At 43.3% G+C, this 72,089-nt stretch overlaps 1 protein-coding gene across 4 annotated transcripts; it reads left to right on the forward strand.

The window, feature by feature from the left end:
* The first annotated feature begins 6,724 nt into the window (after positions 1–6,724).
* Slc35f5 (solute carrier family 35, member F5) lies at positions 6,725–43,083 on the forward strand. Of its 4 annotated transcripts, none has more exons than XM_087580109.1 (16): positions 6,725–6,884; positions 8,369–8,459; positions 8,574–8,715; positions 12,741–12,884; positions 16,280–16,342; positions 18,933–19,014; positions 20,946–21,136; positions 23,238–23,319; positions 24,942–25,029; positions 27,987–28,051; positions 31,650–31,754; positions 32,225–32,384; positions 34,391–34,481; positions 36,977–37,131; positions 38,238–38,333; positions 42,183–43,083. In XM_087580109.1, exons 1-15 carry the CDS (start codon positions 6,779–6,781, stop codon positions 38,311–38,313), a joined length of 1,641 nt encoding a protein of 546 aa, XP_087436235.1. In that variant the 5' UTR covers positions 6,725–6,778; the 3' UTR covers positions 38,314–38,333; positions 42,183–43,083.
* The last annotated feature ends 29,006 nt before the right edge of the window (positions 43,084–72,089 follow it).

Below are 72,089 nucleotides of genomic sequence, written 5' to 3' on the forward strand. Positions count from 1 at the left end.
GATATTTTCCAGTTCCAACCATTTGCCTACGAATTTCAAAAAGTCATTGTTTTTGATAGCTGAGTAATATTCCATTGTGTAGATGTACCACATTTTCTGTATCCATTCCTCTGTTGAAGGGCATCTGGGTTCTTTCCAGCTTCTGGCTATTATAAATAAGGCTGCGATGAACATAGTGGAGCACGTGTCTTTTTTATATGTTGGGGCATCTTTTGGGTATATGCCCAAGAGAGGTATAGCTGGATCCTCAGGCAGTTCAGTGTCCAATTTTCTGAGGAACCTCCAGACTGATTTCCAGAATGGTTGGACCAGTCTGCAATCCCACCAACAATGGAGGAGTGTTCCTCTTTCTTCACATCCTCGCCAGCATCTGCTGTCACCTGAGTTTTTGATCTTAGCCATTCTCACTGGTGTGAGGTGAAATCTCAGGGTTGTTTTGATTTGCATTTCCCTTATGACTAAAGATGTTGAACATTTCTTTAGGTGTTTCTCAGCCATTCGGCATTCCTCAGCTGTGAATTCTTTGTTTAGCTCTGAACCCCATTTTTTAATAGGGTTATTTGTCTCCCTGCGGTCTAACTTCTTGAGTTCTTTGTATATTTTGGATATAAGGCCTCTATCTGTTGTAGGATTGGTAAAGATCTTTTCCCAATCTGTTGGTTGCCGATTTGTCCTAACCACAGTGTCCTTTGCCTTACAGAAGCTTTGCAGTTTTATGAGATCCCATTTGTCGATTCTTGATCTTAGAGCATAAGTCATTGGTGTTTTGTTCAGGAAACTTTTTCCAGTGCCCATGTGTTCCAGATGCTTCCCTAGTTTTTCTTCTATTAGTTTGAGTGTATCTGGTTTGATGTGGAGGTCCTTGATCCACTTGGACTTAAGCTTTGTACAGGGTGATAAGCATGGATCGATCTGCATTCTTCTACATGTTGACCTCCAGTTGAACCAGCACCATTTGCTGAAAATGCTATCTTTTTTCCATTGGATGGTTTTGGCTCCTTTGTCAAAAATCAAGTGCCCATAGGTGTGTGGGTTCATTTCTGGGTCTTCAATTCTGTTCCATTGGTCTATCTGTCTGTCTCTGTACCAATACCATGCAGTTTTTATCACTATTGCTCTGTAATACTGCTTGAGTTCAGGGATAGTGATTCCCCGTGAAGTCCTTTTATTGTTGAGGATAGTTTTAGCTATCCTGAGTTTTTTGTTATTCCAGATGAATTTGCAAATTGTTCTGTCTAACTCTTTGAAGAATTGGATTGGTATTTTGATGGGGATTGCATTGAATCTGTAGATCGCTTTTGGTAAAATGGCCATTTTTAGTGTATTAATCCTGCCAATCCATGAGCATGGGAGATCTTTCCATCTTCTGAGGTCTTCTTCAATTTCTTTCTTCAGAGTCTTGAAGTTCTTATTGTACAGATCTTTTACTTGCTTGGTTAAAGTCACACCGAGGTACTTTATATTATTTGGGTCTATTATGAAGGGTGTCGTTTCCCTAATTTCTTTCTCGGCTTGTTTCTCTTTTGTGTAGAGGAAGGCTACTGATTTATTTGAGTTAATTTTATACCCAGCCACTTTGCTGAAGTTGTTTATCAGCTTTAGTAGTTCTCTGGTGGAACGTTTGGGATCACTTAAATATACTATCATATCATCTGCAAATAGTGATATTTTGACTTCTTCTTTTCTGATCTGTATCCCCTTGACCTCCTTTTGTTGTCTGATTGCTCTGGCTAGAACTTCAAGAACTATATTGAATAATAAGGGAGAGAGTGGGCAGCCTTGTCTAGTCCCTGATTTTAGTGGGATTGCTTCAAGTTTCTCTCCATTTAGTTTAATGTTAGCAACTGGTTTGCTGTATATGGCTTTTACTATGTTTAGATATGGGCCTTGAATTCCTATTCTTTCCAGGACTTCCACCCATGAAGGGGTGTTGAATTTTGTCAAATGCTTTCTCAGCATCTAATGAAATGATCATGTGGTTTTGTTCTTTCAGTTTGTTTATATAATGGATCACGTTGATGGTTTTCCGTATATTAAACCATCCCTGCATGCCTGGGATGAAGCCTACTTGATCATGGTGGATGATTGTTTTGATGTGCTCTTGGATTCAGTTTGCCAGAATTTTATTGAGTATTTTTGCGTCGATATTCATAAGGGAAATTGGTCTGAAGTTCTCTTTGTTAACTTCCTATGTCTTGAACCTAAATTGTAGCCTTTGAGACTGTTAACTGGCCAGTCAATGGAGGACTAGGCTGGACACACACAGATTTGATTTTATATTATGGCACAAATAATTTGGGAGGATTGCTGTTTCCAGGCTGCATTTCTGGGAATGTTTTGAAAGATGTCACACTCAATACCAGATGCATCTTAACAAATGATAATAGATTTCACAAGACCTTTTGGAGTGATCAACTGGGAAGAGTAAAAAGGAAATTAATAAACAGATTAAGCCAATGGAGTGAGGTAAAAAACTACAAGCAGATAGGAATGGAGACAAGAAAGGGATTCATTATACTGGAATGATCAAGGGGCAGTAGGAAGCTCAAGTTTACTTAAGAAATATTAATTACCAGTTCAGTCATTGGTGCTATTCTGCACAATGGAAAGCAGAATGAAAATACCTGTTGTGGTGGAATTAATACTAAAAGCATACCATTGACATTTGGTGGGAAGGGAAAGCCAGTGACAGGTTTCTAAGACGTATCTCCCATATAATTAAGAGATGGCGCTGGCCAGGAATGGTGGTACATGCATGGTTCTAGTTATTCTATAACAGGAAGGACATGAGTCCAGGAGTTTAAAAACAGCTGTAAGCAGACATTAGAAATGGTTGTGACTTTGCCTTGCATATGCAAACTCTAACTCTTTGAAGGAAAAACAGACAAACAAACAAACAAACCAAGACTTGAAGTTAGAAGACCAGACAACAGCTATTTTCCAAGACTTTTAGGTGACTGAGGAGTTAATCTTAGTAAGACGTATAGGTGGATACATGGGGCAAAAGTGTCTAGTCAGTGTCTTAGGATTACTACTGTGATGATAAAATGCCATGATTCATATCACAGTTCATCATCAAAGGATTCACCACCAAAAGAAGTCAGGACAGGAACTCAAGAAGAACCTGGGTCCAAGACCTGACACAGTGGTTATGGAGGATGCTGCTTACTAGCTTGTCTTTCAAGGCTTGCTCAGACTGCTTTCTTAGAGCACCCAGAACCACCAGTCCAAGGGTGCACCACCCACTATAGTCTGGGCCATCCCACATGAATCACTAATAGAAAAAAGTGCCCTGCACCCTTGCCTACAGCCAGGCTTACAGAAATATTTTCTCACTGCAAGTTTCTACCTCTCAGGTGACTCAAGCTCATGTCAAGTTGACTCAAAACCGGCCAACACAGTCAGGCTGGTGCTGCAGCAGAAAAACCACAGCAGGCCAGTGTTCTAGGTAAATTTCTACTGTTTTGGTAAGGACCGTGACCAAAAGCAACCTGAGGAGGAATGAGTTTATTTGGCTTACACGTCTACTTCATAGTTCTGGTGGTTTGAATATGCTTGGCCCAGGGAGTGGCACTATTAGGAGATGTGGCCTTCTTGGAGGAAGTGTGTCATTGCTGGGGTGGGCTTTGAGAAACCCTCCGTCTAGTTGCCTGGAAATCAGTCTTCTCACAGCTGCCTTCTGAACAAAATGTAGACCCCTCAGCTCCTCCAGTGCCATGCCTTCCTGGACATTGTCATGCTCCTGCCTTGATGATAATGTACTGAACCTCTGAACCTGTAAGCCAGTCACAATTAAATGTTGTCATTTATAAGAGTTGCCTTGGTCATAGTGTCATATTGTCTCATCACAGCGATGAAAATCCTAAGACAATAGTCTCTTATTGAGGGAGTCAAGCAGGGCAGGAACCTGGAGGCAGGAACTGAAGCAGAGGCTGTGGAGGGTGCTGCTTACTGGCTTACTCCTCAGTTTTCTTATATGACCAAGTAACCACATGTACCAGGAATGGCACTGCTCTCAGTGGGCTGTGCCCTCTCACATCAGTCATTGATTAAGAAAATACCCTACGATCCAATCTGATGGAGGCATTTTTCCAGCTCCTTCTTCCCAGATGATCCTGAATTGTGCCAAACCTAAAAAAATAAAATCTAGCCAGATTAGCCTGGTTTTATGGAGCAGTCTTGGAGAATTTTCCTCACACAAACACTGCCCTTTAGCAGATGCTCTGGGAATACAGGCTAATAGTAGTAACTCCTGTGTACGAGCTCTCATTTTAAGCAACCCGTATTTATAGATGGAGAAACTGAGGTACACTGTAGATAATCCTAACTATTCTATAACACATTTTCTGAAATAAAACCCATGTGCTGGGTGTGTGGTAGTACACACCTTTGATCCCAGCATTTGGGATGGAGAGGCAGGCAGATTTGTGTGATTTCAAGGCCATCTAGGGTTACCAAGTGAGATGCTGTGTCAAAACAAACAAACTGGATCTCTCTCTCTCTCTCTCTCTCTCTCTCTCTCTCTCTCTCTCTCTCTCTCTCTCTCTGATAGAGTCTCACTATATAGCTTTAGTTTTCTTGTAACTCACTATGTAGACCAGGCTGGCCTTGAAATTAAAGTACGGGGATTAAAGCATGCCTAGCCTTGAGACTGATTCACCATGCTTTATTTTGAACTATATCAGACATATAGCATAAAAATTATACTTACTATGACTACTAAAGATGTTAATGAGAGACAAAAACTTTGGCTGGAATAATATAATGTATGGGTATAGCCAAATCCCTATTATGCAGTACAGTAATTTCAAATATATGCTATATTATGGCTATAATTTTTTCTACTCTGAAGGATAAGCTCCCCCCTCTTCATTTTTAAGACCCTCAATAGGGCACATATTCTTGGAAATTGATGGAACTAGTCCATGGTCTACCTTCCTGCTTCCAAGGTCCATTTACGATATTGTTCTTGAAAAGAGGGTGGACCAAATTTTAAACAGGTAAGAACAGACAGTATGAGTCTTAGGGTTTTACGGCTGTGGACAGACACCATGATTAAGGCGACTCTTATAAGGACAACATTTAATTGGGGCTGGCTTACAGGTTCAGAGATTCAGTCCATTATCATCAAGGAGGGAGCATGACAGCATCCAGGCAGGCATGGTACATGAGCTGAGTTCTACATCTTCATCTGAAGGCTGCTAGGAGAATACTGACTTCCAGGCAGCTAGGAAGAGGGTCTTAAAGCCCATGCCCACAGTGACACACCCACTCCAAGGCCACACCTCCAAATAGTGTCACTTCCTGGGCCAAACATATTCAAACCACTAAAGTGTTTAATCATTTGTTCTTAACTGAATGGCCAAGCAAATTGTATTTGTTTGTGTGCAGGAGTATATGGATGGAGGTGAGAGAGTATTAGGTCTCTAATTAGGGAGCTCTGTCACTTACCCTCTTACACCTGTGACAAGGGTCTCTTACTAAACCTGAAGTGTCTGGCAACCAGCAAGACAGATCTTCCCAGTTCTGTCTCTCACAGTGCTGGGATTACAAATGTACACATGATCAAGCCGAACTTTTTACTGGGGTGATAGGGATCTGAAACCAGGACCTCCCGCTTTCACAGCAAGGACTTTTGCCCACAGAGTCATTTCTCCTGTTCCAGCAGTGGGTTTCTCAATGACTGGAAGTGTTCGATGCCAGGTGTGTGTGTGTGTGTGTGTGTGTGTGTGTGTGTGTGTGTGTGTGTGTGTGTGTGTGTATGTGTGTGTGTGTGTGTGTGTCTTTCTTTTAAATCTGACCAGATCACAAAATGTTCATGTTACTTTTTGTCATTAGACTATGTAGACAAAGAGTTAAAAGAGAAAGGATGGACCACACTGTGATTACATGAGCAAAACCCAAAATTATTTCTTTGCCTCCTTTGATAAAAATGCTAACAATGCAATTCTGGCCACAGAAGCCTTAAGTCTTGTGTTTTCTAAATATAAATCAGGATGCTGGCGAACTTCTATTTTATGCGAGCTTCAATAAACTTAAAACCCCATACTTTAGTCAGGCTAGCATCTGTGGGGGGTCTTAATTTGTCACAGGTTGATTTGATTCCTTTCTGTTTGACCTGATGTAAACATACACCCGAGGCACTCACAACATTTTATGCTATTTTTTTTTATGGGTTAAAATACAGTGAGGGCCAGAGAGATGAGTAACTTGGCCTAGACAACTACTAACTGCAAGAATGAAGCTCTAGTTTAAGGACAAAAACGATCTAGGAATCCAACGGGTGCCAAGCTACACTGACTGTTTTTAGAAAGAGCTACTGGAAAATGCTTGCCTAAACTTTGGAGGAAAATGTGCAGTCAGCTTTCGCTTCAGGGCGGGGCTGGGGTGAAGTCTGGCAGCCTTTCCACGGCTGGGCTCTCCCTGTCCTACATACCCCCACCCTCCTCCCTTCGCTTTCTTCCCTTCTCTTCCCCTTCGCGCCACCAACGTGACTCCAAGCCAGAAGCCAGTTAGCAGCTGGAGTCCACACTACCGCAACATCAACCGGTTGACTAGCCCTGCGCCGGCCAGAAGTGGCGCCCAGCGTGACGTAACCCGCGCGCCTTCAATCTTGAGGCCAGAGGGCGGGGCCACAGGAGCTTGCTGGGCAGGGGCGGGGCCTGCCAGGCTCTCCGGGGGCCGGGCTCTGGGCTGACTACTCGGGTTTAGGGTAGGGATTGTCAACTGGGGGAGGAGCCCGGATGGACGAACTGACAACTGAGTGGTTGACTCAGTGATGGGGAGGATGTCACCTAGTTGGTGGACAAGCTGGGGGCCTAGAGTCTCCAGGATGGGGTCCAGGGTGCCTGGAGAGGTTCCTGTCTACCAGGCTGTGCGGCCAGGTTCGCTATCCAGGGAAAGAGCTTGCCTGGGATCTCGCAGCATTGCTTAGCTAATTGGTCGGGGGCGGGTCCAGGTTGTCGCTGGTCGGGAGGTGGAGCCTGTTTGACTGACGGACAGGGGGCGGGGCCTGCCTGTTGGCCAGCCGTGGGATGGGCTTGTTTGGCCAGCAATGGGCGTGGCCTGGCTGGCTGACCGACCGGGGGCGGGGCCTGGGCCGCGGCCGCAATCCGGGCCTCCAGGACTTTCGCTGCCAGCGCCGTCGGTCGGGTGGCCTGGGTCACTCCCCTCAGTGGGGCCGAGTGCTGGCCTGCCTGACAGCCGCGGCCCTAAGCCGAGGGGTAGCGCGGTGACTGAGATTGGGTCTGCTGTGCGGCAGGATGCTGGGGTCTGTGCGTGCGGTGTGAGGCGGCGGCGCTGGGCGGCGGGCCGGGCCGGGGCCGCTCATGGTGCCGCCACGACTCCATCGAGGGGCAGGAAGGCCAGGTAGGCGGTGGGCCGGCGACCGCGGCCATGGAGGACGGGTCAGAGTCCTCTCACCCCTCACAAGGCAAGAGGCTCGGTTTTCCTCACGTCTTTTCCTCACCAAGAGGCGATTTCCCTGTCCCAGCTGTTTTCTGTTGTCCTCTCATACTGCAGCCAGGGTGTAGTGACTGGGCGTGTGGGGAGCGAGGATGATCTTGGTCCTCACATGAGGGGAGTGGAACCTCGCACATCACTTCCTGTCAGCGAGCCGAATCCCCTGGAGATGGGGGGTAAGGACACTTTTGATGCACGCGCGCGTGTCTAGACTGCCAGGGCGGATGTCCTGAAGAGAGGATCTAGAGAGTTCTGTTTGTGAGACTTCGAGGATATGTTTATGGCTCTCTTTAGTGTGCCATATATGGAATGTTTTTTTTTTTTTTTTAACCCTCCTGGTACCCAGGACTTCTTTTAAGTATAATTTTTTCTTTTGGGAGAGCTGGGGTTGTCAGGTTGGGACAGGTCTTATGTATCTGAGACTGGTCTCAAAATCATATCTTCTGCCTTAAAGAAGCACCGGCACCCCTGTTTTATGCACTGGTTCCATTGACCTCAGGGCTATCTCCATTCGCTCTACCAACTGAACTACACCTCCAGCCTGGGTTTCTTTTTTTTTTTTTTTTTTTTTTTTTTGTTATTTTATGATCTGGTCTCATGTGACCCATGTTGGCCTTGACCTCACCCTGTATTCTGACTTTGATCTTCTGATTCTGCCGTTCCCCTACTTCCCAAGTGCTAGAATTTATAGATGTGTGCCTCTGTGCCCAGTTTGGGAAGTGGTTGGGATGGAACCCAAGAACTCATGCGTGCTAACTAGGCAAGCAAGCATTACACTACTGAGTTCCATGCCCAGAGTGTGGCTTCTGTTGAACACATTTTGATAGTCTTTGAAGGTGAAGAGTGGAAAAGATGCTGCTTTATACTTGAACTTTTCCTAAGCGTTATTTCCGTGGTGCTGTTTTAGGTGGGCTGAGCTCTTCACCTCCATTTAGACAGGTATCTGCTCGCTTTGCCCGCATTGCATTTGAGGATCTCAGAGAAGCCCTCGCCACAAGGTAAATCGTACACTTCATCCAAATGTCTCCTGTTTCCTTGCCCTGGCTTTCTAATTTTTATGTGGGTTCTTCTCAAAGAGACTCTAATGAGATCTGTGTTTTCTAAATTAACAGACTGCAAATGGTTTATGTGTTTATCATGAACCGTGTGAATTCCCAGAGCAGTGGCTTCAGTCAGCGCAGGCGAATGGCCCTGGGGATAGTGATTCTCCTGCTGGTTGATGTGATATGGGTGGCGTCCTCAGAACTCACCTCAGTATGTATTTCTCCACCAATGGTATTGCACTGTGGTAGAATTAACGCTCACCTGTAGTAACGTTGCTAATGACGTAGGATGACAAGTAGTGTCAAGCTGTAGTATTTCTCTGTTAGTGCCTCATGCGTCTAACACCAGTATTTTAAACATTGTTGAATTCTTTGTTTTTCTTTGGTACTGAATTAATGTCATTTCAAGTAAAAATTGACATGATGCTTTTGTTCTTTCCTGAAGTTACAAAAGCGCTCTCTCTCTCTCTCTCTCTCTCTCTCTCTCTCTCTCTCTCTCTCTCTCTCTCTTTGTGTGTGTGTGTGTGTGTGTGTGTGTGTGTCTGTATATATGCAGATGTGTGTACATGTTCCTGTAGAGGCCAGAAGGGGGCATCTGATCTGGGTCCTTGGAACTCAAACGCAATTGTGAGCCACCCGGCATGGGTACTGGGGACTGAACTCTGAAGGAACACTAAGCTCTGTGGACCATGGAGCCATTTCTACAGTCCTACCTGCAGCTTTCTCACATTTGTAGAGAACATATCACAGAATATATTTTCTAATTACACAAAGGTGGTTTTGTTTTTAGTCAATATTGAATTTATTTCTTCATAAATACTGTTTTTTATGAACATTGAGGGCCAGTAGAAAGTATAGTCTGGGCATTTAGCTTAGTAGATTCTTGCTAATTTGAAAAAGAAGCTATTTTTGGAAAAGTAAACACGAGCCATCAGATTTTTCATGTACAAGTCACCGTGATCCACATGCGTACGCTGGTGAAGCCACATCTGTGTGCTTGCTGAGTCACATGTTTATCAAAAGCACAGCATATGATTCGCTCCATTAAGCTTTTTGTTAATTGATCCCTCGTTTGTAGTAGTGTGATACTGTGAGTTTATAAGCTAATTTTACTTCTGATTTGTATACTTCTTTTTGGCTAATGATCTTTGTAAGAAGATAATTTGTTGTTTATACTTTTTATCACATTTACTTATTTATTTGCTTATTTACTTAGAGTGTATGTGTGCTCACACGTGCCAAGGATTTAGAACACAGAAGCTGTAAATTACAATTTAGCAATATATATCTAAAGGTTAGAAAAGTTACTGAAGTATGTTGCACACAGAATATGTATTTTAGGTTCTTTTTGTTTGTTCAGAGGACAACTTGTGGAAGTCTTTTTTCTCCTTCTACTATGTGGATCCAGGGCTCAAACTCATGTTGTTAGGGTTGGCAGCAAGGACCATTACCTACTGAGCCATCTGGCTATCACAACTACTTTTATTTTCAGAATTAATCACTTAGGGTTCACATATTGCAGTCATAAGGAAATATCTACGAGGAAACTTAATGTTTATAAAATGGCTTTAAATGTCAGAACAGGCTGTTTGATATCCTGGATCTCACGCTGCAGCTAAGTCAATAGTTGAGGTTTTATCTAGAGAGCAAGTAAGTTTTTGCCCTTCTGAGATTTGGCTCTGGAATACCACAGACACTTTTTTTTTTTTACTTGAAAACTTTTCTGTACTCTCCTTTTAGATTAATGTTCCATAATTTTGTTTCAGAGAAATCTCTTTAGTGTTATTGGGATCCTAAAACTAACTTTTAAATTTTGTAGCATTAAAAAATTGCTTCTCAAAAAAAAAAAAAAAAAGCTTTAGAACAAGGCTAGGCACACCTTTAGATCCCAGTGCTCAGGAGGCAGAGGCTGGCAGATCTCTCTGAGTTCCCACATAGTGAGCTTGGTCTATATTGTGAGCTCCTGCTTGCAGTGAGACTCTGTCACCCTGACTCCTGCCCTACTCCTGCCCAAAGGAAGGATTTAGAACTTGGAAGCAGTAGATTAAATTATAATTTAGCAATATATGTCTAAAAGTTAGAAAAGTTAATGAAGCATTATATTGTACACAGAATGCATATTTTAGGGTGCTTTCTGCATATTCAGTTTTTAGTATTTTAGGTTCTCCCTGTGTAACCCAGGCTGGTCTGGAGCTCACCATTTAGTCCAGGTTTCCTCTTAAGTGCTGAGACTATATGAGTATCCCACGTATAGAGCTGCAGTTCTCTTCTGTGGCTATACCTCAAAAGAGCTAGGAAAGAAATTAGTTTTTAAACATATAAGATGCTTTAGTGAAAAATGATTGCTTGTTATTTTAAAGCATATATAACAGGTTTAAATCTTCAGCCAGGAAAACATATCAGATTTCAGGACAAAGTATTTGCCCCATTAGCAGAAGGACCAGAGTTTGGATCCTTAGAACTTATGTAATTCCTGTAATTCCAGCACGCAGAGCCTCCTGTAATTCCAGCACGACACAGGAGACAGAGGCCAGGAATACCAGGGACAAACTGGCTAGCCAGTTTGAACTAGCTAGAATTGGCAAGCTATAGGTTCAGGGAAAGACCTTACCTCATAAGTAGGAATGGAGAAAGATACGGAATGTCAGCCTCAGACATCTGCACACACACCTGTACACACAAGTACCTATATACATATACACACCACAGACACTAGAGACACAAACACATGAAAAAGGAGAGACTAAAATGGTGTAATAAATCCCCATAGCTCATCACTTTAACAGTGGTCAGTCTTTCTAATCTCATCAACCGTGCTCATCCCATGCTTCCTGGTATAGTTTATGCAAACTCTCAGTATATAATGTCTTCCTACTTATCTCACTGAAAATCACATTGTTTTTATTTTAAAAGCATAATCACTGCTATTACCATATCTAACAAAAAGAATGATCATTCATTAAGATTACATGCTAATCAGTTCATAGTCATGTTCTTCCTGATGTATCAGGGTCACACACATACAGCCCAGTTAGGCTTAGAGCCGCATGACTTTTGTTGTACCTCTGAAGTGTTCACCACTCCCTGTTTGCTTTTCCTTTGTGTACTGGAGAAACTAGGTCATTCGTCCTGTGAGACACCTCACCTCTTTGGCCTTGCTCATTGCTTCCTTGTCCTGTCATTTCACTTGGTCTTTCACTTCATATAAAATGGAATTAGGGCTTGATTTAGGGCCAGTTTGGGGGCAAGAATATCTTGGTAGTATTGGGTACTTTATGATGTCAAGATAGGAGGCTACACAGCTATTTTTGGTGATGCCAGTTTGACATGGTTCAGTAGATAGAGGTGCTCACACTGTGCCCAATTTTTATCCTAGAGATTTAAGGAATAAAACAAGAGAACCAACTCCTACAAGCTGTTGGTTAACCAGCACCAACACACACACACACACACACACACACACACACACACACACTTAAAAAAGTAAAACTCATCAACTGACCAATACCCAGCCTAGTTTTCTCAGTGAGTTCTAGGACAGTGAGGCCATGGTTCACACAACAGATGTGTTGAAAGATGATACCTGACACTGGGGCTTGTCTTCTGGCCTCCATGTGCATGTGTATACATGTGTCTACCCACAAACACATGCACGCGCACACACACACACACACACACACACACACACACACACACACACAGAGGGAGAGAGAGACAGACACAGACACAGACACAGACACAGACACAGACACAGACACAGACACAGACACAGACACAGACACAGACACAGACACAGACACAGACACAGAGTGAACCTCTTGGGAAACTTCCATAACCCTACACCTGTTCTTTTCTCCCTTTGGTGCTTCCATGACCCCTGAAACTCCTGTGTGATAACCTAGCACGTTTCTTCATGTATGTGTCTCCTTGGGAGCTGGGAAGACTGCTTTAGCTTTCTTTAACCCCTAACCCAGATACTTTTGCGTAATAGTTTTCAGTAGACTGAGCCTCACCACCCCTGCCCCTCCCTTTTTTTAATGGTTGTTGCTGCTTCATTCAACAATATTACCTCTTATGTGCAAGGCACATACAGTATTCAGAGATGAACTGAAAGTGTTTTTCTCTTTGACCTTTTCTACTCATATGGATTTCTAAGAGTTAAAGATGACAAGATGGAGATGGGTAGATTTTAAACCTCTTAAGGTTGTTTGTGTAACATAACATTTCTCTCTACAGTATGTCTTCACGCAATACAACAAGCCATTCTTCAGCACCTTTGCGAAAACATCCATGTTTGTTCTCTACCTTTTGGGCTTCATTATTTGGAAGCCTTGGAGGCAACAGTGTACAAGAGGATTTAGAGGAAAGCCTGCTGCTTTTGTAAGTTTTCAACTTTGTTAAGTATTATTTTTTCAAACTTTAGTGGCATATCAGTTTCCTTAAAGTCAGAATTTTAAAGTGTCCATTCGAGTATGTGATGGTAGACTATAAAAAAGGCCAGGCAGAACCAACAGATTGGGAAAAGATCTTTACCAATCCTACAACAGATAGAGGCCTTATATCCAAAATATACAAAGAACTCAAGAAGTTAGACTGCAGGGAAACAAATAACCCTATTAAAAAATGGGGTTCAGAGCTAAACAAAGAATTCACAGCTGAGGAATGCCGAATGGCTGAGAAACACCTAAAGAAATGTTCAACATCTTTAGTCATAAGGGAATTGCAAATCAAAACAACCCTGAGATTTCACCTCACACCAGTGAGAATGGCTAAGATCAAAAACTCAGGTGACAGCAGATGCTGGCGAGGATGCAGAGAAAGAGGAACACTCCTCCATTGTTGGTGGGATTGCAGACTGGTAAAACCATTCTGGAAATCAGTCTGGAGGTTCCTCAGAAAATTGGACATTGAACTGCCTGAGGATCCAGCTATACCTCTCTTGGGCACATACCCAAAAGATACCCCAACATATAAAAAAGACACGTGCTCCACTATGTTCATTGCAGCCTTATTTATAATAGCCAGAAGCTGGAAATAACCCAGATGCCCTTCAACAGAGGAATGGATACAGAAAATGTGGTACATCTACACAATGGAATATTACTCAGCTATCAAAAACAACGGCTTTATGAAATTCGTAGGCAAATGGTTGGAACTGGAAAATACCATCCTGAGTGAGCTAACCCACTCACAGAAAGACATACATGGTATGCACTCATTGATAAGTGGCTATTAGCCCAAATGCTTGAATTACCCTAGATGCCTAGAACACATGAAACTCAAGACGGATGATCAAAATGTGAATGCTTCACTCCTTCTTTAAAAGGGGAACAAGAATACCCTTGGCAGGGAAGAGAGAGGCAAAGATTAAAACAGAGACTGAAGGAACACCCATTCAGAGCCTGCCCCACATGTGGCCCATACATATACAGCCACCCAATTAGACAAGATGGATGAAGCAAAGAAGTGCAGACCGACAGGAGCCGGATGTAGATCGCTCCTGAGAGACACAGACAGAATACAGCAAATACAGAGGCGAATGCCAGCAGCAAACCACTGAACTGAGAATAGGACCCCCGTTGAAGGAATCAGAGAAAGAACTGGAAGAGCTTGAAGGGGCTCGAGACCCCATATGTACAACAATGTCAAGCAACCAGAGCTTCCAGGGACTAAGCCACTACCTAAAGACTATACATGGACTGACCCTGGACTCTGACCTCATAGGTAGCAATGAATATCCTAGTAAGAGCACCAGTGGAAGGGGAAGCCCTGGGTCCTGCTAAGACTGAACCCCCAGTGAACTAGACTGTGGGAGGGAGGGCGGCAATGGGGGGAGGGTTGGGAGGGGAACACCCATAAGGAAGGGGAGGGGGGAGGGGGATGTTTGCCCGGAAACCGGGAAAGGGAATAACACTCAAAATGTATATAAGAAATACTCAAGTTAATAAAAAAAAAAAAAAAAAAAAAAAAAGGCCAGGCAGTGGTGGGGCACACTTTTAATTCTGAGTTTGAGGCCAGTCTGGTCTACATAGCAAGTCCCAGGACAGCCAAGGCTACACAGAGACACCTAGTCTTGGAAAAACCAAAAACCAAAACCAACATGCCCCTACCCCCAAAAACCAACCAACAAACAAAAGCTATTTGTGACTGAAATTGTATTTTATTTTTAAGATGCATTTTATTTGTGTGTGTCTGTGTGAGAGAAACAGAAACAAAGACAGAGAGAGAGAGAGAAGCAGAGAGAGAGAGACAGAGAGAGAGAGACAGAGAGACAGAGAGACAGAGAGACAGAGAGACAGAGAAGCAAGTTGTGCACACATTTGTGTGCAGGTGTACATGCACAGAAGTCAGAATCAGGTGTCCAATCTCACAGAGCTGGAGTTAACACGCATTTATGAGAAGCCTTACTTGTTAATCGGAACTCAGATCTGAAACTCCCATCCTCATGGTTTTGGAGAAAGCACTTTTAACCATTGACTCACTGCTTTAGCCCATGTCTATAAGTTTGACCTATTCTTCCGACTTGGCAGTGTAGTATCTTGTGAGGAATCAAAAGTATATGTCACTTTCTGTCCCTTTTGTTTTGATAACTTTGTGTGGTTAATGATTGTTGAAGTAGACTACATCAGCTTCTATGGTCAAGATGAAAAGAAGGCATGTGAACAGTACCTAATGTCTTTTGTCATTTGCACTTTGGATGAGTCATGAAATGAACTGTAAAGTGAACTATAAAATGAAGTAATTCAGTTTCATACATTAAGTAAAAATTTTTTATTCGGGATGTTGGATATTTGGTCAATCAAATGACATTCTTTCATGGATGCTTTTGTAAGGTGCTCATTCATAGTATTGATAAATATGGTAGTTTATGTAGCACCTTACCTCTATATAATAGATGCCTTCCATTTTTGAGAAGGAAGAATGTAAAACTGTAATTTCTATTTATTCTTTAAAAACAATTTCTCTTTTTCCACTTCTGTAGTAAGTATAAAATCAAATTTTAGCCATTTCCTTCCCTTCTTATTATTGCAAAATATATAAAATATCAAATTTATTATTTGGACCAATTGTTCCATATAGTTTAGTGGTACTAGGTGTATTTGCTTTTCTGTACACGGTCAATCTCTAGGGCTTTTTAAAAAAATCATTCCAAATAGAAACTTTGGGCTTATTAAATAATAATCTCTAATTTCTCTAACCTCTAAAATATCCTCTTAAATACAGTTTTATTAGAACACGAAAAAAAGAAAAGCATTCCTGGTCTTCCCTTCCTAGACACTAGTAGCTATGAGCTACTTTTCTGTTTGTTTCTGTGGGTTTAAACAGTAGTTTCTTGGTAGAATAGCAGGTTATGAAAATAAGCGTACTCACAGTATTAAGTAGCTCTACAGCATGGGCCAGCCCCTGAGCTCTGTTAGACACTTCTTTAGGTTAGCCGCAGTCTTGTGACACTCCCCATCTTTCTCTTCTGTCTGAAATATTCCAGTAGTGTAATGAAAGGACTTGCTTGAGCTTTAGCCTTATATGACTCACTGAGCTTTTAATCCCGGCCCTGCTACTTTGATGAAATAGCCAGCCTCAATTTCTTCATCAGGAAGGACAAGATGATAAGACCTATTTTGCATGGCTGCACCCTTGGCATTGGCTGCTGTTCCTGAGAACATAGCTAGATGCATGAGTTTATTCTGGACTTTAGTTTGTGTTCATTTGATCTCTGAGCAGTTGGGCATGATGACGAGCTTCCGTGAATGTGATGTCCTGTTCTCTGTATTCAGTTTGCAGATGCTGAAGGTTACTTTGCTGCTTGCACAACAGACTCAAGTATGAGTAGTTCTTTGGTAAGTGCTGCCTGTCTCATTCAGCCATAGCAGGAAGAGCTCAGACAGTTTTGATGCTACCCTGCTTATATAAGAGACACAGCTCTGTGTTGTGTGTTCTCTGAGAGAATCACTTTGACACTTCCTTTCCTTAGGGAGACTGAGGGGCTAGGGGTAAGCAGGTCAGCTGCCTCTTAGGAGAGAGGGAGTGGGGAAGCTAGTTACAGAAGGAAAAGGATAAAGCCCAGGTCAGGCCTGTGTTTCTACTGACTTCCAACTTAATGCTTGTTTTCAATGGATTATTACCATTCAGAAACAAGTGCTGGTGCTCAATGCTAAGAATAGGCACATTATTCTTTCACTTATTCTACACTGCTTGCTTGCTTGCTTTTAATACTTAAGTAGTTATTTTGTCTCTCTGCGTTTGTGCATATATGTGCCACAGAGTATGTGTGTGTGTGTGTGTGTGTGTGTGTGTGTGTGTGTGTGTGTGTGTGTGTAGGTGTGTGGAGGTCAGAGGACGACTTCTAGGAGACATTTATCTGTTTTCACCATCTGAATTCTGAGGATGAAACTTAGGTCTTTATTACTTGCTGAGACGTCTCACTGGCCCTTGTAGTATAAGTTTTAAAATATGGTTCTCATGTTATTGTTGTTTGTTTATCTGAGTTTTAAACTATGTGTGTGTCAAATGGGTTAGCAGATGCTGTGAAGACTATATGAGACTTGGAGAAAAAGCTGGGATCATAAGCATCAATGATATAATGTAAAGTCATTTGCCTTGACCAATGAGAAAGACATTTGGGCTGTTTTGTAAGAATTAATCGGTAGCAGATTCCCCTACCCCATCTTTTAATCATTTAAAGTTTTTAAAAATTGATTTGGGATTCAGGCAGAAGCTCAGTTGCTATAGTCCTTCCATACAAGTGTGAGCAACTGAGTTCAGTATTCAGGTGTGTTAACAGGAGTTTGTAATCCCAGAACTGTGGGGCAGGAACAGGAAGCTAGCTGGAGCTTAGCTTAGCAAACAGCCAGCCTAACAGTGAGCACCAGGTCCCAGTGAGACAGAGTTCAGAAAACCAGATGGACAGCTCCTGAGAACCAGCAACTCCCATTGATCTCTAGACTCCTCACCTGTACCCATACAGACGTGTACACCCATACCCCTTTCCATACCCCTGCCCCCTCACCTGTACCCATACAGACGTGTACACCCATACCCCTGCCCCTTTACCTGTACCCATACAGACGTGTACACCCATACCCCTTCCCATACCCCTGCCCCCTCACCTGTACCCATACAGAAGTGTACCCCCATACCCCTTCCCATACCCCCACCCCTCACCTGTAGCCATACAGACGTGTACACCCATACCCCTACCCCCTCACCATTTTTTCTTGTTACTGAGTTTTATGTATAGTAAAATAATTTGACAAATACAGATATACTGTATCTTTGAATATTTGTTCCTTAGTTGCCTTCCTCACTAGTCTGCATGATTCTGGGGGAAGAAACTTGGTTTACTCCTATTCATAGGACCTAGAACAGTGCCTGTTTAGGAAGTGTTCAGAGGGATTTTGTTGTGGTTTGTTTGTGGGGAGAGGCAAGGGTTCACACTGTTGCATGGGCTGGCTCCATGTTCCTCCCTCCTCAGCTGCCCAGGTAGCAGGGCATTCGTATGTGTACCTCTTCCAGCATAGAGTGCTGTGTGTATCTGAAGAATGAAAGGAGGCAGAACATTTTCTGTTGCCTAACAGAGGCTTGTTTTTTTATGATATAGAGGTATTAGTTCCCAGAATGTGCCAAAGATACCATTTTTCATTTCTAAACTTTAAATTTTATTTAGTATTGTTATTATTATTATTGGTGGTGGTGGTGGTGGTGGTAGCAGTAGTAGTAGTTGTTGAGGGAGTGTCAAGCCATGTGTGTATGTATATGGGGAGCTTAGAGGACAGTTTGGGGGAGTTGGTTCTTTCTTTTTACTGTGGATTTTAATGCCCAAAGCTTGTCAGGTGTTTAGGGTTTTACTGCTGTGAACAGACACCATGACCAAGGCAAGTCTTATAAAGGACAACATTTAATTGGGGCTCCTTACAGGTTCAGAAGTTCAGTCCATTATCATTAAGGCAAGAAGCATGGCAGTATCCAGGCAGGCATGGTGCTGGAGAAGGAATGGAAAGTTCTACATTTTGTTCAGAAGGCAAACAGGAGAAGACTGGCTTCTAGGAAGCTAGGAGGAAGGTCTTAAAGCCCACACCCACAATGACACACTTCCTCCAACAAGGCCACACCTCCAAATAGTGCCACTCCCTGGGCCAAGCATCTTCAAACCACCACATCAGTCTCATACAGAAAGCACTTTGGCCTGTTGAGACATCTCAGGGCTGACATTTCTGCTCTAAAGTGATTCTCTTGTGTCCCTGTGCCTGCATGGACTGGTTGAGGTCCCTTTCCCATCCCTGGGGAAAGTGGTGCTGAGTAGCTAGGTGTGCTGGCAACGGCCAGCTTGCGATAGGTCCTGGGTCTGTGTGCCTTGCACTTAATGTCTGCCCCGTTGATCGGCTTTGGCTTTTGCTGTTTATGCTTGTTTCTGTTTGCATTGCATTCCAGAGTGAACCTCTGTATGTTCCTGTCAAGTTTCATGATCTTCCAAGTGAGAAGCTTGAGAGCACAAACATTGGGACCGAAAAACGTGAGTCACGCTTAGGGTTCCATGCTTGAGAGCAAGGGGAAGTTTAGCTTTCTTTAAGCCACTGTGGGTTCACCAAGTTCACATGGAGTCTTGATTTGTGTGAGGGTTGACATGGCCTTCAGGCTTCTGACCCGTATTGTGAATCTGATACAGTATAATTTCTGTATCAATTCAACTGGAAATATTTTCCAAATTCCAGGAAGCTCCATGATTATTTCTTCTTCTTCTTCTTCTTCTTCTTCTTTTTCTTCTTCTTCTTCTTCTTCTTCTTCTTCTTCTTCTTCTTCTTCTTCTTCTTCTTCTTTTCTTCTTCTTCTTCTTCTTTTCTGCTTCTGCTTCTGCTTCTGCTGCTTCTTCTTCTTCTTCTTCTGCTTCTTCTTCTTCTTCTTCTGCTTCTTCTTCTGCTTCTTCTTCTGCTTCTTCTTCTGCTTCTTCTTCTGCTTCTTCTTCTGCTTCTTCTTCTGCTTCTTCTTCTGCTTCTTCTTCTTCTGCTTCTTCTTCTTCTTCTGCTTCTTCTTCTTCTTCTTCTGCTTCTTCTTCTGCTTCTTCTTCTGCTTCTTCTTCTTCTTCATCAATCTTATGAAAATATATTTATATGATTTAATATATATTTATATTTATATGAATATACATATATATAATTTTATGTACTAATTTTTCTTTGACACAGGATCTCATGTAGCCTAGTACAATTGTACTGTATGCCAAGGATGATCTTGCACTTTTGGTGGCCCATCTGTGCCTCCTGAATGCTGGGATTATAGGCATAATCCATGCTTGGTTTAATCAGTTCTGGGGAATGGAACCCAGGAGCCCGGCTAGTCAAGGAATCTATCAGTTACCAAAGGAGCCAAAATTCCAATCACACGCACATATGTGTGCTTTTTATTTCTTTTCTTTTCTTTTCTTTTTTTCTTTTTTTTTTCCCCGGAGCTGGGGACCGAACCCAGGCCTTGCGCTTGCTAGGCAAGCGCTGTACCACTGAACTAAATCCCCAACCCTTCTATTTATTTTCTTAAATGAGTAATATTCTCATAAACATGTCCTCAAAGACCCAAATGCAATACAAACATGAGAGTTTTGCTACTTCTGTGTGTTTTGGGGTTTTTTTGTTTCGCTTTTTGGGTTCTTTGAGACTGGGGATCTCTGTGTGACCCTGGCTGTTCTGGAACTTGCTGTATAGACCAGGCTGGCCTCAAACTCAGAGATTTACCTGCCTTTGCTTTCTGAGTGCTGGGATTAAAGGCCTGTGCCACCATCACCTGGCTCTCTGAGTTATTTCAGAATGTCAGCCTCATATAAGGCACAGTGTTCATCTGTTACTTCCTTTGCAAGGCATGAGACTGGAGAGAAGTGTTCTGAATGATTGCCTAGGAAAACAGTTCTCACAAATGAGCTAGCCATGAAGAATAATCAAAATAGTGTCTTACTGTAAATGCTAACATAATAGGCATAGTAAAATCCTGAGCCAAGGGATCAGATATATATACCATATACATATACAGGTAAACGATATATATATACACTATTATAAACTTTTGTTGGAATTTTAATAGTCTAAACTGTTTAAATTTTTAAAATTACTTTTAAATTTTTCATTTTATATACCTGTATAGAGATGGAGAGTCAAGTCTTTCTCTCCACCATGTGGGTCCTAGGGGATCAGACTCAGGTCCTCAGACTTGATGGTAGGGTTACCCATGGCTCTATCTTGCTCACCCTTTTTAAACTCCGAAACACTTCATACATTACATCACTTTTTCTAGCTCTTTTGACTGAGCAAAGCTGCCCCAGGTATTAATAACTAGTGTTTTTATTGTCTTGCTTTGATCACAAGTGAACGGAATAGTCTGTATCTATCGTGAATACTCTGTTTAATTTTTGTTGGATATGAGGGTATATTTAATGTTTTGTATTGTTTTCTCTTTTAGCTCCCAAGAAGTCCCGTGTAAGGTTTAGCAATATCATGGAGATTCGACAGCTCCCATCAAGCCATGCGTTAGAGGCCAAGCTGTCTCGAATGTCTTATCCCACTGTGAAAGACCAAGAATCCATACTGAAGACTGTAGGGAAATTGACTGCAACCCAAGTAGCAAAAATTAGCTTTTTTTTTTGCTTTGTGGTAAGTGTCTTTTAAAGATTTATTATCGTTGTACATGTGTGTGCTGTGTGGGTAGGAGAGTGAGGGGCTGCTACAGCATGCATGTGGAGGTCAGAGGACACCTTGAGGAAGTTACTGTGTCCTTCCACACTTGTGTGTGTTCTGGGATTGGACTCGGGTTGTCAGACTAGCATGACAGTACTTTCTCTGCCTGTTTTCTTTCTTCCTTATTTAAGATGGCACACATACCAGCAATGCAGCTTAAAATGTAAGGTTCTTGAAATGTAGAGTTCTCCGTTGTTTGTTCTTTTAACTGCTGTCTGCAACACTGGGGTGTTAGAATATCCAATTAGTGAATACTTATCATACCTCCAAGAATTATAAGTTAAAGTTGAGGAAGCGGTTGAGTCGGTGAAGTGCTTACCTTGTGAGCGCCGGAGCTGAGTTCATTGCTGGCCCCGTACACAGGTGGTGTGATGCTGCACACTTGTAATCCCAGTGTGAGGGACATGGATCCCCAGGCTCCGTGACCAGCTAGCCTGTTTCCTCAGCGAGTTCCAGGCCAGTGAGATAGCGTGTCTCAGTGAATTATGGGCAGCAAGCACCCAAGAAATGACAGCCACAGTTCACCTCTGGCTTCCACGTCCATATGTGTAAACAGAGGGCACCCCACATAATAAAGATATGAAACCAGCAGGTTCTAGAACACAACACCTGCATAAACACACCTACACCTACAAACAATTTGGTAACTTTTGAGTTTATCATTGCAGGGGTAGATACAGCTATGTGTGGCTTCTTAAGGTGAACGTGGACTCTGAATTCAGGTCCACATGACTGCATAGCAAGCACTCTCACTGACCCATCTTTCCAGGGGCCCTGTGTTTTACTGTAAGAGAGTTTCCCAAAATTTGAACTTAACTCAGATGAACCTAATGAAACATGAGAGGTACATGAATAAACAAATGTTAAAATGGAATTGATTGATATTCAGTCTCTCCTTTACGTTTATACACACACACACACACACACACACACACACACACACACACACACAGTGTGCATGTCCTTGTGCAGCACAGAAGAGAGAGTATCAGATTCCCTAGAGCTGGAATTCCAAGAGTCTCTGAGGCAAGCATTGGGGGTACTGAGAACCAAACTCAGGTCTCTGCCTGAGCAAGAAGTGCTTTTAATTGCTGAGTCTTTTTTCCAGTTCTGAATGCCTATTTTTTTTAACCATCTTTTGTTAGTTATATTTTGTTGGTAGTGCTGGGAATTAAACCCAGGATCTGTGCATGCTAGACAAGTTCTGGTTTTTTGTTTGTTTGTTTTGTTTGTTTGCTTTTTATTGCAATTTAATGTAAATTGTCTTTTGAGACAAGGTCCCACTAGTACGGGTGGAGACTAGTCAACCTGTGGAACTTGTAATCTTCTCAGTCCTGAGTGCTGGGGTCCCAGGTGTGTGCCGCTGTCTGACAGTGTCTTCAGAGAATTGGATAGCAAGATCTTAGCTCTGATTATTAATGTTTCTTCTTATATTGGTTGCTGAGATTTTGTTTTTCTCAAAGAACAGTTTTGAAACCACTTGTGGGGACTGGAGAGATGGCTCAGGGTTAAGTCCATCCTGCTCTTGCAGGGGACTACAGTTTAGTTCCCAGGCCTGCGTTTGGTGGCTCACAAACTCCTGATTCCAGTCTGAGGTTTCTGGTATCCTCGCCTCTTCTGGCACTGTATGCAAGGTCCCATACCCCAACACAGATACACACTATACACACGATTCCTTTCTTTAATCTTAAAAGCAAAACAGTGGGCTGGAGAGATGGCTCTGAGGTCGAGAGCCCTGGCTGCTCTTCCAGAGGATCTGAGTTCAATTCCCAGCAACTACACATAGCCCACAAACATCTGTAATGAGATCTGCTGCCCTCTTCTGGCCTGCAGGCATACATGCAGGCAGAATACTGTATACATAATAAATAAATTAATCTTAAAAAGTCAAACAAATCTCATATAGTAACAGTGCTTAGGAGGGTCAGGGAAGGGATTGTAAATTAGACTGACAGATATAAATATGTTTCATGAGGTTTCACTCTTTTTTTTCTCTTTTCTTTGTCTTTTGGTTTAGTGGTTTTTGGCAAATTTGTCATACCAAGAAGCACTTTCAGATACACAGGTTGCCATAGTGAATATTTTGTCTTCAACTTCTGGTAAGAAGTGTGTCTTCAGAATCTGCTTTATGAATTGACGTATGCATTTCTAGTGATATGTGTATGTGTGTCGACACAATTTTGTTTTCTAAGTTTTTTGTTCTGTTGAACATTAGCTATTATAACTAATTTTTTCAGGTGTGGGGGGGTTGGTTCTGAGACTCTTCCTGTTTAGCTCTGGCTATTTTATTGTGTAGACCAGGATGGCTTTGAACTTGTGGCAATTCTCCTGCCTGTGCCTATGTTCCAAGCAGGGTTGCAGGCACATATAGCCATGGTTACAGTTTACTGCCTGACTTTACACTATTGGTGATCCCTCAAGAACATAGTTCTGGGTTTGGCTATTCTTTCTGTTCAGTACTGTGGATCAGTACCGGGCCTGTGTAGGCTTAGCATGTTTGCTACTTACCCTCCCGTGAATACATGGCCCTCTATGGTTTTTATCCTGAAATGCATGAACATTTTCTAGTTTGTGCATGCTGAGCATGTGTCCTCTCTTGCCCCCCAGTGGGTTTTGTTAGTTTGTTTGTTTTTGTTTTTTATGACAGGGTTTCTCTGTGTAGCCCTTACTATTCTGGAATTCACTCAGTAGACCAAGCTGGCCTTGAACTCAGAGATCTGCCTGCTTCTGCCTTCCAAGTGCTGGTATTGAAGGCATGTACCACCACACCTGGCCTTCTGTGTTTTTTGTTTTTTTTTTTTTGTTTGTTTTTTTTTTAGATTTATTCATTTATTATATATAAGTACACTGTAGCTGTCTTCAGATACACCAGAAGTGGGCATCGGATCTCTTTACAGATGGTTGTGAGCCACCATGTGGTTGCTGGGAATTGAACTCAGGACCTCTGGAAGAGTAGTCGGGTGCTCTTAACCACTGAGCCATCTCTCCAGCCCCCCCTGTGGTTTTTATTCTCCAGTGTATGACGGGTTTCTCGCCTAGCTTCCCCTGATGGTAGTCTTACCCTGCATTTTTCCTTTTCAGAGATCTTTTTCTAGATCCTTTTTTTAAAATGCTACTGCTTATTTCATATCTAAAACTTGCACTGTAGTAGAGGTTTTATTTTTAACATTGACTCACCTTCCAAATCTGGAAGATAAAAAGTATTTTTGAAGCTGTGGAAATAACCTTAGACCATGGGCACGACTGTGATGAGGTCATAGAGTTACTCCACAGGCTGAGCTTCATACTTACTAGTTTAAAAATAAGCAGGCCTGTCCTTATCTGTACTGCTAGAGTAAATGTGCCTTAGTTTAGAAGCTGTTCTTAATCCAACCTTCAAACATTTCCACTTAAGTAAATGCAGGATCATTTGTTTAAAATAGAAAAAACTATTAGCTTAAAAGTTAAGTAGGTCTACATAGCTTGGCATGATGGTCTCAGCACTTGGGAGACAGAGGCAGGCAGATCTACATGAGTTTGAGGTAAGTCTGATCTGCAGAATGGGTTCCAGGACAGCCAGGACCTCATAGAGGAAACCCTGTCTCAAAGTTACCGTATGTTATCAAAACAAAACAAAACATGATGTATGTGATTTACTCATGTCACCCTTGGTATTAGTGATGAAGAATGTGGGTAGCAAGTAATCTTACCAGCTTCTCTGTCCTTCTTTTCCTCCTTGTAGGACTTTTTACTTTAATCCTTGCAGCTGTATTTCCGAGTAACAGCGGAGACAGGTTTACCCTCTCTAAACTATTAGCTGTAATTTTAAGGTAAGAGTATAACATATGCTAGTTTACTCTGCTTAAGAAATATGGTATTAGGACTGGAAAGATGGCTTAGAAGTTAAGAGAGCTTACTAGGACAATTATGAAGACTGGGGTCCAGATTTAAGCACCCATGCATCAAACTGGCTATTTTACAAAGCCTATAATGCCTTCTCTGACAGATCCAACACCCTCTTCTGGCCTCTTCTGGCCTCTCATTGCCCAAAAGCAAGCCTGCACACAGATACCTATGTAGACACAAATATAGATAAGGTCTTTAAAGTATGATGTTGAAATAATTTAATTTATGTTATAATGAATAAGCAAAGAAAGATGAGACCAAAAGAGGCTTTCTGTGGACATGATGCTGTTTAGCCCTGTGTCCCTTTAGGGTAAGTGGAGGGCAAGGTCACGGGACAGCTATGGTGCCCCTTCACTGGTTCTCACTGACTGAAAAACTACCAGATATTGGACTCACTCTCACATTTAGCAGTGAATGTAATCATTAGTTGTCTGTTTCCTTTCCTGACACAAATCCCCCTTTTATGTTGTTTTCTCTTTGTTCTTTTCTTCTAGAAACCAAATTGAGTCTTTCCCAGTTCTTTAGCCTGTAGTGATCTTTCACTTTCTGTTTAATTCATTTGGCAATTTTATCTCAGGGCACAGCAGCCACATTGTTAATAACTACATTTCAGTCTTTCATATGTGACTGTGAGCTGCTTTCTCCCTTCTTCTCTGCTGGGCTGTACATTTTTAAAGGCTGAAACTTGGCTTCATAGTGTGTGTGTGTTGCCAAAAGCTGAGCAGAGGGCTTTTCCCATAGACAGCACTCAGAGGAGATGCTTTAGTTTGACAAAGCTGCTATTTTTTGGAAAATGAGACAGCCAAGGAGGTAACAGACACACTTAATGATGAAACTGTTTCTTAGTAGCTCAGACTGAGTCAGCCTTCTGCTGCTTCCCCTATGGCCTGCTGCAGTTAGGAAGACTGTAGCTTTCTGCTTGTTGTAAAGCATTGTTGGAGCAATGTCTATGAAGTATCTGGGGACTTGAACTTGGCAAGTGTAGAAGACTGATCACTCTTACCGTATTCTGTATTACAGCTTGTGCACACATGGGAAAGCTGACCAAGGTTGGTTCAGTGATAGCCTGATTGACCCAGTTAATGTGCATTTAGTCTTCATGACTACCAGGGATATATTCTTTTGTTTGCATGACTAGTATTTTAACCAAACCTATTTTCGTATTTGGAAATATATACATTCATACTGAGGAAGTAAATTAGGTTTAAATTTTACCTGAAATATATGCTAAGTTTTTAGTTAGTACAATGTGATACAAGTTTTCTTAGTACCATGTGATAAAGAATAGAATGGATATAAAATGCTGAATTTGCAAGTGCCTTACAGAATATTACTTCTTGTTAAAGTAGGTTAAGAATGGAGACTAGGAAACTCAGCTGCCTGCCAGTTCTTACAAATAAAGTTTTATTAAAACCCAGTCATTTTCATTCATTTGCTTATCTGTGGCTGCCATGGGGCAGTAGAGATGTGAGAGAAACCCCACGCCCCACAAGTCAAAAGTAACTACTTTCTGTTCTTTAAAAAATGAAGTCTGAGCTGTAGTTAAGACAACTGAAACATTTTTGTGTGTAGTTTTACTCTTAAGAATACTCTAACAAGCACTGTTTAATACTTTGTTTTGAATTGACCTTAAACAATGAGATTGAGTCTTTGTTCCCGCATACAGAACCTGATAGAGCTACAACCTTGAAAGACATTTGACAAGCTCAGAAATGTCGCTGTCTGTGATCCAGTCCCACTTCTATTCCTAGTTTTGAGATCTTGTACACTTCTTTAAAACCCCTTTGCCTGTTTTCTCCTCTGCGAACTGGAGATCACAGTAGAATTTGTCTCATGGGATTGTTATGCAGAGGGATGAGGTCAAACTTCTAAACTGTTTCAAAGAACAACTTGTGCTCAGTATATTTAGGCACCTCCATGGCACCAGCCTCTGGATGGATAAGTGCTTTCTGTTATATTGTGGGAACTGGTAAACAACAGCTGACTCTATTCCAAACAGTGGTCATAGCAGGAAATCTGATGCACCACTGAGAGTAGGAGGATTCACCGTAAGGAGTGCTCTGCTTAACTTCCAATCACATTATTCCATACAGGACAGAAATATTCTTTTTATCTACTGCTCCTCAAATGCGTTAGAGTCCTTTGGGTATTGGGCGAGAGAGTTAGACTGCCTTTTAAATTTGTAGCATTTTCGTTTGTTTGAAAAAGTGTATACACAACTGATGAGCTCTGCAGAATTCAAAAGGCTGTGCAGGCTCTTTAAGACCAGAATCGCTCATCTTGTTCACTTTAGATTCTCAACAAATAACAGTTAGACGAATCAATGTTCTCTGGCCACTCAGCAGCTTTCAGTTGTCTTCAGTTGCCCATTAAAACCATGTGGTTAACAGGACTGACCAGGTGTGTAAGACAGCCTTTCTGTTTAGGTCTCACTGCAGGAAGAGTGCCATTTCTAGCTTTATACCGATTTGGCTTATTTCTCACTCTGAAAGAAGGCTTGGGAAAGGGATGACCAGGAATCCCTTCTCCCTAACTAAAAGACAGGGATGTGTAAGCATGATGGACTCTGGGGCCAGGCTGCTTGTGTTCCAGCCTGTTACGTGGTCTTGGTCAAGACATGTAACCTCTTCCGGGCCTCGGTTTTCCCATGGCTGTTAGTAAGAATTCTTCCTGTAAGTCACTGGTGTGCATCTGTGAGCATTAGCTGTCAGTCAGCTGCACTGTGCTGTGCTGGTGAGCTCATGAACACTCATCAATGAAATCAGTACATTCTCAGACAGTTTTACCCAAAGCTAAGAGGAGTTCCTGGTCTTTAATCCAGATGACTAGTTTCTTAGGCCCTTGCTATTTTGCTCGTCAGTAATGAGTGTTGCTCTCACAGCATTGGAGGCGTGGTGCTGGTGAACCTGTCTGGATCTGAAAAGTCTGCTGGAAGAGACACGATAGGTAAGACCCTAACTGCTCTGCTAGGGCATTTAGGCAAGCTTTGTGCTTACTGTAGTGCATGCAGACCTATGCACACACAGTGAGCACTAACAGGCAGTTAGTTTTATTACACTTATTTGCATGTGTGTGTGTGTGCATACGTGTGTGTGGGTGTGCATGTTGCACATCTCATGTGTGGAGGTCAGGGACAACCTATAAGAATCAAGTCTGTCCTGTCACTGTGGGTCCCAGGGACTAAATTCAGTTTCCAGGCTTGGAAGCAAGCGCCTCTTTACTGGCTGAGCCACTTTGCTGACCCAGTATCGGGGTCTTTTAAAAAGTCATTTTTTAAATTTAACTTTTCCTTTGTAAGTGATAAAAAAGGCTGTTAATAGAATTCTATATGACCTTCATCCAAATTCTCCAGACGTGAACTTATATAACCACAGAGCAATTACAAAAATCAAGAATTAGCATTACCTACTAATTTTCTCAGCCACTTTTGTATCATTCACGAGCAGTTACTATTATAGTGGACATTTAATTTTGATAGTATGAGCTATAGACCCATCCTTAATGTAGCCATCTTTCTCACAGTGTTTTTTTTTTTTTTTTTTTACTGGCCTGGAATCGTTTATTACTTTTTATTTGGTTATCTTGGTCCCCTAATGTCCTTTCAGCAGTAGCCCTAATGCAGTCTCATTTGTCTTCTATGAATTTGACAACTATGGAGGGTACAGCTCATTTATCTTGTACGGTGTTTCTCCATTTGAGTTGGATTTTGTCTAGAATTATTCCTCGTTAAATTGATGCTGTCCAAATTGGTATTAATATCATGACAGTAATATTTCCTGATGTGATTGGTGTTGCTACATTTTCTGCAAGGACCCATGACATTGCTTTAACCTATTGCTAGGGATGAAGGTACTACAGTAGTGTCTGCAGGGTATTCCAGGGCCAGGTGACTAGAAGTAACAAGCATCTTGTGGGGAGACACTTGGAGGCTAGAGAAATATCCTGTTGTCATTCTTTTTCTTTTAGAGAGTTGTAAGTATTATTTATTATTTAATGACAAGTTTAATCATTTGCAAGCACACTGTACTGAGAATATAGCTTTGCACAAAATGCGTGTGGAATAGAAAGGAAGTCTCTGTATCTTCAAAGTACAGTAAGAAATTAGACTATAGATGATTTATTCCCTAATCTAGGATGGTCTTCTCTTTTTAAAAATTTTATTTATTTATTTTATATTATTATTATTTTTTTTTTTACTTAATCACTTCACATCCTGCTGACTGCCTGCCTTTCAGTCACCCCCTGCTACAATCCTTTCTCCATTCTCCCTTTCTCCTCTGAGAATGTGGGGCACCCCCTAGTTATTGCCCCAACTCTGGCACATCAAGTGTCTCATCCTCTTCCATTGAGCCCAGACAAGGCAGCCCAGCTAGAAAAACATATTGCACATACAGGCAACAGCTTTTGGTATAGCCTCTCTTTCGTTGTCTGGGGCCCACATGAAGGTCAATGTTTACATCTGCTACGTATGTGTAAGGAACCCTAGGTCCAGTCCATGTATGTTCTTATTGGTGTTTCAGTCTCTGAGAGTCTCCAAGGGTCCAGGTTAGTTGATTCTGTTAGTCTTCTTTGGAGTTCCTATATCCTGGGCCATAATCCTTCCTCCTATTCTTCCACAAGAGTCCCAAGTTCTGTCCACTGTTTTGACTGTGAGTGTATCTCTCTGAGTCAGCTGCTAGGTGGAGCGTCACAGAGGACAATATCCTGTCTGCAAGCATAACAGAGTGTCATTAATAGTGTTAGGGATTGGTGCTTGCCCATGGGATGGGTCTCAAGTTGGGCCGGTTAGTTATTGGTTGGCCATTTCCTCAGTCTCTGCTCCCTTTCCTGTGCCTGCATTTCTTACTTTTACCCACTAGTTTTACCCACTAGTTTACCCATCTTGTTCCTTTCTTTAGCAGTCACTATTTATAAAAAACATTTAATTTAGATCCACTGGCTACATTTAGCAAAAACAAAGGTAACTAGAGCCCAAATCAGTTAACTTCTCTAGATATTTGAAGTTCATAGAATAGAGCAGTGGTTTTCAGACTCTTTGTGGTTACTGCCTGGTCACCTGTGCTTTGACCTACGTCTCCTCTTTCTGACCCAGAGCTACTCTGTGTATATAAAACACAATATACATTTGTTTTTTGAGTGCAGAATTTTAACAGGCTTTAAAAGTTCTGATAATAATAAAAATAGACTAATATTGTTCTTTTGAGTAGATTAAACTATTGAGTATGGTCACTTGGGACATTGCTGAATTGTTTTTAAAGGCTTATATAAGGGTCATTGAACACAAGTTAATGAAGACAGTAGTAATTATTTACATACTGAGATTCACATTATATTGTACATTTTCAACCAATTATATGCATATATTAATTATATTTGTAGTTTTCAAAGAGTTCTTGATATAAAATAAGATACGAGAATTATAAAATAAAGTTACTAGAGAAGAAGTTAATGACACATTTTACTCTTTGGATATATGGTGTGTGTTTTGTGTACATGTGGGTGTGCATGTGTGACACAATGCTTGTGTGGGTGTCAGAGGACAACCTCAGGTGTTGATCCTTGATTTCTCCCGTGTTTGCAATGGGCTTTTTTGTTATTTGTCACTGTGTATGCCTGGCTGCTGGCTTGTAAACTCCTGGAAGTCTCTTGTCTCTGTCCCCCATCTCATTACAGGAGACCTGGGATTAAAGATGCACACACTTCTATGTCTGACTTGATGTGGGTCATGGAGATTCAGACTTATGTTCTCATGCTGTGGGCTATCTTCCCAACCTGTAACCCTGTATTTAACATTACTAAATGTTCCGTTCTCTAAAACAGAGGACAAATCAATGGGAAACTAGAGTAGAAAGAGGATGCTAGGTGGAAGAGGTGTGACCTTGTGGGTGTTGTCGTGGGGTATCTGTGAATTCATATGGAAGGATGGAAAGAACAAGATCAAGCAATGGTTTAGAGATGGAAAGAAGCGTCTGTTAAATTGTACAAAATAGCACATGTCAAAGTGTTCATGGAGAGCTGATGTTTCAACCTGCGAGTTACTGAAGGTCAAATGACCCTTTCACAGAGGTCACCTAAGACCATCGGAAAACACAGATTGACTTATAATAGTATCAAAATTACAGTTATGAAGTATCAACAAAATGAATCTATCCATGGAAGTCACCACAACATGAGGAAGTGTATTAAAGGGAAGTGTATTAGGAAGGTTGAGAATCAGTGATATAGAGAAAAAAATGGAAGTGTATGCTTCAAAATAGAGACAAACTGTTACTTATCTGACTTACATTGTTAGAATTTGTGTGGTTATTTGGTTAGGTCACCAAGGCAAATGTTTTTGCTTATATTTGCTTATCCATCAGTCCCTTCCCTTCCTATCCTATTGGGAGGATCTGGATGGAATGAGTTAGGTTTTTTTTTTAACTTGTGCATGCTCACTTCTTTATTTAGTATCAATGTATTATTAGACTCTCAGGATGTGCAGTAGGATATGTTGAATGAGTTCATGAATGCAGACAAAGTTTAAATCATGTGTTGGTTTTCACAGGTTCCATTTGGTCCCTTGCTGGAGCTATGTTCTATGCTGTCTACATTGTGATGATCAAGAGAAAGGTAGACAGGGAAGATAAATTGGATATTCCAATGTTTTTTGGCAAGTTCATGTTTATTTACTTGACATCATAAATTCACAGGTCATTTTTGAGAGATGATGGAGGCCTTTTTTCTCCTCCATGAGATTTTAATGTTATGGGTTCCAAGCTCTCTCACTGAACTTTCTGAAGCTCACAATTCAGCCAGACTAGCTGGCCAGTGGGTCCCAGGGAGCCATGTGTGCATGTCCCCAGACCCACCTGCCTGCTGAGGAGTCCACTCACACTTGAGCAGCCGGTATTTCACCGGCTGAGCTGGCTTCAGCCGAACCGCACTTGAGTTGCCAGGTGCTTGGTGGAGTATTTTCCTGCTATTGATCTGTTTGTAGAATCGGATCTTCAAACCAACCCACACCTGCTCCAGTTAGGCAACGAGCTGAAGCCCCTTGGGAGAGCTCACGTTTCTCACAGTGCTGTGAAGTTTGGAGGATTGAAGTCAGTCCTGACTTTAACATGTCTCTTCTATCCTCAGGGTTTGTAGGTCTGTTTAATCTGCTGCTCTTGTGGCCGGGCTTCTTTTTACTTCATTATACTGGCTTTGAGGACTTCGAGTTTCCCAATAAAGTGGTACTGCTGTGTATCATTATCAACGGCCTCATTGGAACAGTTCTGTCCGAGTTTCTGTGGTTATGGTAGGCTCTCTTATTTCTCCTGTGGTTCACTCCTTGTCGGTTTGCTAACTTTTGAGTAATTTGAACAGTCTTCTGAGTTCTTATGGTCCCTTCTGTGCACTTCCCTTCTGCATACATACTTGTAATCGAATATATTTTAATTTTTGTGGACCCATTGCAAAGAGGACACGTAGAAAGAAGCTCAAAATCTGTTTAATAGATGAAAGAATACAAATACGTGAACGAACACTCTTTGTGTTCTGCTTCTGTGCTGCTGTGAGAAAACACTTACCAGAAGCCACTTAGCACAGGGCTTATTGGCTTACATTTCAGGTTACAGCCCAGCATTGAGGAAGTCGGAGCAGCCCCTCCCACACTAATCATCAATTAAGACAATCTTGTAACCGCCATGACACAGGCCAGTCCAATCCCTCAATTCAGACTCCCTCAGATGACACTAAGCCAGCAGTTCTAACCCTTTGGGGATGGAATGACCCTTTTACAGAAGTCACAGATCAGATATCCTGCAAATTAGAGTTATCAAGTTATCAACAAAATAACTTTATGGTTGGGTCACCACTAACTGTGTTAAAGGGTCATAGCAGTAGGAGGGTTGAGAATCCCTGCTTTAGGCTGTATTAAGTTGATAGTGGAAGCTAAGTAGGACAAGAGAAATAATTTAAGGTAGTAAAAATGCTTTCAAGGTGTTGGTTCACATGTATGGAACTGCCAAAAAGTAAAAATATTTATTTTTAAAGTGCAGTTTCGGGGGCTGGGATGATGGCTCACTTGATAAAGTTCTTCTGCACCCACGAGGGTCTGAGTTGGATGTCCAGGCAGAGTGGCACACAGCTCTAACACTCAGGCAGCACAGAGATGGAGACAGCCATGGAAGCTGCTTGCCAGCTAGCATAGCTGAGCCACTGAGCCCTAGGGTCAGCTCGAGAGCTCATCTGGAAACTAGGTGGTGAGGGGACAGAGTGGTTGTTGGCCTCTAGCCTGCATGAGCACACGTGCGTGCACACCATATAAAGAGTAGTCTTGTACAAATGAAAGTTGCCGTGAAGGAATGGACATCCAGCATACGAGCTGGGAATGCAATGTGAATTTGCGGATATAGGACTCTGGGATTGCTTACTTAGGGAGGAGTGTAGGAATATTTGTTTGTTCACAGGCTCTTTTTGTGGTTATGTTTATATTCAGTACATTGCAAATGAATGAGCCAGATATGGAAATCATGAATGAACTAGCTTGGGATGCTGACATGTGTTACAGTTTTTCTCTTTTAATGACAATAAGTTTAAAGTACATTTGAACACAGTATCCCATATAGACTTTGTGATTCATTCATTATAGTCTTATACTTAACTCAGTTTCTCTCAGATTGAAGTTTTAAGAGGTGGGCCTTGTGGGCACAAGCTTATCAGTTTCTTAAAGTTTATGTGTGATTTCAGTTTTAATAATGCTGTTTTTGGAAGCTAGAGAGATGTCTCTGTGTTTCAAAGTGCATATTGGTCTTGCAGACGACCTGAATTCAGCTCCCAGCACCCATGTTGGGGAGCTTACAACTACCTGTAACTCCAGCTTCAGAGGGATCCCACCTTCTCTTCTGGTCCCTAAGGAGACTGCGTTCACATGTAAAAACCCACACATATACACATAATTTAAAATTTATTTTTTAATCTAAAGGTATTGCTAGGTATCAGCACAAAACTAAAACCTCTGCTCAGTAATATTTTAAATTAATGAAATATAAACTATATGTCCAGAGTTGAATAATATATGCAAGCAGATCTCATAAATACTATAAAGTACCCAGAACACATTATAATTCCATGTTTGCATTTTCATTAGTCAAAGATAAGCTTTGGAGTCATTTTAGTAGCTATTATTTTTGTATCCCTGTCTGCCCTCAGTGTTCCCCTTTCAGGCACATATTACAGGACATGAAATGTTGGCTCAATTTGTTCAGTGGCATTTTTCGTATGTTTGCAATGTAGAAGTTATGTTTCCTTTCTTCTTTTTAGGGGCTGCTTTCTTACCTCATCGTTGATAGGCACACTTGCACTAAGCCTTACGATACCTCTCTCCATCATAGCGGACATGTGCATGCAAAAGGTAAGCTCAGGAGATACTGCAGGGCTGGCTAAGGAGACCTAGTGATGGTTAAGGGCGATGTCGGTAATAAGGGAGGCAGACATGGACAATGCTTGATGCCTTTCTTTCTAAGAGAGGCTCTGGGACATAGAGACCTAAAGAGTTGGGGCTGAGGAGGGGGCCCCACAAACCTGAGGACTGAGCTCGATCCCCAGAATCCATGTGAAAAAAAGTGCTGGGAGTATTGTTGCTTGCAATGCTGGGGAAGGTGGAGACAGGAGAAATCCTGGGGCTCACTGAGCAGCCCATCTAGCCACAGGGAGAGTCTGGTCGTAAGTGACTCTTTGAAAAGCCAGCACCTAAGGAAGGACAACCAGGTGACCCCTGGCGTCTACAGTAATGGCATAGCATGCATCCTAGTTCACCCCTACCCATATGACTTAGAAGTTTCTTTTCTGACCTTAAACTCATAGTGATCTGCCTGCCTCTTCCTCCAAAGTTCTGGAATTAAAGCCATGTGCCACCACATCCTGAGGAAAAGGTTTCTTCAGGGCTTCTAAGGGTGGCAGAGGAGAGAGGTGTCCCTTTGCCTAAAACTGTGAGGAAGACAGCCACTTATTCTGCATTTGAATTTTAAATATTTTAAGTCATAGGTAATCATAGTATATATGTGTGTTTTAGCTTAATACAATTTAAAAAGAGAAATATTTGAAAGTTACAAGATTTATAGTGTATGCTAATAGCCTTATTTTAGTGCTATTTTTCTTAAGGTCTTTGTATAGCTCAAGGATAAAGGCCAAATACTCTAAATGATATACATATTCATTGTTTAAAAATCATACTGTAGAGCTAGAGAGCTAGCTCAGATGTTAAGAGCATGCACTGCTCTTAAAGAGGATTGGGTTTAGTTTCCTTCAGGCAGCTTACAGCCAGCTCCAGGAGATCTGACTCCCTCTGCTGGCCTCTACCAGCACCTCTACATACCTATACTCAGGAACTTACATAGACACATAAATAAATACATCTTTACAAACACTTCTGTGCTGGCATTTCTACATTATTAGATGTTCTGGTAATCATTCAAAAATGTTACAGTTCATCAATACTTCGATATCTAAATGCAGTGAGTACTCATTCTTGGGTAAGCGTTACCCAAGTCACTTAACCTCTGTGTGTATATACCATGTAAAAGAGGCTGCATGGTAAACACTGTTGGAGGGTTATTGTTATGTTTTCTTTGAAAGCCTTCACCAAACACATCATCTCATGAAACTTTTCTGTTTTAATGGTGGTGTTAAATGGGCCAGCATGTGCTTTCCAGCAGAGGGAGTTTTGCCTATGAAAACTCTCCTTTCTTTCCTTTCTTTTATGCGCATGCATGTGTTTGGATAAGTACATATGGCACATGTGTGTGTGTGTGTGTGTGTCTGTGTGTGTCTGTGTGTGTGTGTGTGTGTCTCTCTCTCTGTGTGTGTGTGTGTGTGTGTGTGTGTGTGTGTGCGCGCGCGCGTGCGGTCGAGCACAAATTTAGGCCAGAGGACAGAATTGAGTATTATTCCTAAGGTGCTGTCCAGCCATTTTGAGACAGTCTCTCCCTGGCCCCTGGGGCTTGCTAAGTAGACTAGTTGGCCAGTGGGCTTGACAGATCCTTGGGTTTCCACTGCCCAGTGCTAGGGCAAGTATGCACCACCTTACCCACTTATTTTTTATTTGGGTTCTTGGGATTTCCAGAATTTTTATTAGGATTCTAGGGATCACATTTAATTCTTTCTGCTTACAAGTCAAACACTTTATTGAGCCATCTGCTTTATCCTTATCTTTCTTTGTAACTCCCAGAAGAGGATAAACGCATCTTCCTCATCTAGCAATTAGGAGTGGCTATTTCCTTTTGTAAAGCAGATGACCAGTGTGTCCCTCATCCACCGCAGGCCTTGGTGCAGGCTTTTATAAACCAGATGACCAGTGTGTCCCTCATCCACCGCAGGCCTCGGTGCAGGCTGCTTAGAGAGCTGCTTTGGATACTTTCATGGGAACCAGACACTAATGCTCGCAGAAGTTGTCCTAAGGGTTTCACTTGCTTTTAACATTAAGAACTACAGCTGGAACATAATATTTATTTCCAAATGTAAAATTTTGAAGATAGTATGGGAAATTGAGGAAGGAAACTCCAATTGTGAGCAGGGGTGACCATGGCAGAGGAAATGAGCATCACATGGTGTTTGGCCCAGAGCCTCCATTTGTGGTCGTTCCCGTTCTCTGGGCAGCGGCCTTGTAACTACTGGCACGCCGCTGTTGCTTTTCTTTTGCCTACTTTTCTTTTTAGAGTAGTAAGTGTTACTACTGGTTATTTAGGCAAGTAGAATTGTAAATTGAAGTCCTGAATCCTCTTAAATAGTAATACTTTATAACATATTGTCAGTGTTTACTCTGTCTTCTTTGTATTTTAATGTACATTAAAGGTAAAAAAAATTGCCTTAATGATAATTTTGGGGTTTTATTTTAATCTTTTGTTTTAGGTGCAGTTTTCTTGGTTATTTTTTGCAGGCGCTATCCCTGTATTTTTTTCATTTTTTATTGTTACTCTCCTATGCCATTATAATAATTGGGATCCTGTGATGGTAGGAGTCAGAAGAGTTTTTGCCTTTATATGCAGAAAACATCGAATTCAGAGGTACGTTTTATCCCATAATGTTTTTTAGCTTGTGTGTGTGTGTGTGTGTGTGTGTGTGTGTGTGTGTTCATCCATTCATTTGTGTCTGCATGAACCTACATGTGTGTATACATGTATGAGGGGAGATCAGAGGTGTAATGTCAAGTGTCTTCTCTAATCACTCCACCTTCGTTTTGAGCGTTGTACTGACACTGGCCAGTTTGGGTAGCCTGGACCAATTTAACTAGGCTGGCAGGCAGTGAGCCCCAGATCCACCTGTGTTGCCTTGAGTTTTTGTTTTTTTATGGTTAGGGGAGATTGACTTTATGTCCTTAGGCTTTGGGGCACGTACTTTACCAACCAAGCCTCACTGGCCCTTATTTTTATTTTTTGTTTATTTTGGGGTTTTTGTTTTGTTTTGTTTTTGTTTTTTTTTTTTTGAGCTATCATTTTACTTTGTAATCCTTGCTGGCCTTGAACTCTTCGTGATCTTCCTGCCTTAGCTTATTGAACTCTGGGATCATAACATAGATCTTCTATGTTTGATCTGTGTGTGACTGTGCTTTGCTTTAATCTCAGCAACTCAGGAAGACCAGTAGGGTTGGGAGATTGGAGCCAGTTTGGGCTACAGAGGGAAACCCTGTCTCAAAAGACAACAGTGATGGGTTAGCTAAGTAAATGGAGAATCACCACAGTGGCTTTAGAGATTTTGACAGGATTTGTTAAAGAACAAATTATATAATTCATATTGTATAAGGAGAAAGAAATGCGTTTGGATCCTTAGGATGATTAAATAATTTCTCTACTGCTAAGTTTTAAGAAGGAAATGTTTTGGTTCACAGGTAAAACAAAGAGTACTTATTGATGGTCTACAATTAATTTAAATGTAGAAAACTTTGGTTTGGGTGCAGGTCATAATATGTTAACCCTGTCTTATATATTCTTTTCTAAGTTTTTTTAAACATTTTTTAAGAGAGAAGACTTTTATATTGTGCTTCAAGAACAGGGAACTGATAGGTTCTACCACTGCTTTATCATGACCTCCCAGCTTTAGCTAGGGTAGCGGATCATTTCTGAAGTTTCTTTTGAGTTCTACAGCTTTGTTAACTGTTGCCTTTTTCCTTTAGAGTTTCAGAAGACAGTGAACAGTGCGAGAGCCTCATTTCGATGCACAGCGTTTCTCAGGAGGATGGAGCTGCTTAGCTGCTGTGGTCTGTAGTCAGGTGTGTATTTGAGCCAGCACTGTGCTGCATGGTCTTCTCATTCTTGGGATATCCAAATGTAGGCAGGCCTACCTGCATGCCTCCCCCCACCTTCCCCCTCCCTCCCTCCTTCCTTCTTTCTTCTGTGAGACAAGATCTCTCTACATAACCATGCCTGGGCTGGAACTTGCTATGTAGACCAGACAAACCCAAACCTAAAGAGATCTATGTGCCTCTTACACCTAGAATGTTGAGATCTAAGTTGTGCCACACCACACTCTGTCCCTGCAAGATTTCCTCAAATGAGTTGCTTGAGGTGGCCAAAGGTGGTACAGCTTCTGGAGTCAAACCACTTGGGTTCCAGGTCTCCAGGTTCTTCCACAAATGGCTGATGATACTTTCAGTTTCTTGGTCTCTTTGAGCCTGCTTCCTTGTTTGGGAAATGCATTATGATAAAACCATCTTGCAGGTATTGAGTTCAAAGTATCACAGCGGTTCCTTTCTCAAATTAGTCAGTGAGTCTAAGTCATTTTGTCTGTGTATGTGCACGCTTGTGTTCCTCCACATGCATGGATGTTCATGTGTTCATGTATGTGGCCTCTGGCCAGAGGTTGACATCTGTTGTCTTCCTTTATTAGTCTTGACTTTGTGTTTGAGACAGTGTCTCTCTAAATCTGGAGCTCACTCATTAAGCTAGACTGGCTGGCCAGAAAATCCCAGGGACCCCCCCACCCCACCCCTGTCTCCATCTCCCAAGCACTGGGATTACAGGTGTGCGTTGCTGTCCTGGCTTCTTATGTGGATGCTGGGGATCTGAGCTCAGGTCCGCAGGCTTCAGCGCAGGCACTTTACCAGCTCAGTCATCTCTCCAGCCTCCTATCCTGCTCTTCTTTATGCTGAATCATTTTATCTGATTATGTACTTTAGAAAGACATGTCCTCATTATAAACTTTAGAATAATAAAATTTTTTAGAGTGAATCACATCTTCTCTTCCTGCTCCCCACCATGTGTGTACATGTGTGTATGTGTGTGTGCGCATGTGCATATGTATATTTTATATGACTGGTAGTGAGCTGCTTTTGTTAATGTTTCAGAATCATTTTCCTACTTTAATTTTTTTTTAAAGAATTGGTGCCCTTTATATTTCTTACAAGACTGAGAGCATATATGACGGATATTAGTTGACAAACATCTTGGAATAACCAGCATACGGTTGGTAGGCACAAATCCACCGTACTTACTGAGACTAGGAAGCTGCAGTAAGGGACTGGCGTGCTGGGATCCCAGCCTTGTATCCTGGGACATCCCTAGACACTTCCTGCTGGCCTGTTTCATGATCTTGCCTGGAGTTTCCCTCCCACCCACAACTTCCTGCAGCTTTTCCAGCTTCTACCAGTAGCTTGGGTCTTGTGGCCTAATTGTTATCTGCATCGTAATTCACCCTAAGCTACTTTTCTTGGGTTTCTGTGGTTGTATCTTTGGACACAGTCTGAGGTCGGGCTCTGCAAAGCTGTACAGAGCAGCCTCCCTGCCTTGGCCACTCTGCTCCCCCAGGAAATCACATGGGGCCACAGCATAGCTGGGAACATGTGGGCAACCAGCTTGTGGGCTTATGCCTAGGTCCTGTAAAACAAATAGCTGGGTCTTCTTCCAGACACTTCTGTAGCAGGAATTAGTTACATGTAACAATGCATTTCATGATGACATGTCCACACACGTGTGTAAGGCATTGGATCATACCTATTCCCTGTTACTCTGTCTTGACTCTCTCCACTCCTGCTGAGCTCACCCTCTTCAAATGCTGTCCTTTAACTTTGCCCCTCTCCTGTGTGTGCGTGCGTGCGTGCGTGCGTGTGTGTGTGTGTGTGTGTGTGTGTGTGTCTGTGTGTGCTGTTCTTACAGGAACGTGGGGAGGAGTTACTTTGATAAGAGCATGAGCAGCCTGCCTGTGGTAGAGCACTGAAGAAAACATCGCTCCTTCCTCAGCAACTATTGACTTACCAGAACCTCAGGAGGGGGTGGAATCAAATCTTAACTGCCTTTAACCCCAAGTCTTGGCTGATTTTCTTGGATTTGCCTGTCTCTTTATAGATTATTCTTCCTTTTCTGTTGCTTGTCTGTCCAACTTCAGGCATGGCAGTTGACAAAACTTTTCAGTAAGACAGATCAGGATCTCCACTTCCACACCACATGCTTGCCTCTCAATTGCATGCCATTCTAGCCAGACTGGAAAGGCCAATCTCCATCATCTGATGGCGCATGGTGACACAGGCCATGAACCCAGCACTGGGAGGCAGATGCAGGAAGAGCTCAAGGCCGTCCTTCGACATACAGTGGGTTTGACGCCAGCCTGGCTACATGAGACTTTATTTCAGAGGAAAAAGAAAACACCAATAACAAAACAAAGTTTCCACACTTTTGTATAGTTGCTGCACAATTTTGGGTAGATCTATATTCTGTGTTTATATTTCCACGACTAAATAAGATATGACCACATCATTAAAACTCTACCTTACCTGATATTTTCTCTAGAATTTCTCCTGCCATTGTATTTAGAGAATAAACTTTACAATTTTTCTGTTGTATAAAATACAGGGAAGCTATGTGACTGCAGAGCTGACATTCAATGTACTTTCTGTTGCTTCCCTCCCACTTTCAGACTGAAGCACTTAGCTGTATTTCTTCACAGCCACCAAGAGTTGATTGCTGTAGCTTGATCTCTTTTTCATGTAGTTTCCTTCTAAGAACACTTGTCCTTTATTATCTACTGACATTTTAGTGAGGCGTGGGAAAGAGGTGTGCCGTGTTTCAATTAAAAATAATGGGGCTGGAGAGAAGGCTCGGGAGCTAACAGTGCTTGAGTTTCTTTCAAAGATACAGAGCTTGGTTCACATGTGTCAGGCAGCTCACAACTGCCTGCGACTCCGATTGCAGGGGATCCCTTGACCTTTCTGGCCTCCTCAGGCACTGCATTTGTGTGTACACACCCACAGACAGAGACACACACAAACAGAAATAAAATCGTTAAGCTGTAAATGAGTGTAAACATAGTTATTTACAGCTTCTTAGCGCCACTGCATTATTTACAGGTTGTCTTTCCATGAGATGCTTGTCCTCATTCTCAGAGTCATGTTCAAGCCCAACCCACCCAGGTAGTGTTTCAGTAGTGGGAAAAGTGAGAACCAGAGAAAGTAGAGATAGTGAAGACTAGAGAAGGTGGAGCATCATTGGGTAGCCTAGAGCAGAACCAGCTAGGAGGAGGCATTGCCCCACAGAGCACAGTAGAATATGCCAGAAGTAAAACGAAGTCCTGGCACACAGTTCTCACTCAGTGGTGCTGTCAGACCTGCCATTGCCATGAAACTTATCCTAAGTGCCTATTTCTTTTTAATCTATTTACTTGGTGTTCATGTGTTCATGTATGTGGCCTCTCGCCAGAGGTTGACATCTGTTGTCTTCCTTTATTAGTCTTGACTTTATGTTTGAGACAGTCTCTCTCTAAATCTGGAGCTCACTCATTAAGCTAGACTGGCTGGCCAGCAAATCCCAGGGAATCCCTTGTCTCCATCTCCCAACAAACAACATATGTTTGGAGGTCAGAGTCTCATTTGAGGGACTTGGATCTTCTTTCACATGTGAGTTCTAAGAATTGAACTCAGGTCAAGCAGACTCAGTGGCAAGCCCCTTTTTCTCCTGAGCCATATTGTTGGCCCTATCCTGAATTCCTCTAACTCATGTTCAAGCACCAATTACTTGAATAAATATGTGTGTTGTGTATAATGGGTATTTCAACTTCTCAGACTCGATAGTATAGACATTAAGATGATGTGAATGATAAATAACCATTTTCTGTATCCTTTTCCTTTTAGTTTAATGGAACATTCTACAGTGAAGAGACAATCTGGCGAGTTCTTTGTAGAGGTGTTTCAGTGCCTAGTCTGAGCAGGAGCCATTTCAGTTCTTTGAAAGTCTCCATCGTCCACACGTGTGCCTCTTCTTCAGGGTGAAGGGCGTTCCCTGTAGTGCGTGCAGTCCAGTTGCTGTCCAGGACCAGCCTGCCTTACGTGTCCGTTCAGTTAAGGAATAGGTGGACCATTCAAGGAACGGGATTCCTTTGGGGACCCTGTTTAACATACTTCCCAGTGTCCGGGAGCTCACCTACGTGAGATGAGCATTTCTGACGGCGGGTGCCAGCCTGCACGCCTGCAGTGGTGCAGGCTCTGGTTTGAGTTTGGTAGATGGCCAAGTGAGCACTCAGAAGAAATGTTAGTGTGGCAAGTGTGCTCATGCGAGGTTGGTGGCACTTAGAGGGTGGGTGGGCACCTGAGAAGACCTGCTCTGAGCACTGCACGCTGGGGTCCTCCCTGCTGTCTGGGGCCTTCTATCTTAAAAACCATGACAAGCCGTAACAGTTTTAAAGGGAAGACTTGTGAACTGGAAAATCATGTATTCTAAAGGCTGTGTGGCTATAAATTAGTTGAGAAAGCTCTGTTTCATTTAGAGTTTTAAAGGAATATTCTCTCTTCAATTAAGAAATTTTCATAATGGAATGGTTTAAATTGAAGTGATAAAGAATATTATTAGAATAAAATGTTTGTATATGTATTTGTGTATTAAAGATGTATTGAGTAATTTTGTATTTTTCACATATAAATGTGCTAAATTACTCTAAAACTGGGTGCTGCTTCCTTAAATAATCTTACTTTTCCTAAGTAAATTTAAATGGTTAAAATAAAAAAGAAAGGCAAATAAAAACTGCTTAAAGGATGACATTTGATTTTTTAAAATTTTGTATTTTTATTTTTTGTCTACCATTAAATCGTGGGGCTGGGAGTTCCTCTCAGTGGGTGGAATGCTTGCCCGGCACACCTGAAGCCCTGGGTTCCGGTCTCAGCCTGCATGAAGGAAGAGAAATGCTGCACACCTGTGATCCCAGCACTCAGGACGCAGAAGCGGGGGATCAGGAGGTCAAAATTATGCATCCCACCTAGAGAATATGGGGCCAGCCTTAGAGAATGAGATATGTATCAAAAACTTGTCAAAATATTCCTACCTGACTCCTAAATCGAGGCCTTAGGCATTCTCGCAGTGCGTGTGCTTCTGGCATTGCTCCTGTCGGTGAGCCCGTGTCTGAGGACTCTCTGGCTTTTGGTCAGTCAGAATCCATTCCCGTTTCAAGCGAAGTGAGAATCATTCTCTGATCCTCTTAATGAATCTCATTTAAAAAAAGTCTTTTTACAGAGTTCAGCTTTATCCTCTTTACATTCTTAAAATTGGTCTGGTGTTACCCTGAATCTAAAATGTGGCTGTTTGCTTAGTTCTGACACAGACAGTATCGGACAGCTGTGTTTCTCACTTGGGGCCACCAGAAATTCTTATGCTAAAACTAATGCTGGTTGGCAGGGTAAAAGCCACACAAAGGAAGTAGAGGCTGGGGAGAGATCTCAGTCAGCAAAGTGCTTGCTTTGCTGAGCATGCGGGCTTGAGTGCAGAACACATATAAAAATAGCCCTACGTGGAGGTGGTGGAGACAGGAGAACCCCTGGGGCTTGCTGGCCCAGTTAGCAAGGTAGGAAGACCCTGACTCAAAAAACGCTTTGTTGTGCTAGGGAGATGGCTCTGATCACTGCCCAAGCCTGAGGATCAGACTTTGATCCCAAGAACCTGTATAAAACAGCGTGATGTGGAGATCTGCCTCTGTAATCCTATCACTCCTGAGGTGAGGCAGGAGGTAAAGACCAAAGAGTTACCAGGAAGCTGGGAGTCTAAAGTATCCAGTACAGCGTTACAGTGTTAGCAAGCTGGGGCCTAACAAGCAACTTCCGAGGGTATTCTCTGATCAACACACACACTCCGGCTTGTGTGGGCCTGGCACATGAACATACCAAAAATTAAAAAAAAAAAAAAATCCAGTGCCTGAGGAGTGGCTGTTGATAGTGACCTCTCACCTGTACACATTCCTCACATTTACACACACACCTCTTCAAGGCAGACATGAATACATGCAAACACACACACACACACACACACACACACACACACACACACACACACGATGTGGATTTCTGAAGAATTTTTAGAACTTACGTGAAGAAGCCTGTCAATTACTCAAAGACTTCAAGACTAATTCTTGTAGTTTTCTGGGTTTTGCTATCACAATTTACAAAGACCTTGAGCAGTTTCCAGGGAGAAATAATTGAGACCATGGAAGTGAAACCCAGGCGTCAGATGATTAAATACAATGGACACAGTGGGTGAACTCCTGTCTCGTAGATGATCACTGCCACTTGGGCTTTAGACACTACTGACTGAACCTCTGCTACCCTGGGGGGTGGCTCTGCAGCACCTCCCTGGAGGGAAGACCATTGTACTGGTGAATATTGGGGTGAATCACTGCCCCTTTACTCCCCTATCTGCCATCTTCCCCTGAAGTTATTCTGGGCGGCAATTTATTATTTTTTAAATTGATCTATTCTGGTTCATTTTGTACATGTATATAATCTAGCTTTCTCATCTTCCTCTCCCTCTTATTCTCCTACCCCCACCAACCCACCTTCCCACACCATCCTTCCGCCATGTCCCTATCTCACTGTGAAGTGTTATGTGCTTGTTCTTCCTTTTGCTTCGTGAGCCACTGTGAAGCTGTCCACTGATTCACAAGTAACTTGTCACTGGTTATGTCACTAATGACAATGACTACCTTTTCCCTAGCAGCCTGCCATGGCTACTATCTCCCCTGGTGGAGTAGGGCCTCAGGAGCCCCTACCCAATCGAGGACAACAGCAGGACCTTCTCAGTAGAACCTAGGTCCCCATCCAAAGGCTACTGAACAGCTTTACAGTAACAAGTGGATTCCCGTTGGTGGAGACAGCCTCCAATACAGCCAGAGTAGTTATGGTCCCCTTATGGTCACGCCATTATTACGCTGGTGGGCACATTGCTTGGTGGGTCTGTTTGTAGCACATGGGGTCCACAGTCGAGTAAGCCTGCTGATGGCTTTTCTCCCCAGAGCTCGCATAGCACATCTAGTACTATGAAAGCCAGCCAGCAGGAAGGAACCTTCCAGCTTAGTTCCAGCAGGATTTCTTCTAACGAGTGTGAAGCATTCAGCAGTAGGATCTTCACATCTTCAGGTGGGAAGTATATTGCCCATGGTGAACTTTTCCAAATACATCTTGCTGAGCTCCAACGTTAGACAGTGTCCACATCAGCCTTCCTGGCTCATCTTCAGGCCACCAATGTCACCCAGCAGCCAATCCTGCTAGTTCCTGCATTGACAGACAGCCATCTACCACACTGGGCTCCTGTAAAGACTTCTCATTTGGACAGGCCATCTCTGAAGCACTAGGTACTCTGGGATGGCAGGCCAATCGTGTATGTGACAGAACCCACACCTTTCTGGGTCTAGTTCTGTTGTGGCTGACCTAGCAGTTGATAAGAAGGGGTTATGACTCCAGCAGCCCTGGTGGCCCATGACCTCTGGACTAATATGTAATATGGTCTCAGCAGAGGTCAGGATGTCTGAAGATCCTACTCTTTCCTGCTTTCTGTTCCAAATGGAAGCAGCCCATTTTTCTTATGTGGATATGTGTATATCTATGTGTGGATATATGCACACGAGTACAGTGCTTTTGGTCCAAAAGAGAGTGTTGAGTCCCCTGGAGCTGGAGTTATAGGTGGTTGGGAGCCAATCAATGTGGATGCTGAGAAATAAACTTGGGTTCTCTGTAGGAGCAGTATGTGCTCTTATACACTGAGCTGTGATCTCTCCAACCAAAGGTGTCTGCTGTGGCCTTCTCCTCTAATGCCCTGCCCCTGCTTCTTCTTTGCCTCCTTATTCCTCTTCTTTTGCCTCCTCTTTCTTGCCCTCCTTCTCCCATTCTTCTTGTTCTTTTTGTTGTTTTGAGATGGTCTTATTCCCCGCGTAGCCCCAGACTCACTGTATAGTTAATTTTGTCCTTGGAACTCCTAATTCTCCTGCCTGTACTCCAAAGTGCTGAAATTACAGGTGTGTGCTTGGCCTCTGTGATTTGTATTTTAGGGATGGTCTAAAAAAGTAAAGTGCTAGAAGCTGGGTACCATGGTCTGTATACCACCTCCCAGGGAGACAGAAGTAAGATCATTCCAACCCTGGAGTTGGGAGCTAGTATAACATAGTGTAACAAATATTCTAGTTTGCTATCATGTTGCTGTGAAAAATGTTCTTACCAAAAGCAACTTGCAGGGGATAGGGGGAATGGAAGTTTATTTATGTTTATAGGGCACAGTCCATCATAGAAGGAAGTAAGAGAAGGGGCTCAAGGCAGGAACCTGGAGACAGGAACTGAAGCAGAAACCATAGAGGAGCAATTCTTACTGGCCTGCTCCCAGAATCGCACAGCATAGGTCCATTGAATAAGAACTTTACCACTCACAGTGATGTAGAGGAATTTTTATCCAGTAACATGGCTGCTCTGGCAAGGGGTCACATCCTTATAAATCTCTGTGATCTAGCTGGAATATATATGCACCCTTAGCACACACCTTTAATTCCAAACAATATAGGTAAGGTTAGTTGGTAGAAGGAAGCAGCCATGCTTGAAAGTGATTGACAGAAGTGAGAGACAGGATATACCTACTCTCAGTAGGCTAGCAAAGAAAATAGGGACTATTTAAGAGAAGCACAGGGAGAGAAATCTGTTGTTATAAAAATATAAAAATAAAAAAGAGTAGTTGTCTTTTACCCGCTAGGTCCGCACTGCGGTGTCCCAAGATATCTGCTAGATATCTTGGCGGAAACACATCCCAACTCCCTGGCGGCCCAGACCATTCACCCCACACTCCATTACATTACTTAAATCTACACATTAAAGAACACACAACACAACAATCTTAGATCCAATTGATAAGATATAATTGCCCCCTTAAACATACAAAGCCCAGTACCATCCATCCCTTGAGAACATTAATAACAACCTGTAAATACACAGAGCAGAATCTTAACATCACCTACCATGGCTTCTCTCCATCTCCTGTCTCTGTTCTAGTCTCCTCCTCTTCCTTCAAACTTCTCTCCCGCCCATCCTTCCTTCTCCTCCAATGCAGGCCTCCTTCTATCCTGTACCTGCCCCTCATCTGTACTTTACAAATTCAATGGAGAGTGGTTCTGGTGAAGTCACCTGAGTCCTGAGTAGACTAGGCAGCTGTCCTTGGGGCAGTGGAATTAGCATCAAAATACAGATAACTCCAGGGCAGACCACAACAGAAATCAGTCCTTTGGAGTCAGCACAGCACATTGCAGTGCAATGGAGCTGCCTTCATTCGTGAGCTCTTGCAGTTCAGTGCAGGTTGGCAGAGGCAGTTGGTGCCAGAGAATAAGAAGGAGCCAGAAGACCAGAACCAATTGCCACTAGAGTTGGTTTGAGGCCAAGCAGAGAAATTCAGTAAGAAGACGAGAGAAGCCAGATTGAATCAGTCAGCTTAGAGACTCAAGCTGTTGAACCAGTTAGCCAGAGTTCAGAAAGAAGAGGAAAGGGTGAGCTTATTCAGCTGTAAGCCTCCACAGTGACAGTTCCAACAGGAGCAGAAAAGACAGTTTTGCATAGTGGACTGGGCCCTCCAACATCAATTAGCAATCAAGAAAATGTACCACAGACAAGTCTGAGGGAGGTACTTCTTTAGTTGAGGGTCCCTCTTCCAAAGTGTGTCAAGCTGACAAGTGACATTAGATGTCACAATAAATACATAAGGGAGGGAAGCAGAGGGAGGAAGGCAAGCTGGCCCTATGATTATAGAGACTGCACTGTAGACCTTTAGAAGTGGTAGGGAGAAGCCAAGAAGATGGCTTGATTGGTAGTCATTTGTTGCCAGGTCAGTGAGGGAAGAGAACTGACTCTCACAAGTTGTCTTCTTACTTCCATGGGTGCACAGGGTACACACTAATAAATAAAATAGAAAAAGTGTTTTAAATTAATGATGACAAAAGTCCCATTCAAGTAGTAGCTAATGGCCTCCCCACTTCCCCAACAAGAGTCTGTAGTTAGTTTTCTGAAGCTCAACACATTAAGAATCTCTGAACTCTGTTTTCAGTCTTCTCCTGCATAATTAAAATCTCATTATTACCCGATGTGTCACATTATGGTCCTGGTGGAGACAGTGTGTTTGTGTTTTGGTTTTGAGGGTTTTTTTGATAGATGCAGAATTGTGTACACATTTGTGTAACTGCACATGTGTGCAGATGGAAGCCAGAATTCACAGTAGAGACCACTCTCTGCTTTTGGTTTTGGAAATTTTATTTATTCACTTATCTCTCTGTGTATGTGTATGCCACAGTACATGTGGAGGTCAGGGGACACACTGTGGGATCCCAGAAATGACACTCAAGTCATCCAGCTTGGCATCTGTGTCTCCATGGGCTGAGAATCTCTCCAGCCTCCATCATGTTTCCTGAAACAAAGTCTCTCACTGAACCTGGAGATCACAGATTTGGCTAAGCTGTCTGGCCAGCAAGTCCCTGGGTTCTTCCACTCTCAACTCCCCAAGCACTAAGCTTGCAGACCTAAACCACTATGCCCAGCCTCTTGGGGTTGCAGGGGACCTGAGCTTGGTTCTCATGTTTACATGACAAACACTCTATAGATTGAGCCATCTCCTCTGCCCCAGAAAGTGTGTTTTGTCTGGAAAATTAATTTCATGGTTGACGATAATCAGAACTTCATGGGTAACAAAATGGAAACGAGGCAGTGTCAGGGGAGCGGGGATGGATGTGTCTAGGAGCTTGGAGGGTCATTTGGTATGTGTTGTGCGTCTATGTTTCTCCTTTAAGTAAATTTTAAAGTTTTTCTTGAGATACTGGCTCCTGTCAGCCTGCCATAATTAATTCTTTACATTAAACTGGTTTTTGCCTGCCAGCTGACGGACGGAACTCATTGTCTCATAGAAGTGAGCTCACAAGGTTAAGTGCAAATGTCCTCAGAGGTATCCGGCCCTGTGTCAGGAAGAATGCTAACGTCCACTTTGATATCAATCATGCAGGGCCAACCTGGGGTTGGAACTTTCCAGAAGCCACTTTTTTCGTCAGGTCTATAGCACCCATCCATGGCATGCCTGCTGAACAAATGAAATGTCCGGAAAGGACACAGGAGCTAATTAAGAAACAATGCTCTCTAAAATCTTATTAGCAAATGAATTAAAGCCATCACCAGCCTAAGCATTATGAGCTGCTGTTATTTCTTCCTGCACTCCTTTCAGAATAGGCTTTGTTAGTGGGTAATATTTCTAGAAGAATTTGAAGAGATAAGAGATAAATATTATCTGACATTTGTGAAGTTAACATATACCATAACATACTGTACAATGTTGTACGTTGGGTTTTTAATGGTGATGTGGCGTGGGCAACCTGGTCAATTTATAGACTTATAGTTAGAGCTTATGTCTTCAGTTGTATTCATAGTGGCCTCAGTATACTCAAAATTCCCTTTACACAATTCAGGGATCCTTAATTACCTTCTGTCTCAGTCATGGTTTCACTGCTGTGAACAGTCACCATGACCAAGGCAACTCATATAAGGGCAACGTTTAATTGTGGCTGGCTTACAGGTTCAGAGGTTTGAGCCATTGTCATCAAGGCAAGAGCATAGCAGCATCCAGGCAGGCAAGGTGCAGGAAGAACTGAGAGTTTTACATCTTCATCTAAAGGCTGCTAGTGGAAGACTGACTTCCAGGCAGAAAGGGTGAGGGACTTAAAGCCCACACCCACAGTGCCATGCCTACTCCAACAAGGCCACACCACCTCCAAATAGTGCCACTTCCTGGGCCAAGCATATTCAAACCATGACACCTCTTTCTCTCTCTTTCACGCTCTCCCTCTGTCTGTCTTTCTCTGTCTCTCTGTCTCTCTGCCCCCCCCCCCATATTTGTATTGTGTTTGTGAATGTGAATGCAAGTTCATACAAGCCTTTGAGCTGGGAAGATGACTTAGCTAGCAAGAGTTCTTGTTTTGTAAATCCTGAAGACCAGAGTTGAGATCCCAGAACCCTCAAAATAAACTGCCAGTATAGCTAATGCCTGTTACCTCAGCTTCAAGGAGGATGGATAGGGCTTGCTATTGTCCAGCCTAGCCAAGATGCAAGCCCCAGGTCCAAGGAGGAGAGAGGATGAATGACGGAAGAGAGCAAATGATGCCCCTTTCTGGCCTCTGTGTACATTTGTAGCTGTACTCATCGTCAGACACTAATGCATGAGCGCATGCATGGGTGCACACACACACACACACACACATACATGCACACACACAAGTGAGACAGACAGACAGAGACACAGACACACACACACATGCACATACACACACAGAGACAGACAGAGACACAGACACACACAGAGACTGACAGACACACAAATGCAAACGCATGCGCACACACAGAGTGTGACAGAGAACATAGACACAGACACACACAAACACACACACACATGCGTACACACAGAGTGAGACAGACAGACAGACAGAAGCACAGACACAGACACACACATGCACATACACAGAGACAGACAGAGACACAAATGCAAACGCATGCACACACACATACACACACAGAGTGAGACAGAGAACACAGACACAGACACACACAAACACATGCACATACACACACACAGAGACAGACAGAGACACAGACAGACATACAAATGCAAATGTGCACACACACATGCAGAGACAGACACACAGACACACACAGACAGACACACAGACACACAGACAGAGGCAGACAGACAAACACAGACACACACACACACAAGAGACAGAGACAGAGAGACAGAGAGACAGAGAGAGTTTTAGAAGTCTTTTTAAAACCTGAGCAAAGAGGTTATACTAAATGCAGACAGGCCATTAAAATGTTAATTCACTTTATTAGCATACCTTGAGATATCTGGTAATAACAAAAATAAGTTAAATAAATGTCGACATATAATACAGGGCAGTGGTTTACCTAGCACAATCTAAAGTAAGTGCCCAGGTATGATTTAACATTAGAGGTTAGCCAATCCTTGTGTAGGATGTTGTACATTCAGATCACATCCCTTGTCGGTTATATTTACCTGCATGTGTGCATGTCTGTTCATGCTATCTGTCTGCAGAGGCCAGGAGAGGGTATCACGTACCCTGGAAGCAGAGTTACAGACAGTTTTAAGCTCCCCAGTGTGGGGAATGGGAACCGAACCCTGGACCCAATGACTGAGCAGCGAGCTCTTAATTATTGACCATCTTTCCAGCCTCTCATCCTGATAATTTTTGTGAAGGTTTTCCTTAATGTATGAAACATAAAGACAAAGAAAACAATCTTAAAAGGCAAATTGTTGTACCTTACACAAAATGAGTTATTCTATGCTTTCGTTAAAGTTGTGGTTAACCACAGGTCATACCCAGCCATGCCAGGTCCCAGAACAAAGAGAACAAGCCACACATATGCATGCATATGTATATGTATGTGTATGTGCATATATGTGTTTATATGTGTCTTTGTTAGGGTTCTACTGCTGTGAACGGACACCATGACCAAGGCAAATCTTATAAAGGAAACATTTAATTGGGGCTGGCTTACAGGTTCAGAGGTTCAGTCCATTATCATCCAAGGCGAGAACATGGCAGCATCCAGGCAGGCATGGCGCAGGAGGAGCTGAGAGTTCTACACCTTCATCTGAAGGCTGCTAGCAGAAGACACTTCCAGGCATCTAGGGTGAGGGTCTTAAGCCCATGCCCACAGCGACACACTTACTCCAAGGCCACACCTTCTAATAGTGCCACTTCCTGGGCCAAGCTTATACAATATGTATTTTTATACTTGTATATTATGCATAGATATGCTATCATATGTATATGTACTATATATACATACTGCTCAGTACTAGTGTCCCCTAGGTTGGCTTAATGAGAATTACAGAGCAAAACATAACAAAACCTGATTCCAGGATTAAGCTGGATGATCTGTTGGAAGTTTCACTCCGGCATTCCATGAAATGATTAAAGAGGATTTTAAGGATGAGGACGTTTTACACTGGGCATGATCTGATGTGGTTTAAATAGGAGATGTCCCCTATAATGTTCGTGTGTTTGTCCATTTGAAGCTCAGTTGTGCTACTGCTTGGGAAGGTTGTAATTCAGGAACTGGAGCCTCACTGGAGGAAGTGGGTCACTGGGGAGGCGGGGCTGGAGGCTTTATAGTCCCTCCCACTTTGCTGTTTCCTGAATGTGGACGCAGTGCGATCAGCCTGCCCTCTGCCCCTGCCAAAAAGCCTTCCCTGCTTCTCTCCGCGTCTTCTTTGCCAGGACGATGACCTGTATCCCTTGGAGCTGTAAACCCAAATAAATCCCTCTTTCCTTAAGTTGCTTTTGTCAGGATATCATGTCACAACAAAGGAAGAAAAGCTAAGACACAGTCCAATTTAATTTTCTTTAAATGTATTTGATTGGCGAGTTTTTGTTCTTTTGCTGTCTTGTACAGAGATATTTCCATCCCAGAGAACGTGGCTTAGAAAAAAAAAAAAAAAACGCTGACTTAGTGATTGACAAAAAGCTGGACGTCTTTCTGTTGTGTGTGTCATCTGAGGTTTGACAGTAGAAATGTTTCCCCTCCTGAGATAATGAGCAATCTGAAGAGACAATCCATTTCTATAGCTCTCTCAGCAGGCTTGGAGTGCTCTGCAAGCAACTTTCTGCCCCTAATATGTACAAAGCATCTTTAGCTTGCAGTAAAATACCATGTAGCGTAATACTGATAAGCAGTCCAAAAGTAACGTCTCCGATCCCTTTCAAATAGATTCAGAAAAAGCTGAAGCAGCTTTGCAATTAAGGCCAAAATGTCTGGGAGGACTTTGGGCTGTTAGAAGCAGAAGGGAGTTTTAAAGAAGTCTCGGCTAGTGGTCACTGAGAATGAGGCTCCCTTTGTTGCTGGGGTTCAGTGCGCACTTGTTTTGAAATCGGAATTACAATTAATCGAGTCTGAAGCGTAAGTGGGGACCTGCCTTTTCCTAAATGTAAAAACAAAGGTCAGATAAGTTAGTCAGATATGGAAAAATCATTGTCTCGTTGCCTGCCCTTAAAATAGAAGGTTGGCTGATTTAAAAAAAAAAAATAGAGCCACGAAAGAAGTCCTTGGCAATCCTGGTGCACGCAGGGCGAGCCTCTGCTCTGGGCTTCCCATTGGCTCCCATTAAATCTGGATTGATGAGCAGGAGAGATGGCTCGGTGGGTAAAGGAACTTGCCGCCACACCTAATGACCTTGGTTTGAGCTCTAAGACCCACACAGGAGGAAAACAGACTCCCACGTGCTGTCCTCTGACTGTCAGAAGTGTGCTGCGACACACATAGCCTCATAATTTTAAAGAAGACTTGGAATAATTAAGGGAGAGCAAGTGATAAAGGTGCAAGATTCTTTTCTTCTTCTTCTTCTTCTTCTTCTTCTTCTTCTTCTTCTTCTTCTTCTTCTTCTTCTTCTTCTTCTTCCTCCTCCTCCTCCTCCTCCTCCTCCTCCTCCTCCTCCTTCTTCTTCTTCTTCTTTTCTTTTGCAGATGACTTCTCATGTGTAACTAGGGAAATGAAAGGAGAGAGACACAGGAAGAGATAGGCAGAATGGTAGATGGAAACCTTGAGTTACATCTGACTCACTAGATGTCTTTGCTATTATAAGCAACACTACATTTACACAATGGAGTACTACTTGACTATTAAAAACAATGACTACAACTACATCAAATTCTTAGGCAAATGGATGGAACTAGAAAATATCATCCTGAGTGAAGTAACCCAGTCACAAAAGAACACACATGGTATGCACTCACCGATAAGTGGATATTAGCCCAGAACCTTGGAATACCTAAGAAAAAATTCACAGATCATATGAAGCTCAAGAAGAAGGAAGACCAAACTGTGGATGCTTCATTCCTTCTTAGAAAGGAGAACAAAATACTCACGGGAGAAAATATAGGGACAAAGAGTGGAGCAGGGACTGAAGAATTGTCATCCAGAGACTGCCCCACCTGGGGATCCATTCCATATGCAGCCACCAAACCCAGTCACTATTGCTGATGCCAAGAAGTGCTTGCTGACAGGAGCCAGATATGGGTGTCTCCTGAGAGGCTCTGCCAGAGCCCTACTGATACAGATCAGGATGCTTGCAGCTAACCATCGTACTGAACAAGAGGACCCCAATGGAGGAGTCAGAAAAAAGACTGAAAGAGTTGAAGAGGTTTGCAACCCCATAGGAAGAACAACAATCTCAACCAATCAGACCCCACCAGAACTCCCAGGGACTAAACCACCAGCCAATGAGTACACATGGAGGGCCCCATGACTCCAGACCCATATGTGTCAGAGGATGGCCTTATCCAGCATCAATGGGAGGAAAAACGCTTGGTCCTGTGAAGGTTCCTTTCCCAAGTGTTGGGGAATGCCAAGGTGTTGAGGTAGTAGTGGGTGAGTGGGAGTGGGAGCATCTTTATAGAATCAGGGGGAGGGGGGGCAATGGAAGTGGCAAAGGGGATAACATTTGAAATGCAAATACATAAAATATCCAAGAAAAGTAAAATTCAAAATATAAATAACACAACCCACCTCTCAGTTCTGCTTGCTCAATGACCATGGTAAATGTTCTTTGAAATCTACCTGTACAAACATTATGTGTATACCAAATAACAGCTCTCTTGGTGAGAAAGGTAATTGGATTCAACACATCTGTGTTGGGGGAACAAATATTCGAGAAGCTTCAGGGAGTACATCACTGAATTGATGCTCCAGTGTCAAGGAATAGATGCCCGCAGAGAGAAGCATGTTGTACGGAAACATATTAAAATGACAACAGTGAATGGGTTGCACAAGTTGTCTTTGGAGATGATTCAGAAGGGTGGGCATTCTCAGCCATCATGAAGAAAGAAAGGCTTCATGAAGAGCAATGGTTCTCAATCTTCCTAATGCTGTGACCCTGTAATACAGTCCCCTATGTGGGCGTGACCCTCAAGCATAAAATGATAGTCATTGCTACTTCATAACTACTTTTGCTACTGTAATGAATCAGTGTTTCTTTTTGGTCTTAGGTAACCCTTGTGAGGGGGTGGCAACCCAGAAGGTGACATTGGGGTAGATGTTGAAGGTGAAGGGCAGTTTTTGAGAGGCTCAGGGGAGAAGAAAGCAAACAATTTTGTAAACCTGGGCAGGTCTGTGCAATCCTAGGGGAAGGTGTTTTGTAACTAGAATAATAAAGTGCTAGGAGCTGTGGTGATTAAAGCTGATTGTCAACTTGAAAGGATTGGGAAACACCAAAGAGGCAATCCTTTGGGTACATCTGTGAGGGATGATCTTGATGGTCTGCATTGAGGTGGGAAGAACCACCCCAGACCTGGGCAGCACCATAGTCATGGACTCTGAACTGAATAAAAGAAAGTGAACTGAGCACCAGCATTCATCTCTCTGCTTCCTGACTGTGGATGTCATGTGACCAGCTGCCTCACACTCCTGCTGCTGTGCCTTCTCCACCATGATGGACTGTACCCTCAAACAATGACCAAAATAATCTTTTTGTTGGTCTGGTATTTTCTTACAGCAACACAAAAATAACTGATGTAGAAAATAATAGAGGCCAGTGTAGTAAACTGTGAGTGTTTTTCTCAGTCTGCTTAGGCAGACTTAGGTTGTAAAAATATAAAAAAAAAAAAAATGGCTGTCTTTTATCCCCACTAGATCTGGCACTGCAGTGCCCTAAGATATCTGCTGGATATCTTTCCAATTCCATGGTGGCCCAGACCAGCCAGCCCACACTCCATTACACTTAAATCTAAACATGAAAGAACACACAACACAATTACCTCTATCCAATTGATAAGATATAGTTGCCCACCTAAACATACAAAGCCCAGTACCATCCATCCCTTAAGAACATTAATAACAACCTGTAAACACACAGAGCAGAATCTTAACATCACCTGCCATCTTGTCCTGCCACGGCTTCTCCCCTCTCCCTCTTGTCTCTCCTCCTTTCCGTTCCAGTCTCCTCCTCTTCCTTCAAACTTCTCTCCTTCCCATCCTTCCTTCTCCTCCAATGACAGGCCTCCTTCTATCTTGTACCTGCCCTTCACCTGTATTTTACAAATTCAATGGGGAGAAGGTTCTGGTGAAGTCACCAGAGTCCTGAGTATGTGACTAGGCAGCTGTCCTTGGAGCAGTGGAATTAGCATCAAAACAGAGATAACTCCAGGGCAAACCACACAGACTTAGATGCAGTATCAAAAGCTTTTTGAAGCCACAGTAGCACCTCAGTTTCTTTCTCCATTTTACCCTGTGTACTGCATTCCCTTCTGGTCAGCCATCACCTCTGTTCCCTGGTGTCTGTCCTGGGCCATCTGAAGAAACACTTGTGTCTCAGATGCCATCAATACTGGTGAAAAGACAGTATGGGACAAGTGTGACAGTGCCTTCCTGGAGGCGGCCTACATCACGAGTACAAACGACTCAGTGGACAAAGCCAGATACAGCCATACCTGTCCTCAGTGGTGCAGGGGACATAGCCAGTCTTCAGAAAGGAAAGCAATGTCAAATATATTGAATAATGTACCCAAACCTTGAAAGCAAGAATGAGTCTTTTCCACTAATTATTCACAGGGTTACAAGCCACAGAAAATTTCTACAGAAAATCATGTGATCTGGAGAAACTGAAAACAAAACAAACAACAACAAAACAGACCAAAAAAACAAGGTGTGTGTGCCTATGTGTGCATGAGAGAGACAGACAGAGAGAGACAGAGACATAGAGAGACATAGAGAGACAGACAGACAAAACACACACACACAGAGAGAGAGAGAGAGAGAGAGAGAGAGAGAGAGAGAGAGAGAGAGAGAGAGAGAGAGAGAGAGAGAATACTTGTTTTAATTGTTGGCACTAACCCTTCAGAAGATCTCAGGAGTCCGCAGTTTGAACCGACATCCAGATGGATGGTGTTTATACGGTCTCATTCACAGATCTTAGTTTAAGGAACCTGGACGTGTGGAATCAGTGGGGACTGACAAAGGTGGCTGAGATGGGGCAGTGACTGGAGACCAGCCGGCCACTCAGGAGTGCAGAGACAGAGAGCGGTGTGCTATAGAAGCAGCAACCTGGGGACAGGTGGACACAGCGTAAGAGGGAACAGACGTGGGTCTCTGAACGGATTCTGGTACAAACGGCCGGCCAAGCAGCAGGGCGTCGAAGGACTCAAATACCAGCAGCTGAGATTAAGAATGTCACAGGATGGTCTTACTCAAGTAAATAGCTTTCCACCCATGCTCATGCAGCCAACTCTAATTAAATGCAGTGGGGCACGACAGCCACAAAAGGAACAGGAGCTGGAGGAGAGGTGGACTGGGGTGATGGCTTAGCAGCTAAGAGGAGCACTTTGCTGCGCGCGCACACACACACACACACACACACACACACACACACACACACACACACACACACACACACACACACACACACACACACACACACATCCCTTAGCAGTATTTTCACCCTTTCAGGGAAGCAGGAGTCAAGGCTGGAGAGGAGACACTGGGAGCTTGAGGCTAACATAGGGCAGTCCTCTCTACAAGGGTTGACGTCCCACTTAAACTTATTTGCTTTTGGCCAGCAGGGGGCGCTATGGCAGCACGGATGCTGATGGTTGGCTAAATTGTAGAATCCAGTAGGATGGGATTATTAACCCGACCCACAGCACAGCATTTTGAGCGCTTCATTTATTACTTTTATAGCCACGAACCTTCAGAGGAGGAACTTTTAAGGTTTCTTTTTAATTATTAAGGCATCTAGGTTTTTTCTGAAGTGCCAATTCCGATAGTCAAAAAGAAATTAATTTCACAGAGTTTAAGGGAATTATTGCCCATTTATTGACTTCCCTTGAGGCATATAGTGGAGATTAGGAAAGTGAAGAGAAAAAACCAGGGAGAGAAAAGTACATGGTGGCGACTGCCGAAAGGAGGACTTCCGTGTCACCCTAGGACCCTTCCAACACATTTTTTTAATACATTTTCACTTATTAAAAAACTTTTTTTTTAAGATTAAAAAAATGCTTATGTACGTGTATCAGCCTGTGAAAGTCAGAAGAGGGTATCGAATGCGCTGGAGCTTGAGTAAGAGGCAGTTGCGAGCAGCCCAAAGTAGGTGTTGGGAACTGAACCCAGGTCCTCTGCAAGAGCAGCAGCTGTTCTTAGCTGCTGATCCACGACTCCAGACTGTTATGTATGTGTGCGTGCGTGCGTGCGTGCGTGCGTGCGTGCGTGCGTGCGTGCGTGCGTGCGTGCGTGCGTGCGTGCGTGCGTGCGTGCGTGCGTGCGTGCGTGCGTGCGTGCGTGCGTGCGTGCGTATGTGTGTCAGAAATCAATTTTCAGAATCAGGTTTTTACTTCTACCGTGTAGGTCCCACAGGCTTGACACCAAGTGCCTTTACCCACTGAGCCGTCTTGCCAGACCCTGCACGTTCTTGTGTGCTGCGCAGGCGGTTTCCAGGGTAGCGTGTTCCTTCACTTTTGTACCAGTAATAATGCACGGTAGCCTTATTTCTCAACACCTCTAAAAACACATCTGTATTCCTAATCTTTTTAACATTTGCCACTCTGAGAGGGAATTATGAAGAGCTGGAAGTAGCTTAAGCTTTGCATCTCACTCCTGGGAGGATAACACTTTTTCTTAAATCTTATTTGTAAAATTTAAGGACTTAAGCTCAGTGGGTAGAGCTCTCACGTAGCACGCATAAAGCCTTTGGTGTGTGTGGAGACCAAAGGGAAATCTCGAACATAGACCTCAGGTAGCATTCACCTTGTTCTTATGAGACGGTATCTCTCACGGGCCTGAGACTTACCTAATAGTCTAGGTTGGTCAATCGGCAAGACTCAGGGACCCTCCTGTGTCCACCCCCTCAGCAGGCAGGATTGCTTTTTTTAAATGTGGGTTCTGGGGGATCTAATTCAGCTCTTCTGCATGCAAGGCATGAGCCATCTCCTCAGCCTGACTTTATTTTCCATTACACCATCCCAGCATGCTGAAGTGGCGTATCATGATTCTCGGTTTCTGTCATCCTTTTACGCTCTATGCCTCAGATGGTTTGATTTTAAGTGTCGTCTTGACTGGGCCACTAGATGCATAGACAGGTAGTTAAATATTCCTTTCTGGGTGTGTTGGTGACGGTGTTCCCAGATAGGTGAACATCAGAATAAGTGGGTGGAAGGAATAAATCGATGGGATTCTCGAGGGTACCTGAGGTCATCTAGTTTATCGACGGGATAAGTAGAGCAGAAGAACAGGGGGTGCTTGAGCTAACTCTGCTTGACCCCTTGAGCAGGGGCTTCAGTCTCCACCTTCCCTTAGCACCCCGAATTCCCACACCATCAGCTCTCCGACTCTCTGGCGCTTACACTACTGAATGTAGCTTCTGAATCTCCAGTTGGCTCTTGATTCTGGGCACTCGTCTCCCCATCCATGCAGGATTTAATTCATAGAGGTGACTAGATGGTGAGAAGCCAATGCCTTTAAAAGGGAGAGGGAACTCAGCACATGACAGGGTCACAGGGGGAGTGGGGCACCAGCATGGGAGAAAGGCATAGGTCAGTTGGTTCACAGTTCATCAGGTAACTAAGCTTCATCTCCGGCAGCTCAGAGTGAACACGGAAACAAGCAGACAGGCCCCACTGGTGCTGTTTCTCTAGAACCCCAGCTAATACAACAGGATTACATCTGTCTTTTTTTTTTTTTTTTTTGGTTCTTTTTTTTTTGGAGCTGGGGACCGAACCCAGGGCTTTGCGCTTCCTAGGCAAGCGCTCTACCACTGAGCTAAATCCCCAACCTCAGGGATTACATCTGAATGTGACATGTCCCCCCATACACTCAGAGTCTGAACAGCTGTCCCCAGCTAGTGGCACTGCTCTGAAAGGCTCTAGAACCTACCTTCAGGTGGTAGAACCTTACTGGAAGAAGTGAGTCACTTAGTTTTATAGCCTAGACCCTACTGTCTGTCTTAAGATGCAATGTGACCGGCCAAGTTCCTTTGCCTGCAGCTGTTCTTGTGCCATCCCCGCCACAAGGGAATCATTTTCGACAAGGGAATCAAGTTCAGGGCTGATGAACCATCACACTGTCAGGGAGCCTTGAGGTCTGGGTTTGCATTTCTCTAATGACCCTGGATTTTTTTTTTATGTATTTTTTTTTTCTGAGCGTATAGGCAATTTCTGTGTACTTCTAGGAGAAATACTGACTGAAGTTCTTTGATCATCCCTAAATTCAGTTACCTTTTGGTTGTTGAGTTGTGGCAATTCTTTGTAGATTCTGGGCACTTGTCTCCCCATCCATGCAGGATTTAGTTCATAGAGGTGACTAGAGGGTGAGAAGCCAATGCCTTTAAAAGGGGGAGGGAACACAGCACATCACAGGGCCACGTGGGGGGGGGGGGGGAGTGGGGCACCAGCATGGGAGAGAGGAATGGGTTGGAAGTAGAGGGTTCTGCAAGTGAGGTAAGACTGGGCAGAGCAAACAGCCAAGGAGAGGCCATCTTGAATAACACCACTGGGCATTGGGCTGGCCTGATACCTGATACCCTAGGATGGTGTAGAGTGATATTGGCCTAGGCAACTATTTGAGAAGGTGCATGGTGGACCAGCCTTTGGTCTGCAAGTGAAAGGGAGTTCCTGGAAATCTGAGTGGCAAGAACTAGATGAATTCTTTGGCTGCTAGTTCCGTCTGACTCATGGATACGGAGTAGATTGACAGAATCTAAGAAAGCACAGAGCGGTGCCGGACTCCTGTGTGGTTCCACTATGTTGCCGTGAGTGACACCCTGACCAAACACAGCTCAGGGGAGGAAAGGGACTCTTTCCTCTTGCAATTGCAGGCCACAGTCCATTGTTGTGAGGATGTAAGGACAGAACTTAAGGCAAGAACTTGAAGGCAGGTCTGCTTGCTATTTCGTACAGCCATTACCTTGGAGAAGAAACTCACTTCACAGCAAAAGACATCCAGTGGGAACTGTGGAGGATGCTGGTTGCTAGCTGGCTCTCCAGGCCAGCTTATCCCAGCCTTCACTATAATTCTGAACCATCTGCCCAGGGCCCTGAGCCTATGGGGCTGGCTGAGCCTCCTGTATCAATTAGCAGTCAAGGCAATCCCTCCCAGACATGCCCACAGGCCAGTCTGATGTAGGCCTTTCCTCAGTGGAGACTCTCCTTTCAGATGACCCCAGGCTGTGTCAAATTGACAGCTGAAGCCAAACAGGACAGCCCAGAACAGACGGAGCACTGGCAGACATGGTCCCCTATTAGGTGGATTGTCTTGACTTTTCTGATCGTGAGCGTTCTGTACACAGAAGTTTTAAACTTTCATGAAGTTTATTTGATCTGCTTTCCGGTTGATGTCTGGCCTTTCCGCATCCTCCCTAGACACCCACTGTAGAAATTTAAGACAGCGAAGACTCATACCTGTGTTTTCTTGTAAGCACTTTATTACCCAGCACATACATGTATGGGTGCATCTCCTTAAAAACTTCCACAGCGGAAGCAAACTCTATGAAAAATCAATGTGCTAACTTTCTATGACAAGTTCACACCCCTCCCAGTTCCACCTCAGGAATTAATCCTACAGATATACAAATAATGCAGACGGAGACCTCCATGAATCCATACACCGAGCAAATCCATGTATGTACCACACACACACCACATTACACATACATGTACTCTCTCTGTGTGTCTGTCTCTGTCTCTCTCACACACACATTCAGACTCCCCTCTCTCTCTCTCTCTCTCTCTCTCTCTCTCTCTCTCTCTCTCTCACACACACACACACACACACACACACACACACACACACACACGAAGAGCTTCCTATAGAGGGAAAAGGCAGAGAAGGAAGACAAGAAAAGTGTTCCCTGGTGATCACGTGACTACTGACACACTTGACTGCCTGGCTCCTCGTGGCTACTAATGTGTTAAATAGTCACAGCAGAGCTGTGATCTATGGTCACAGATCAAAGCCGCAAACTGGTCCCCAGGAAGCTGAACTAATGGCCCTTGCCCCGTTCACCCGGGAGTGATCGAACATCACACGTAAGGTTTGGACAACTAGAGTGTCCATGGAGAGACGCTCTAGAAGCCCTCTCTCGGGAGGAAGACAAGTCTGAGGGAAGCTGTGGCTGCTGTCCTCCCAGTGAGGCTCCTGCCACCACACACTTTGTAATGCTGTCCTTAGGCGTTAGGGTGATGGAGCCTTTGAAAGGAATGCCTTTTATGTGCAACCTCAATTCTGTCTCCTAGCTCGGGGGACTCAGATACAGATGAGACCCTTGTCACCTGTGATTGACTCTTGGCTCATTTGGAAAGTTCACCCTCGTCTTTAACTGGTTCTAAAGCTGAGCTGCCTTGCATTTCCCCCACTAGCCCTTAGGAACGCCGGAGCAGTTTTAGCCAGCCCCTCTGAAAGAGTACTTTTCCCTCTCTTAATTCTCTAGATAAATTTCATTTGGGGGCTGGGCATGGTGGTACATACTTTTAACTCCAGCACTGAAGAGAAAGAAGTGGGTGGATCCATGATATCTATACAGTGAGTGCCAGGCCAGCCAAGGCTACACACAGAGACTCTTTCTCAACAACGACAAATTGTTTAGGGGACAGGAAAAGCTAACATGAAGCCACTAAGCCTGACAACCTGTAACTGATGCTCAAACATATTCCTCTGAAATCCACCTCTGCACCTTAGCAGGCACACAGGCTCGCAGAGTAAACTAAAATGCTATGCAAATTAAAAGGAAAAAAAAATCAGGGACGTGTGATACACTTTTGTGGGTAAGAGTTGCTATACAATCCTAATGTAGTGTGTTCAATCCCTGGAACTCACGTAAGAATAAAGTTAAAGAACAAAGAACCCTTTCTTAAAAGTTGTCCTCTGACCTCCACACTCACTCACCTGAATTCCTAAATGCAGACACACACACACACACACACACACACACACACACACACACACACACACACACTAAAATTTTTGTTTGGGAGACCTGAGGAGATAGCTCAGAGGGTACAGTGCTTGCCTAACAAGCATAGGGACTCACTTGGGAAGCAAGCCTGTGTATCCCAGTCTGAAAATCGCAAAGAATATAGCCCTTCAGCATTGATAAAATGGTAGTTGAATGTTGTCATAACGTCTACTGGATCCTGTTAGGTAAACAGACACAGTTCAGTTCGGGACTGTCTTCCATCGGTATGCTGAGTCCTCTGAGGATGAGGTAGCAGATGTGCTTGGAGGCCAGACTCCTGGGGTTTGGATCTGGTCCAACCACTCACTTAGCCTCTTGGTGCTTTGGTTTCCTCCTTGGTGACCAGAAGACGACAGCAGTACTCAACCCCTGACCTCATCAAGAGGATTGAATTTATAAGGAGCACTGAAGGGTACCCGTTCCTGGTACTGGGAACTTCTTTTCGAGTTGATATCAAGTAGGACGTGTATGATTATCCCTGGTATAATCTGAGCATCCATGGCATGGGTTTCTCATCATTGCCCCAACTTCATGTTTCTCATCCCCTACTATCTGGGGCTATGAGGCACAAGGTATGGGAGATAGTGTATGGCTGGCAGGACTAATAAAGACAGCTATTCTTTTTTTTAAAAAAAGATTTATTGATTTTATGTATGAGAACACTATAGCTGTCTTCAGACACACCAGAAGAGGGCATCAGATCCCATTACAGATGGTTGTGAGCCACCATGTGGTTGCTGGGAAGTGAACTCAGGACCTCTGGAAGAGCAGTCGGTGCTTTTAACCGCTGAGACTGCCTTCCAACCCCAAGAACAATTATTCTTGAAAGAAAGAGATCGAGAAGACAGAGAACCCTCTTGAGGTTAGTGCCAAGGTATGGTAGCCACACTGGTCTGTGTCTATGTTGTTTTTTATCTTTTTTTCTGTGAGTCTATTCTCATGGTCTCTGTTCTCCTGGTCCCACTCCCTTTCTCTCCCCTTACGGTCCATCTATGTTCTCCTCTCTTTATTCTACATGCCTTCTTGCTGTTTCCTAAATTTCTGTTTCCCTGAAGCCATCTTCTTCAAAGACTCTAAGGGATATTAAACGCATCATGTCTGCGGATCTGGGGCAGTGAGAAGCAAGAGTTGTAATGCGTGGCTTTTCATATTGTATCATGTTTAAGATCATGTTGCAGATGTATCTCTTTACCTATGATTCCACTTTCTGTGGTTTCAGTGTTCATGGTTGGCCATACTCAAAAAAAGATGAGCTGCAAAATTTAAGAAACACGCAATTTGTGATTGCTCATTGCCCGACATCATACACGATGAAATGTCACGTTGTTCAGCTCTGCCCCGCTTGGGACATGAGTCATAGCATTGTCTTGTGTATCCTCCACCTGCCGGTCCTTTCAGTAACAGACTGGCAGTTGGTACACTGCAGCACTGGCAGACAGACTACCCTTGTTTAATTGATAACATCCCCAGGTCAAAAGAATTCTCCTAATTTTACTATAGTATATTGCTATAATTATTTTTATATATTTACATATGTACATACATATATTTGAAGAAAAAGAGGGACACACACAGAGGGGGGAGAGAGAGAGAGAGAGAGAGAGAGAGAGAGAGAGAGAGAGAGAGAGAGAGAGAGAGATGGCTTGCTGGTTTGCATATGCTTGGCCCAGGGAGTGGCACTGTTAAAAGGTGTGGCCCTGTTGGAGGAAGTGTGTCACTGTGGGGGTGGGCTTGGAGACCCTCCTCCTAGCTGCCTGGGGATGCTCAGCCTGTCCCTGGCTTCCTTCAGGTGAGGATGTAGAACTCAGCTCCCCCTGCACCATGCCTTCCTGGATGCTGCCATGCTCCCACATTGATGATAATGGACTGAACCTCTGAACCTGTAAGCCAGCCCCAATTAAATGTTGTCCTTTATAAAACTCATGTTGGTCATGGTGTCTGTTCACATCAATAAGACCCTAACTAAGAGAGAGAGAGAGAGAGAGAGAGAGAGAGAGAGAGAGAGAGAGAGAGAGAGAGGGACTCTAGGCTGGTGTCAAGTTCAGTATGTAGTTTGAGGATGCTCTTGAACTTCTGATTCTTCTGCCTCCCCCGTGCTGGCATTAGAGGAATGCCCCACCATCCTGAATTATGTTATGCTGCAGAGGACACCCAGGGCTTATGCATGCATAAGCGTTCTACCAACTCAGCCATGTCCCCAGCCGTTGTTTTATTTTATTAAATATTGTTACTATTATTATTCCTCTCTTATTGTGCTAATTAGTAAATTAAGCTTCACCCTAGGCACATGCATGATGGTTTTGCACACACACACACACACACACACACACACACACACACACACACACTGTTCAATTCCATTTTGGAGGACTTGGGATATAGCCTCTATGGAAAAGGGGGCCCCACTCTAGTATATTTCATAATTAAGATATCATATAAGACTAGACTAACCCAACCCCCCCCCCAAACTAAAATGTTGCTTCCTGCATGTTACCTCTACATAAGCCCTTTTCAGTGATTTCAGGAGAAGGTCGATAGTGGCCATGTTCTCTGTCTCTGTTATCTACAAGATGTAAAGGCTGGCCGGTTATTTTGGGTGGTTGCTTTCCCTGTATCTGCCCTCACTGGGCTCTCACATAAGCACAGGGGACTTCCTCACTCACTACATTAGGCAGAATTCCCTAGAGAAAGAGAATGGTTAGTGTGGATGTGTATTCTTTATTTAAAAAGGGGATTTGCTAGAACAGCTTACACACAGTAGGGCCCCTGAGACTGTTAATTTTGTCAGTGTGACAGGACCTAGAGTCACGTGGCAGAAAGCCTCAGTGAGAGTGTCTAAATCTGTTGACTGTGGACGGTTGTCTTAATTGAGTTCATTGAAGTGGGAAAACCCATCCTGAATGACCATGGCGACGGTTCCTAGGCTGGCCCCTGAGGTCTGTAACAGTAGGGAAGTCAGCTGAGCACTGAGCAATCAGGGGAGGCAGCAGGAGGGCCACATGTATTTATTCTTTCTCTGTTCTTGACTGTGGGCATAACTCGGCACACTCTCTCAAGCTTGCTGCTACTGTGATTTTTTTTTGCAGTGAACTGTGAACTAAAACAAATCCTGTCTCCTGCCTGGGCAAGGATGAGACACCAGTGTCCATCTGCACACTAGAGCCTGAGAACCCAGTCGCTACTCCATGAAGCTGGATGCCTTACAGTTTAAATCAGGTGCTAAAGGCCAGGAGAAGTCTTAATACTGTTCATTCCACGTCAAAGGCCAAAGAAGCTAGAGTATGACATCATCAAAAGGTGACAAAAGCTGCACTCTCTTGCTACCAAGAATTAAAGACAGGAAGCAAAACCACCATGTTTACCCTTGAACCTCTTTAGATCTGGGCCACCCGCTGGAAGGTGCTGCCCCCTCTAGGGGAGACTCTTCTCCCTTAGGTAGTCCGACTTTGAAACACGGTCATAGACTGGCCCAGAGGTGTGTCTGGTAGTTGGTCCCATCAAGCGGACAAGCAGAAGCATCGCATGAGTCACACTGCCATCTTTTCCTCCCGAGGCCCTAGGTGGGTGTTTGCGAGATCCACCTGCCCTGTTCACTCTTGCGATTGCCCTCATGTGCATCGTGTTCACCTTTTAACTTCAGGACTAACAGTGAGTGAATTCCAGGCCTGGATCCCTCAAGTTGGCACCTGCCTGTGCTCCCCGTACACATGTCTATCTGCCTATCAGACGCCACACGCTCAGCCAAATTAGATGGACCTCCATAGCACCCTTGGTGTGCTACTTCTGAAGTGAAAACCCAAGGTACTTCTTGGTCCTCGCCAATTCTTTCTGTCCTCTTCCGGCTTTAGCAAACTTGTCAGTTATTTGGGACTGTGTGCCTACGCCTTCGGACTGTGTGCCTACGCCTTCGGACTGTCGGGAGAGAAGAAGAAATGATGAAACGCTGCTTTTATCTTTCTCTGGCTCTTCCTGCACCACCTGTTTCTGAAATGTTTCATAAAAACATAACTGGTTTTTCTGGTCTATTCCAGTGCCTTTCACTTTTAATTCATTTTAATTTTATTCTAGCAGCTGTATGGTGATAGAATTTATATGGAAAAATTGCGTGAAGACCAGTAATCAGTTCAATTTATTTTTGAAAATTGTAGATGGTCATGGGGGCCTGGGAGTCAGGCAGATCCCTGTGGACAGACAGGGGAAAGAGTCTCTAGGTAGATTAGTGTGCTTTTTATGCATGCACTTAAGATGGCCAACTTTTTGATGTTTCTCTCTTCTCCAAGACAAAGAGATATTGGGATTTTTCTTGCCAGAGGAAACCAGAACTTTCGAATCTTCCACTGGCACTACCATGACAGGAGCTAATCAGTGTTTGTCCAGATTATCCAGTATCTTGGGATAGCCCAGCCAATTCCAAGGGAGAAAGGAAACCCATCCCTCCTCTAAAAATGAAAGCATTAATCTTCCAGGAAGACATTGGCATGAGCTTTAGTTCCCTTCCCATCCTGGACAGTGTGTGTGTGTGTGTGTGTGTGTGTTATACTGTGCATATGGTGGTGTTTGAATAAGAATAGCCTCCATAGGCGCATATATATACATATATATACATATATACATATATACACACATATATACACACACACACACACATATATATATATATACATATATATATATATATATATATATATATATATATATATATATATATACTTAGCCGCCAGAGATTTGCACTGTTTGAAAGGATTAGAGGATTTAGAGGATAAAAGATTAGGAGGTAGAGGTTGGAGTAGATGTGGCCTGCTGTATATCACCGGATATAGGTTTTAAGGTTTCAAAAGCCCATTCCAGGTCTAGTTTCTCTCTCTGCCTGTGGATCAGGATGTAGTTCTCAACTGCTGCTCAACCATGCCTACTGCCATGTACTCTACTATGATGATCATGGGTGAACCTCTGAAACTATAAGCACACTCCTCCCAATTAAATGCTTTCTTCCATAAGAGTTGCTTGGTCATGTTGTCTCTGCATAGCAACAGATCAGAGATTAAGCCTCTTTTCTCTCTCTTTCCTTGTCTCTGTTTCTCTCTGTCTCTCTCTCTCTGTCTCTCTCTCTCTGTCTCCCTCCCTCGTGTGTGTGTGTGTGTGTGTGTGTGTGTGTGTGTGTGTGTGTGTGTTGGGCATGAGGAGGTCACACTTCAGGCATGAGTCTTCTCTCTCCTCTGTGAATCCTGGGAGTCAAACTCAACATTCCAGGCTTGTACAAAATGTTTCCACTGAGTCATCTCACCTGCCCACAGTCTTTCCTATATGCACTCTGAGTGCCAGGCAATCAACACTTTCCCTTCCTTGAAATTTCACAGAAACGGTAACATGTGCTGTCCTGTGTCTGGCTTCTTTCACTTAACATATATGCTGTAGTGTCATTAGGCTATCCAGGCCATGGTGTCAGTTCGTTGTACCTACCTGCTGCAGTATCCATGGTATTGGTAGGCTGTCTATCCAAGAAGTGGGTAGGTTGTCCATACTGAGATGTTGGCAAGTTTATCCACACCATGAAATTGGTAGTTTTACCCATACTGTGGTATCCAAGGGTTTATCCATGCTATAGCATCAAAAGGTTTACTTATGTTTCCACATCAGTAGATGGTTCCTTTTGTCGAGCAGTATTCCATCACATAGCTCACTAAACTTAATTTGTCTTCTCATGAGCTAATGGACATCTGGATCATTCCAAATCCTTGTTTATTGTGTATGAGAATGAAGCTTCAAATACTTACATGTCTTTGTGTAGACATGAGCCCTCATACCCCCTTTCTCATGTAAGAGTAGGATTGGTGGGCGATTCATTAAGTATAAGTTGAATTACTTAAAAAAATCCCACAAGGGGAATGGGGATATGGGTCAGCAGATGAAGATATGGCTTACGCAATCCTGATGACCAGAGAATGATCCTAGGAAGACACATATACGCTAGGTACAATGGAACACATCTGCAACCCTTTCATGCTTACAGCAAGGCTGAGACAGGAAAATCACCCAGAAGCTCATAGGTGACCAGTCTGGGGTATCCAGAGCTGTTAACAGTAGGATCAATAAGACAGGCTCTACTTCAACAAGGCGGAAGGAGAGAACTGACTCCTGAAGTCGTCCCCTGACCTCCACACACATGGAAGTGTGAGCACATGGACCCATTCAATAAATGGTCAAACAGTATAAACGTTTAGAAAATCTTCAGCCCCTTTCCCAAAGCAGCTGTGCTACTTTCGAAGCTCGTCAGCACATCCTTGCGGTCCGTGGCCTCTTCAGTCTCTCAATCCCAGGCACTCAAGTGGGTGGGTGCTGACAGACATCTCATTGTGATTTACATTTGCATTTCTGCTATTACTAAATGTCCTCCACGGCCATTCATCCATCCTCTCGGGTGATATGTCTATTACAATCTTTGACACATTTCAAAGTGTCTCCTAATTACTGAGCCCTAAGGATTCTTTGCATGATCTGGGTGCAAATCCCTGATCAAATAACTGATTTGTAAATATCGTCTTCATCCCTATCTCTATCTTGTTCCTTTTTGAATATTACCTTTTGAAGAGTAAAACAACTTTAAATTTTCTGAAAGTATAACCCATCAATAGTTTATCTTCGACTTTATACTTTTGACGTCAAACCTAATTATTGTCTCATAATGGCTGAGGACTGTAACGATTTTTCTTTTAGCTTTAAAGAAGTTTTGTGGGGGCTGGGGATTTAGCTCAGTGGTAGAGCGCTTGCCTAGGAAGCGCAAGGCCCTGGGTTTGGTCCCCAGCTCCGAAAAAAAAAAAAAAAAAAGAACCAAAAAAAAAAAAAACCGAAGTTTTGTGGTATCAATTATTCAGATATTTTCATACATATGTTTTTGAAATAATTTTTTATTGGTGACAGGTTTCATAAAGACACATCCCTTCAAGTTTATTACACACTTTGATTACAAATGGCCAATAAGAATATGAAAAAATATTCAGCATCCTAGCCACCAGAGAAACACAAATTAAGCATACATTAAGATTCTGTTTTACTCTTGTCTTATGGCAGTCATTAAGAAAACGAAGGTGGGGTTGATAGCTCAGTGAGTAAAGAGCATGCCGGAGATCAGAAGGGCCTGGAAGAGCTAAGTGTGTGGTGTTGAGTGGTGTCTGCCTGAGGAGGCAGATATGGTGAGTCCTGGGACTCCCTGGCCAGCTGGCTTAGCTTAGTGCTCCAGGCCAGTGAGAGACCCTATTTCAAAATACAGTGTGGACAATACCTGAGGAATGGCACTTGAAGTTTTCCCTGACTCCCTACACCCCTACACACCATCTCCTATACCTACTACATACACCTACACACACATACTACATACCCTATACACACCCCTACACACACACACACATACACACACCCCTACAACACTTGTTTGTACATCATATACACAAATATATCCCTACCCCTACACACACCCCATACACATACCCCTACACATATATACACACTGATACACTACCACAAATATACACACACACACGCACGCACACATACACACACAACTGTAACCTCTGTCTTCTTCGCAGTATGTAACCAGTGATTCTCTGCTCAGAATTTTTTTTTTGCATTAGCATTGATGAGCTAACCTTAACCTTCTCTGATTACCTCTCTCTGTGTAGCTCAGGGATCCAACAGTGGTAAATCTGGAGGTGATGTTCAAAGACTTAGAGGCCTCAGCTCCTAGCCTGGCCAGTGGCTCTGGCTGACTGGAGAATGGGTTCAGTGTTCTGTCCCTGCTCAGGTTTGCTTGGTTTCTCTCTACTCATGCTCTTGAGTGTCTCCCACCCCCCCACACCCCCCAGCACATCTCTGTAGTTCTCAAACAGCTCAGAATGTTTAGAGACCATCCATAATCTTCTCATTTCCAGAATTTCCCCATCAGTTTCTGCCTGGTATCTACGTGGCCCAAATATAATTGCGAAGAGTTGGGAAGCCATACTTACAAGGCTACTTGACTAATTAGCCCTTCAGTGGTTTGTGAAAAGGCTGGAATTGTGCAGATCCAGAGTCAAACTATAAATGCTCTTGGACTACCTTTAGCCTCTCAACTAACCCCATGTGCCCACCAATGTGTTTAACCTCCAAGCCTTGACTGTCAGGGAAATCTTTTTGGAAACACGGGTATAGATCTTTAGCTCACCCCACCCCTAGAGCTATGAATATCATCAGACAGCATTTGAGGATAACCACAGAGTCCCTGACTTTCCTGTAGTCCAAATATCTGATATTTCCCATTGTTGAAAATTTTAATCCAAATCCGGTATTTCTTCCCTGCCTTTTGGCCATATAGTTCTCAAATAAAAGACCCAAACAACATTTATATTTACAACAAACCTTAATGAGCACTAAAGCTGGTCAGATATCTACTCTCTATGCTATTAAAATCTATTTCCTATTGATAACCCCAAGTTATTACTTAATATGCTTCATCTGGGCTGCTCTGAACTCACATTGGCCAGCCCTCAGGACCATGTTTTCATGAGCTCGTCTAACTCATGGTGTTTTCTCTCTCTTCCTCACCTTCTCCTCCCACCCCTGGGCCCAGGAATTTTAAAATTTGCCTATGTCTCTCCTGCCCAGCTATTGGCTGTCAGCATCTTAATATAGCAATCAGAAATAACTTGGAGGCAAGGTCATATAGCATCACTCGGGTCCATATACTGACTTTCTCATCTCTGGGGTAAGCAGGTCTTAGCATTACAGTACAC

This window comes from Rattus norvegicus, chromosome 13 (genome assembly GCF_021556685.1).
Source record: "Rattus norvegicus strain SHRSP/BbbUtx chromosome 13, alternate assembly SHRSP_T2T, whole genome shotgun sequence".
Lineage (NCBI taxonomy): Eukaryota > Metazoa > Chordata > Mammalia > Rodentia > Muridae > Rattus > Rattus norvegicus.

Bases quoted from the DNA above. Each gene is read 5' to 3' on its own strand.
- Slc35f5 (XM_087580109.1), top strand. From the start codon at position 6,779: ATGGGGAGGATGTCACCTAGTTGGTGGACAAGCTGGGGGCCTAGAGTC. The intron at 19,015-20,945 runs GTGAGTCACGCT...TTTCTCTTTTAG, and splicing joins AAACATTGGGACCGAAAAAC to CTCCCAAGAAGTCCCGTGTA. The intron at 31,755-32,224 runs GCAAGTTCATGT...TTCTATCCTCAG, and splicing joins GGATATTCCAATGTTTTTTG to GGTTTGTAGGTCTGTTTAAT.